General features: G+C 42.2%; 1 pseudogene; it reads right to left on the reverse strand.

The window, feature by feature from the left end:
- Positions 1 to 27,911: 27,911 nt before the first annotated feature.
- Positions 27,912 to 29,452, reverse strand: LOC138079071 (T-complex protein 1 subunit epsilon pseudogene; annotated as a pseudogene).
- Between the last annotated feature and the right edge of the window lie 42,637 nt (positions 29,453 to 72,089).

The raw sequence follows: 72,089 nt of genomic DNA on the forward strand, positions 1-72,089 counted from the left end.
GGTCTGTATAGTCAAAGTTATGATCTTTCCAGTAGTCATGTATGGATGTGAGAGTTGGACCATAAAGAAGGCTGAGTGCTGAAGAATTGATGTTTTCAAACTGTGGTGCTAGAGACTCTTGAGAGTTCCTTGGGCAGCAGGGAAATTAAACTAGTCAATCCTAAAGGAAATTAACCTGAATATTCTTTGGAAGGACTGATGCTAAAGCTGAAGTTCCAATACTTTGGCCACCTGATGCAAAGAGTTGACTCATTGGAAAAGACCCTGGTACTCAGAAAGATTGAAGGCAGAAGGAGAAGGGGTGACAGAATAGATGGTTGGATTGCATCACTGACTCAATGGACATGAGTTTGAGCAGACTCCAGGAAATGGTAGAAGGACAGGGAAGCCTGGTGTGCAGCAGTCCATGGGATCACAAAGAGTTGGACACGACAGTGATTGAACAACCACAAGACTTGGTGATGGAGATACAGTAGCAAGCAAGCAAGAGTAGTACTTTTTCTTTCGTAGTTCAGTACTTAATGAGGGAGACATATATTAATCATCAGTTACAAAATTAACAATTTAACTATAATTGTGGTTGGAGCTGTGGAGGAAACACATACAGGGGAATGTGACTTTATTTCCCCCCCAAGGAAGAAGTGTCTGAGATAAACTGTCTAAGATTCAGAGAGAGTAAACCAGTGAAAAGGAGTGGCGGAAGATCAGTCTTAGAAAAAGAAATAGCATATGTATAGGACCTGAGGCAGGAAGAAGCATGGATGTGAGACAGCAGAAATATCCTGGAAGGTTTTAGTGCTGAGCTCAAGAGTCTTCTTGGGCCCCCTGCTCCTGGTAGTTTTGATCTTAGGGGTTCAGTGTTAGGCTGTTGCCTTGCTCAGCGGTTCTTGTAAATTTTCATAGACATACGACTGTACAACAGGCACAAGGAGACTGTTTGCTTTAATTGGAAAGATAGATTTTTTTCAGCATTTCAGAGAAACCCAGGAGAGGAGGTGGAATAGTTTTTCTTTCCACCTCGACCTCTCTTCATTCTGATGTATATCAAAGGCAAGGGAGCCTCTTCTTTAATTTATATTTGGAGACTAATACTTAAATGTGTGACAGTTAAATGGTGAGAAGCAGAGTTGAGTCTGGTGAGTATGAAGAGCTCTGATGTGACTCCAAGGAGAACCTCCAACCCTGACTCCATGGTGGTCCACCTGCAAGATTCTGCAAAAGCCATTAGCCCTCTCCAGGCTTCGGTTGTCTTGTTTGTACAATAAGACATTTGAATCTATACAAAGAGGCCAGGAAACAAACCAATTATTTACAACCTCACAATAAAGTTACTAGAATATAAAGCAGATTTTGGAAATGTCTCATGATTTTGTAAAAATAACACATAAGCTGGAATTCATGGTGAATTATTTGGCTTTGTAGTTATGCTAGAGAAGGGCAAAAAGTGCTTTTTACCATAGTTTACAAAATTCCCCAAAAGAAAATCTGAATTTACAAAGTTGATACATTGTGGGGCCTGGTTTTCAAAATGATTTATAACAAGGTGCTATAAATATCTCATTAAGGACATTTGAAATACGTTATTGTATGAACTTCCTTACAAAATGGAAAGAGACTCACAGACTTAGAGAATGAACTTGTGGTTGCTGAAGGGAGGGATGGGAAGAAGGGATAGTTAAGGAGTTTCAGATGAACACATACACACTGCTATATTTAAAATGGATAACCAACAAGGACCTATTGCATAGCACAGAGAACTCAGCTCAGTGTTACGTGACAGCCTGGATGGGAGGGGAGTTTGGGGGAGAAATGATCCATGTATATGTATGGCTGAATCCCTTCAATGTTCACCTGAAACTGTTACAATATTGTTTGTTAGTCGGCTATACCTCAATACAAAATAAAAAGTTAAAAGATATCTTATTGTTAAGATTTTGTTTATACAATTCTTTTCAGGAATACCTGTTGAGAGGCATTCCCAGCTTACACATGTTTGAGGAATCAGAGCATTTGTGAGCATACCCCTAACCTCTGTAAACTTTAAAATATAAGTGTTACTCAAAAAAGAATCCTGGGATCTAAATCACCTTTATTTATTTCAGCTTTGCTTATTTTTATGACATATGTGCAATATTATTTCATCGCTTTCTGATCTGCCTCATATTCTCCACAGATAACTGTGGTTTATTTTTGTGAGAAGATTGTTGAATCAAAGCACTACATGTGCTAAGGGTGGTGGATTCTTCTGAAGCTCTTTTTTAAACTCTTATTGGTAAAATATCCCTTTGTTATAGAGTGCAATGTGGTTTGCTTAGGGTAAATGTGAAGAAGGCAGGATGACTGTCTTTGCTTGGTATCCTAGCCCCTGTCTCTCATTTGGAAGAAGTCCACTTCAGGTAGTTACATCCTGAGAAGGAAATGGCAACCTGCCCCAGTATGCTTGCTTAGATAACCCCATGGACTGAGAAGCCTGGTGGGCTACAGTCCAAAGGGTCACAAAGAGTTGAACATGACTGAGGACAAGAGCCTACATTCTAGTGGAAAATATCAAACTACTGTGTGGCCTAGAAGGCGTTTAAAAATATTGAGTGATCTCTAAGAGTCTATGAATTCACTTCTAAGATTTGTAGAGGGATTATTGGAAAAGGAAAATGAGAATGGTCTTTGAAGCCAGACAGTACTGTTTTAGAAACCTGGCTGTACCGCCTCTGGGCTTTGCAAGTCTTGGGGAAGTTCCTAAAGCTTCTGAAGTTCAATTAGTGTTTTTACCTTCAAAAGGGGAATATTTGGAGGAGGGCTAAATGGGATAATACATATAAAGTCCCAGCACCTATTAGGTGTGATAGTTTGAAGGCGTGTTTAGTGAAAATGAAGACTGGATTAAACACAGTGACTTCAGGGTCTTTTGTTTTTTTCTTAATATATGTGTCTGTGGGATTGGAGGGATGAGAAAGGGAAGATGTTTTATAATAAAAAAGTAAAAAGGAAGAAAAATGTGAACATCTAGTTTACTGGGGAAGCAAGGCAATCCTAGGCTAGTGATGGGTAATGAATGATGTGGACTGAGCCGGCTCTGAAGGCAGGGGCCTCAGGTAGCGCATCCCAGGGGTACCCAAAGAAGATTAAGACATTCAGCACGTCCCACTGAGTGTGTCTGATGATAGTTTTGTGGTCAGGCTTTATTTGCCATCTCAGAGAACCTAGAAAAGTTAATTTTAGTACTGTTGATTTTTTGGACAAAAAAATTCTTCTAAAAATATATAATTGTTTGACTCACAGTCTTCAAGAACAAGCTTATGGTTATGGAGGGAAGGATAGGGGAAAGGGATAGTTAGGAAGTTAAGGATGGCCATGTACACACTGCTATATTTAAAATGGATTACCAAGAAGGATCTACTGTATAGCACAGGGAACTCTGCTCAGTGTTATGTGGCAGCCTGGATGGGAGGGGAGTTTGGCGGAGAATGGATCCAGGTATATGTATGGAGAAGTCCGTTCACTGTCCACCGGAAACTATCACAACATTGTTTGTTAATTGGCTTTACATCAATACAAAATAAAACGTTTAAAAAATGTTTATTTTTAATATTGTTATTATTTTAAAATATTATTATTTCTCATTAAGGAAAGAATAATGCTTTCCTGGCCAAATCCTAACTTGTTAGCAGCTAGTTCTTTGTGAAGCACTTGAGTGATAATTGCCAGTGTTTTGTTGTAGCTTTTGACAGTGGCAAATGCTTTTCCATGGACAATTTCATTTTTATCATCACGATATTACAGATGGAGAAGAGAAACTCAGAAATGATTTGGTTGAAGTAACACAGAAAATATGTGTTTGAGACCTCAAGTCTGGTCTTTTCCATCATACAGGACGTAAAATTATGGGCCAAATCTTGGATTATGAGATCAGAATTTTCAATGAAAGTAAAATTAAAATTGGATTGATACCTGTCATTCTATTTTCTTCTATTTTATCTTAAGTGTGAGTGGATAATCTTTGAAAAGCTTTCATATTATTATCTAATTTAGCTCTGCTGAGCAACTGACTATCTAGACTCAGTTTTTCTATTCTACTCAATATTATGTGACTGAAAACTTCACAGATTATAATAAGCTGGTAAGATTGAACAAACAACTCCTCACTCACTCAAAACACACACTCACATAAGCATTTATTTGAGTTCAAGAACTGTATGGAATAATTTAAGCAATTAAAATTTGATTATTATGTTATTGCTGTTACTTTTAAATAATCCCATATAAATACTATGATGTAAATTAACTTTAATTCATACCATAGGAGTGGTCAGGAATTGTCATGTGCTGGTAAATGTTTAACAACGAGCCCTAGGGAGGAGTGAAGCGCTGATTTTTGGCATTTGTTGATTTCTCCTGTGTAAATATTCCCACCATGGCCAGTTTCAAGCTACCAGTGTAAGGTTATGAAATGCAGGGATGTGCACGATAGGTTCACAACCAGTACCACCTGCTCTCCTACAACACTATGACCCCTGCAGTTCTCTGCTCAGGGATCCAGACCCAGAGCTCTTCACATGTTGCACCAGAGGGTTCATTGATCGATATAAGGAATGTTTGACATAATTTGGGGAGTAAGTGAATCAGTTCAGTTCAGTTCAGTTCATTTCAGTCGCTCAGTCGTGTCCGACTCTTTGCGACCCCATGAATTGCAGCACGCCAAGCCGCCCTGTCCATCACCAACTCCTGGAGTTCACTCAGACTCGCATTCATTGAGTCAGTGACGCCATCCAGCCATCTCATCCTCTGTCGTCCCCTTCTTCTCCTGCCCCCAATCTCTCCCTGCATCAGAGTCTTTTCCAATGAGTCAACTCTTCACATGAGGTGGCCAAAGTACTGGAGTTTCAGCTTTAGTATCATTCCTTCCAAAGAAATCCCAGGGCTGATCTCCTTCAGAATGGACTGGTTGGATCTCCTTGCAGTCCAAGGGACTGTCAAGAGTCTTCTCCAACACCACAGGTCAAAAGCATCAATTCTTTGGTGCTCAGCCTTCTTCACAGTCCAACTCTCACATCCATACATGACCACAGGAAAAGCCATAGCCTTGACTAGACGGACCTTAGTCAGCAAAGTAATGTCTCTGCTTTTGAATATGCTATCTAGGTTGGTCATAACTTTTCTCCCAAGGAGTAAGCGTCTTTTATTTTTTTATTTATTATTTTTTTAATTTTTATTTTTACTTTATTTTACTTTACAATACTGTATTGGTTTTGCCATACATTGACATGAATCCTCCACGGGTGGCTGCAATCACCATCTGCAGTGATTTTGGAGCCCCAAAAAATAAAGTCTGACACTGTTTCCACCGTTTCTCCATCTATTTTCCATGGAGTGATGGGACCGGATGGGAGGCAATATATTCATCAGGCTAAAAGTGTCCCTGAAGGAACAACACTGAAGGACCTAACAAACCCAGAAGCCTAACATCTTCAAAGTATGTCCTGGGTCTAAAATTTTGTTCTTTTTCTCCCTATTTAATCAAGACTCTGTCACCTGCTCCAATTAGTAGGTTTGCTATTTTTTATATATATTGTTAGAGTATTATTGTAAAGCTTGTTGGAGTGCCAGAAAAGTAGAGAGCAGGAACTTTTTCAAGCCCATTGGAATTGTCTTGTGTGACTCTTTTGCAGTTTTCTAGCTAATAAATATTTCTAGGGGGCAGAATTTGGCCTGACATTTACTTGCACTATACTTACTGCCTAATGGTGAGGTAGAGGAAGCTGTCACAACTTCTATTTATCTCTCATCTTGTCACCAAATATTGAGAAAAGCAGTGTTTACCAGAAGAATTGGAAAATTATGTGGGGCCAACTTGGCATGTCAATTTGCATTGTCATGAAATGTCTAGTATGTTTGGGACACTAAAGTGTGATCAAATCCCTGTCTAAAGAGAGCTTTTAGGTTGATTGTTCCCAGTGTTATTTAAAAATGTGATGTTACCAGTTCTACTTGTAAAGTGAGAAAACAATTTGGATGCCAAGACCACACATGCCAGCAGAGAATGGTCTTGTTTATAATACTGAGAGAAGTTATGGTCCAGGTGAATACACAAATCCCTTCACTCTCTGATGGGGGAGCAAGGACTTAATGAGAAACTAGCAAAAGTGTCCAGGTAATTTTTAACTGTAATGATTGTGTGGTACCTTGACTTTAAAATGCAGCCATGGAAGTTACTGAAACTCCTTCTTTCTAGTGGTGGAAGGTCTGTGTCTCTTCGCCTTGAATCCTCATGGATTATGATTGCTTGGCTGATAGAACATGGCAGAAGTATTGCTGTCCCAGTTTCTTAAAATATGACTTTGGAAACTGGCACTGGATCTGGTAATGAAGAAGGAATTCATAGGGCCTGGACTCCATCTTAGGCCTGTTCATGCTGATCGTGCTCGGCCAGCTTTCCAATGGACTCTGAACACTGTGTTTAATGCCTATGAACAACAACAGAAGGATAAGACCCCCTCCAGACAGGGGAACCTTGACGATTGTATCTAGGTTACTCATCACCTAAGCGAAAACATACACTAATCACCCCTTCCTACAGACAGTCCATACATTTTTCTGTATCTATCGGAGTGTGACCTCGGGTTTATTGGTTATTGGCTAATTGTTTGACTGTTTGAGCACATGAGCACATAGCATGTGAATGACGGGGTTGTTGGGACTGTATTTTCCTTGGTTTATGTAAGTCTCAAGGAATTTGGGGTGGTGGGTTCAGACATGTACACATGGGGTATAAAAGATTCTCACAAATGCTGGTTGGAGTCCTTGGCTAAGAAGAGACTCTGCCTTGGGCCTGCCAGTGTAAAAATCTGCACTTCCACTATCTGCATTGTCCTGAGTGAGTTTGTTTCCCGGAACGTGTGGCTACAACATTTGGTGCATTGGCCGGGAAACTCCTCACTCTGAGGAGACAGGTCTCATTTGAGTCCACCCTGAGGCTTTGTGGCTTGAATCTCCTAGAGGGGGGAAGGCGCCTCGCCCCTCTGGAAGAATTCAGCCTTTCAACTCCAGGTTTCTTCGCTTTGGCAGATAGTGAACGGCAAGCAAGGGAACTGAGCGCTCAGGTGAGGAGGAACCCACCCAGTAGGGTGGAAGAGGGGGCCTGATCACCCCCCTGGGAGGGACTAGAAGGGGCACGGACCCACAGGGGCCTGGAATAGGCAGGCAGCAGCGATTGCTTGGTACACAGGTCAACAAGCGTGCTACGGTTTAGGAAGGAAATTTGTGAAGGTCACTTAGGAGGTGTGTCCATGCCATCTCAGGGAAAATTATTACCAGCGATCGCCAGATTTTTAGGATAGGAAACTGGTCCTTGCATGCTCGTTTTCTGCCCTCCCCCAGGATGTGTCTTGTCTGCTGTGAAATTCTTGACCCCCTCGGAATTGTTAGGCTAGAAGGAAGGGGATACTTAAGTGAGTATGAATTGGCTTTCCCGGAAATGGCCTGGGACATGGGATATTTAACTCATCTGTGTTTTCATCCGCACCTGATTAAGCCCACCAAGGCAGAATGGACTTTAATTGAGAAACAGTCTTGGACCACGTGGTGTTCGTGGTTTGGCTGTGTTGACCAGCAGGTGAAGGCACGCTGATCCCTCTTCTCCCTCTGGGATCTGGCAGGTAAGGCTCTTCTCACCCCAATTAGGAAGGAGGCAGAATGGCAATTTAAGTGTCATTGAGTGGAAATATCAGAAGTACATAGGGTACTGAGAACTTCGTAGACAGAAAGAAAAGGAAAAGTAGAAGAAGGTCCGAGAAGGTAAGCAAGATGGGGGGAAGTGAATCTAAGGCAACTGTATTGGAGTGCATGATAAAAATTTAAAGAAGGGATTAGGAGATGATAATGATTAGGGGTGAAGATGAAGCCTAACCGCCTCCACATACTCTGTGAGGTCAAACGGCCCCCTTTGGGAGTAGGATGGTCACCAGAGAACAACATGAACTTAAAAATAGTGGAAGCAGTCTATACAGTAGTCACAGGAAAGCCAGGACACCTGGATCAATGTCCATATATTGACTCATGGCTAGGGTTAGCTCAAGACCCTCCTACTTGGACACGGTTCTGTATCCAGAAGGGAAAGGGAAAAATATTAATGGCACAAAAATTGACTGATGATAAAAAAGGAAATTCTACAGGATTTGGACGGGGATGACCTTCCCCCTCCCCCATACTGGATGATGACGCGCCCGCCGCCCAGTGCTCCACCAGGACTGGAGGCCACCTTAATGCCCGATCCAGGGCCAGGTGAAGTCCTGCAGCAGCCGCTGCTCCTCTGCGAGCTCTCCCTGAGGTCACAGAGCCGCCACCTCGGCAGGTGACAGAGTGACACCTCTGGCCAACACTTCCAGGATCCGGCTCCAGCCAAACTGCCCAAGCTATACCTGCCTCTCCCAGTGAGTACTGACAAGAAGGGGAGGGAGATGTTGGAATTAAGCAGACTGCGCTCTGCCAGAGAGCTGGAGGGAATGAAAGAGAACAGACAAGAGATTTACAATGCTAGCTGCTGCTCTGGGAAAGTTTATCTCGGGCCCTCCAGAAAACTGCCTCTGCCCCAGGGACAGGACAGTCCTTCAACGGGTCCCAACGGAGGCCCTGGGCCCCGTTACAGCCAAACCAGTATGCCTGGTGCAAAGGTTTTGGCCACTGGAAGAATGAATGCCCTAAGGCAAGGAAGGAAGAGGAAGCTCCCGCAGTTGTGGGGCTTGCGGACTTGGAAATTAAATAGGGCTGCCGAGGCTCAGAGAAATCAGGTCCCCGAGATCCCATGGTAACCTTAAAAGTGGGGAACCAAAACATTGACTTCATGGTGGATACAGGAGTGGAACTGTCGGTAGTAACAAAACCTGTGGCACCACGGTCCGAAAAGACTGGGGTAACTGGGGTATCAGGAGAAGAGATGATTAAATCATTTTGCCAGCCCAGAAAATGTCAGATGGGGGGGTGGGGGGAGCACCAAGTGATTTATGAATTCCTCTACATTCATGAGTGCCCAGTACCCTTGTTGGGAAGAGACTTGCTCTCCAAACTAGGAGCACAAGTGACTTTCTCCCCTGAGGAGAGGCCCACTTTCCAGATGGGCACTATGACTTATTTTCTCTCTCTCTCAATACCACCCCAAGATGAGTGGAGGTTGGATGAGCCTCTGAAGGAAGAACCAGGTGGGCCGGAAGAGCATGAGAGAAAGCTAACTCAATTATCCCCTGAGGTCTGGGCGGAAGACAACCCCTCCTCCCCCCAGGCTGGCTAAACATCAAGCTCCAATGATAATAGAACTCAAACCAGGCACCATCCCTGTTAGAAAGTGCCAGTACCTGCTACCGATAGAGGCCTGGGCCGGCATACTGCCCCACATCAATAGACTGAAACAAGTAGGTATTCTAGTAGAGTGCCAGTCGGCTTGGAATACGCTGATCTTACCAGTCAAAAAGGAAGGAGGACAGGACTATAGGCCTGTACAGGATCTCAGGCTAGTCAACCAGACTACTGTGACTTTACACCCCACTATTCCAAACCCCTATACCTTACTTAGCCTCCTCCCGCCGAGGACCAAAGCTTATACCCGCCTAAATCTCAAGGATGCCTTCTTCTGCGTATGCCTCATCACAGCCCATCTTTGCCTTTGAATGGGAAGATCCAGTCGGGGGCACCAAGCAACAGCTCATCTGGACTCCCCCACAAGTGTTTAAGAACTCCCCAGCTATCCTTGGGGAAGCCTTGGCTTCTGACCTGAACTCATTCCATCTGGAAGAGTATGGATGTTGGCTCCTACAATATGGGGATGACCTGCTGCTGGCTGCTGAGACCAAGGGAAAATGCTGGAAAGGGGCAAAAGCACTGCTCCAGCTGCTGATGGAAGCAGGACCAGTTCAGTTCAGTTCAGTCACTCAGTCGTGTCTGACTCTTTGCGACCCCATGAATTGCAGCACTCCAGGCCTCCCTGTCCATCACCAACTCCCGGAGTTCACTCAGACTCATGTTCATTGAGTCAGTGATGCCATCAAACCATCTCATCCTCTGTCGTCCCCTTCTCCTCCTGCCCCAATCCCTCCCAGCATCAGAGTCTTTTCCAATGAGTCAATTATTCGCATGAGGTGGCCAAAGTACTGGAGCTTCAGCTTTAGCATCATTCCTTCCAAAGAAATCCCAGGGCTGATCTCCTTCAGAATGAACTGGTTGGATCTCCTTGCAGTCCAAGGGACTCTCAGAGTCTTCTCCAACACCACAGGTCAAAAGCATCAATTCTTTGGTGCTCAGCCTTCTTCACAGTCCAACTCTCACATCCATACATGACCACAGGAAAAGCCATAGCCTTGACTAGACGGACCTTAGTCGGCAAAGTAATGTCTCTGCTTTTGAATATGCTATCTAGGTTGGTCATAACTTTTCTTCCAAGGAGTAAGCGTCTTTTAATTTCATGGCTGCAATTACCATCTGCAGTGATTTTGGAGCCCCCCAAAATGAAGTCAGCCACTGTTTCCACTTCTATTTCCCATGAAGTGATGGGACCGGATGGCATGATCTTCGTTTTCTGAATGTTGAGCTTCAAGCCAACTTTTTCATCCTCCTCTTTCACTTTCATCAAGAGGCTTGTTAGTTCCTCTTCACTTTCTGCCAGAAGGGTGGTGTCATCTGTGTATCTGAGGTTATTGATATTTCTCCTGGCAATCTTGAGTCCAGCTTGTGTTTCTTCCAGTCCAGCGTTTCTCATGATGTACTCTACATATAAGTTAAAGAAGCAGGGTGACAATATACAGCCTTGATGTACTCCTTTTCCTATTTGGAACCAGTCTGTTGTTCCATGTCCAGTTCTAACTGTTGCTTCCTGTCCTGCATACAGATTTCTCAAGAGGCAGGTCAGGTGGTCTGGTATTCCCATCTCTCTCAGAATTTTCCACAGTTTATTGTGATCCACACAGTCAAAGGCTTTGGCATAGTCAATAAAGCAGAAATAGATGTTTTTCTGGAACTCTCTTACCGGGTGTCAAAGAAGAAGGCACATATCTGCAAGGAGGAGGTAAGGTATCTGGGATTTGTTTTAAAGGAGGACACAAGGTTCCAGATTCTAGTTGGGTCCTATATACTGATGGCACTAGCCTGATAAAACAAGGACAACGGCTGTCAGGTTAGCCAGAGTGGAAGGGGACATCAAGATTGAAAACGGATGGTGGAAATTGCAAAGTGGCAAATTATTGGTACTGGAGGAGCTGGTATACAATCTGGTAAGCCAAACACACCAAGTGACCCACCTAGGCCATGCTGCCTGCTCACAGGTTAATGCTGCCTCTCGGGTACTCAGACAAAAACCTCCGGCTATTTAGCTGAAAGGCACGTTGCCCTTTGTACACCTGGGACTGGACTTCACTGAAATGAAACCTCACCAACACTACCGTTACCTGGTGGTCACAGTATGTACATTCTTGGGATGGGTAGAAGCTTTTCCTACCTGGACTGAAAGAGCATCAGAAGTAGCCCGGTGCCTGCTTAGGGAAATAGTTCCCAGCATTGGTTCAGACAATGACCCGGCTTTTGTAGCTGATTTAGTACAACAAGTAAGCAAAACTTTAAACATCAAATGGAAACTGCACACTACATATAGGCCCAGAGTTCTGAGATGGTGGGACCAACTGGACATTAAAGAGACTCTCCAAGTGGATCATAGAGACTGACTGCTCCTGGGTGGACTTGCTTCTGATGGCCCTGCTCAGACTCAGGATGACCCCACAGTCCCAAGGCTATTCTCCATATGAAATTGTGAATGGGAGGCCCCCTCCCATAATAAAACAAGTGTCAACAAATTTGCCTCAGGTAAGGGGGGATAGGATTTCGCAACAGATGGAACTGGGTAAGGTAATAAATCGGGTAACTAAGCTTGTACAAGAAAGGGTGCCTTTCCCCCTTGGTGAACAGATTCATGAGTTTACGCTTGGTGACCAAGTATGGGTCAAAGATTGGAAACATGATTTGCTAGCCCCTTGGTGAAAGGGCCCTTATGTTATTCTAACTACCCCTACTGCAGTTAAAGTTGCAGTTATTGTCTCTTGGATCCATCATACGAGGGTGAAGAGAACATACCACGCAGACCCAAAAAAAATGCTTAATGGACTGCACAATGGACTTCACTGACCCTCAAGAAACTAAGACCATCCTTAAGAAGAAGGAAAAGAAGATCCCAGACGAGCCCCTTCAGGAAGCCGCACAATCAACTCCTGCTGCTTGGACTCATCAACGTGACTTTGAATTTAATTTCCATTTCAGCTCAGGACAGTGTTTTCATCTCATGGGCTCATTCCTACGCAGACTTCCACAACACTTCCAGCTGCTGTAGGGCTGTGCCTCTGTCGGTGATGGATGGACTTCCTTGGTGGGTGTCACTGCTCTGCCAAGGAGATTTTTAAACCACTCTGCTCTTTTCTGGGATGACAAAAAGAGACTTTCCTCTCCCTCGTCAATCATAACCTCTCCTTGCTCTCTTGGTGTAAGACCTACAGGCAATAGACTCGGGTCATAGGGTTACATTTGGTAGAAATACCAGTGTAACAAAAGCCTAGCCTACAACAAGCCCCAGTAAATCTACCTTATTTACATGCTAGGTGGACAAGATCCGTGTTTCAATGGTTTGAGTATATTGCTGCCTTATTCGTACCCTCTATAGGGACAACAAATATCATGATTAAAGTAGAGGCCTTGACAAATTTCACAAAACAGGCCCTCCTAGGTAGAACAAAAGCCATCCAAGCCTTAGATGAAGAGCAAATCCAAATGAGAAAATCAGTAATTCAAAATAGAATGGCTTTGGACATACTCACACCTGGCTGCTCAAGGAGGGACCTGTGCTATAATTAAGGTGGAATGTTGTGCATACATTCCTGCCCTATCTGGCAATGTATCGACTGCTTTAGATGACATGAAAAACCAGGTAAAAGCAATGTCAAATGAAAACATTCCTTTCTGGACTTCAGCCCTATCTTGGGTGAAAGGAGATTGGTGGAAAACTATATTTACCACTGTTATAGTTGCCTTGATAGTTCTACTGTGTGGACCCTGAATTTTACAATGTATTATGAACTTTGTAACCCAAAGGTTGATGTCATTCTCCCAAATTGATGGTCGGAGAGCCAGGGTGCAATATATCCCTATGAATAATGCTCATAATATGAGTTAAGAGCATCAAGATGGGGGAATGAAGAAGGAATTCATAGGGCCTGGACTCCATATTAGGCCTGTTCATGCTGATCATGCTCGGCCAGCTTTCCAATGGACTTTGAATTCTGTGTTTAGTACCTGTGAAAATAACAACAGAAGGATAAGACTCCCTCCAGACAGGGGAACCTTGAAGATCGTATCTAGGTTATTCATCGCCTAAGAGGAAACATACACTAATCACCCCTTCCTCCAGACAGGCCATACATTTTTCTGTATCTATTGGAGTGTAACCTCGGGTTTATTGATTATTGGCTAATTGTTTGACTGTTTGAGCTCATGAGCACATAGCACGTGAATGATGGGGTTGTTGGGATTGTATTTTCCTTGGTTTATGTAAGTTTCAAGGAATTTGGGGTGGTGGGTTCGGACACGTACACACGGGGTATAAAAGATTTTCACAAATGCTGGTCAGGGTCCTTGGCTAAGAGGAGACTCTGCCTTGGGCGTGCCGGTGTAATAAACTGCACTCTACTATCTGCATTGTCCTTCTGAGTGAGTTTGTTTCCCGGAATGCATAGCTACAACAGTAAGATCCAAATCTTAAGAAATTAGTTGCTTTTGCTTCCTATCTCTTGGGATGCTTGCTCTTAGGAGCCAGTCTCCAAGTTTTAAGAAAGAATGTGATGGCGCCCCACTCTTGTACTATTGCCTGGCAAATCCCATGGACGGAGGAGCCTGTTAGGCTGAAGTCCATGGGGTTGCTAGGAGTCGGACACGACTGAGAGACTTCCCTTTCACTTTTCACTTTCATGCATGGAGAAGGAAATGGCAACCCACTCCAGTGTTCTTGCCTGGAGAATCCCAGGGATGGGGGAGCCTGGTGGGCTGCCGTCTATGGGGTCGCATAGAGTTGGACATGACTGAAGTGACTTAGCAGCAGCAGCAGCAGCAAGCCTCCCCCATGGAGAGACCCACATGGAGAGAAACTGATAGGCGGCATCAATCAGCTTTGCTGGAGGTGGACCATTCAACCCCAGTCAGGCCACGTGGAGTAGAGATGAGCTGTTCCCCTCAAGACCTGCCCAAAGTGCAAAGTGCAGACTCTTTATGCCAAATAAGTGATTGTTATTTAAGTTACTAAGTTTTGGGGTGACTTGTTATGCAGTGATTGAAACCTAGAACACCTGGTAAGTCCTCCAGCTGTGAGAAGAGGCTAATAGATTCTTCTACTAGAACTTCCCTATAACTTACCTGTTATATTGTCAGTCATCCCTTTGGAGGCTGTAGATATGTTTCTCTTGCTCCCTCATGAAAAGTTTCCTTGCTCTTTGCCTGGCTTCTCTGGACAGGAATCCACAGCAGGTAAAACCCAAGGTGAAGCAGGGAACAAGTACACTAACACCAGTGGAAGTTTCTGCAGAGGTGTTTCTGGCAAGTGAGATGCAAATACATTGATTTGCTTAATTCCTTTTGCTTTCTGGTTAGGGGTTATTAAGTCATATGACTGCTAATTCTTCTGATATGGAACTCTCTTCCAGCTCTATGAACCTTTTCTAAAAGACAAAGCCCTTAGATGAGAGTTTAAAGGTGCAAGTTGTTGCTCTACCACCTACTATGAGAACAGTGCAGTCATTTGACATTTCTGAATCTATGGCAAGATTAAGATGCTTGGAAGCCCTAAAGAGTGAGCATATCATGACAACATGACCCCAGATGTAACTGTCAGCAAATACAAGAACATTCAGATTCTCTCCAATCTGATTACTTGATGCCTTTTTCAAAAAAACAAATGACCAGTTGTCAAATTTGCTTATCTTTTGTTCTTTTGGTGTCCCTAATTGAGTCTACTTATTGAGTAACCATTGTCTTGCTCTCAAATATGCTTCATTCACAAAATGAATAAATAGATGGGTTGATTTGTTAAATTTCTTTCAGATCTAAACTTTGATTCTGATTTTTAAAAAAATCTTATTTATTTATGGCTGTGCTGGGTCTTCATTGCTGCGCAGACTTTTCTCTGGTTGTGGTGAGCAGGGCTGCACTCTAGCTGAGGTGCGCAGGCTTCTCATGGTGGTGGCGTCTCTTGTTGAGGAGCATGGGCTCGAAGGGGCGCAGGGTCAGTAGTCATGGCTCTCAGGCTCTAGAGCGCTGGCTCAATAGTTGCAGCATAGGCTTAAGTTGCTCCGCAAAATGTGGAATCATCCCAGACACAGGGATTGAAACTGTGTTTCGCACTGACAGGCAGATTCTCCACCACTGAGCCACTGGGGAAGCCCTCTGAATCTGTTTTTAGTCCCTTTCTTTTGTTTGCTATGTTCTTTTTTTTTTTTTTTTTTTTTGCCCTTTGCAATAGCTTTACTGGGGGCTTCCCAGGTGGCACTAGTGCTAAAGAACCCACCTGCCAAGGCAGGAGACATATGAGACAGAGACTTGGGTTCCATCCCCGGGGTGGGAAGATCCCCTGGAGGAGAGCGTGGCAACCCACTCCAGTATTCCTGCCTGGAGAATCATACGGACAGTGGAGCCTGGCAGGCTATAGTCCACAGGGTCACAAAGAGCTGGACATGGCTGAAGCGACTTAGCACTCACGCACGCATAGCTTTGTTAGTCGCTCAGTCGTGTCTGACTCTGCAACTTCATGTATTGTAGCCCGGCAGGCTCCTCTGCCCATGGGATTCTCCAGGCAGGAATACTGGGGTGGGTTGCCATTTCCTTCTCCAGGGGATCTTCCCAACCCATGGATCAAATCCAGTCTCTCGCATTTCAGACAGATTCTCTACTATCTGAGCCACCAGGGGAACACACACATAGCTTTATTGAGGTGTAATTGACAAATCATAAATTGCATAAATTTAAAGTATGCATACTGAGAATTTTTGACATACTTATATATCCATGAAACCGCTGCCATGGTCAGAATAGTGAACACAGCCCTCGTCCCTACAATTTCCTTGTTGTCTTTGGTAAGCACCCCTTCCATCTTTACTCACCCCAGCTACCAGGCAACTATTGAGTTAGTCGTTTTCTGTTACTATAGATAAGTTTACATTTTCCAAAATTTTATATGAATGGAATCATACAGTATGGACTTCCTGTTTTCTGGCTTCTTTAACTCAGCATAATTGTTTTGAGATACAGCCGTGTTGTTCATGTATCAATTGTTCATTCCTTTTAGTTGCTGAGCAGTACTTCACCATGTAGATATACTATAATCTATCCATTCTCCTGAAGATGGATGTTCGAATTGTTTCTAGATTTTAGCTATTTTGAATAAATTTGCTGGAAACATTCAGGTATGAATCCTTATAAGAATATATGAAAGCTCCATTTCTTCCATATTCTCACCAACACTTTGTATGGTCATTCCTTTTAATTTTATCCATTCTAATTAAATTTACATTTCTCTAACCTAATGTTATTGAAAACCTTTTCATGTGCTTATCTCCCATCAGTGTATCTTCTTAGGTAAAACATCTGTCCAAATCTTCTGTACAATTTTTTATTATTGAATTTTGAGTGGTTTTCAAATATATGCACATTCTTGATAACAGTTATTTGTTGTATATATAATTTGTGAATTTTAAATTTTACTCTATGGCTTATTTTCATTATCTTAAATTATGCTTTTAAAGAGAGAGTTTTAACAAATGTAAGTTATTTTGCAAACTCTGTTAAGCTCAAAGAGGAGCATATGTGAATCTGGGAATTAAAAGGATATAAGCAAATAATTCTACATTTTAGCATTGAATTCCTTTTTGCATGATTTTCTTTAGTTACCACTTATTGAGTGACTTTTCTGTGTAAAGCATTGTAGTATAAATAAGCACAGTGGTAAGTAAAGTTTAAACTTGAATTCCAGGCTCAAATCAAACTTTTGAAATCAGTCTCCAGTTTAGATAAAACTTTTATTGTCATGGTTCTCACAGTATCATGTCTGGTCAGCAAACAGTCTAAACTAAAATACCCATGCATACCATCTATATATCTATAACTACATCATCATCCATATGACTTATATTTCCATATATGTATGTATGACTTGTAAAAAGCAATCTAACTTGCATTCACATTCAACTTATGTCTTTGGTCAGACATAACCATTGTGGAGACTGTTATGAACTTAGAGGTAAACTAAATGATAATATGAAAATACATGTCACAAAGCCAGTGAACTTTACTCCACAGTAAAAACACGGATCTTCCTTCAGGTCTTTATCCAGACAATTATTTATAAAGTAAGATATATTATAAGCAGCAAGGCCAGCATGTGGAATAACAGTTTACAATGATGGGAGGAGAGAAAGCTAAAATACAGAGCCAAAAGCTACAATGCACAGAAGCCTGGATTTATTTTGTATAGCCACAGTAAGCTTAAAAGCATGAATTCTCCAGAGGACCCTGAGTCATGCAAAGTTTATAATAATTTATTTCAGAAATGGTTGGAATAAAATATAAGTTCTCAAAGGGAATAAAGTTTTAAGGAACATATAATTAAATCCTTGATAATGTAAAAAAAATTATATTATGATATAACTTGAAGCTATAAAATGTGTAATATTTTAAAAGAATGGAGCCAGAGATCTGAACAGAGTGAAGGTCGAGTGTTTATCTTGAAAACGCTTCCGCTTTTAATAGTCTAAGAACAGATAGGAAATTACAGTTAATTCTATGTGAGAAAGCAATAGCTATTAAATGGATTTCTAGTCGATACTGAATAGATAGTGACAGTAATTGAAAAGGGGTACTCTCAAGTAATCTTGAGTGAAAAAAAAAACTGCTTAAAACTCAACATTCAAAATACTAAGATTGTGGTGTCTGGCCCCATCACTTTATGCCAGATAGATGGGAAAACAATAGAAACAGTGACAGACTTTATTTTCTTGGCCTCCAAAATCACTGTCAATGTTGACTGCACCCATGAAATGAAAAGACGCTTGCTCCTTGGAAGAAAAGCTATGACAAACCTAGACAGTGTATCAAAAAGCAGAGACATTACTCTGCCAACAAAGGTCCGTCTAGTCAAAGCTATTGTTTTTCTAGTAGTCATGTATGCATGTGAGAGTTGGACCATAAAGAAGGCTGAGCACAGAAGAACTGATGCTTTCAAACTGTTGAAGTTTTAAGAAACAACACTTGGAGAAGTTTTGGTGTTGGAGAAGACTGTTGAGAGTTTCTTGGACTGCAAGGAGATCAAACCAGTCAATCTTAAAGGAAATCAACACTGAATATGCATTGGAAGGACTGAGGCTAAAGTTGAAGTTCCAATACTTTGGCCACGTGATGCAAAGAACTGACTGATTGGAAAAGACCCTGATGCTGAGAAAGACTGAAAGCAGGAGGAGAAGAGGATAAGAAGATGAGGAGAGAGATGAGATGGTTGGATGGCATCATCGACTCAATGGACATGAGTTTGAGCAAGCTCCAGGAAATGGTAAAGGACAGGGAAGCCGGGCATTCTGCTATCAGTGGGGTCTCAAACAGTCAGACACGACTGAGTGACTGAACAACAACAGGCAACCTATTATTAAACTTCATAGTATCAAACTTTTAATCTAACATTTGAAAATTTTAAAGGTAGGACTTCCTCCATCGTTTGTTATTTCCATTGTTAGAGCTAATTAGTGCCTAACAGCATGCACTTTAGAAACTGTCCAATGTGGGTTCGAGTCCTAATACTATCACTGGGCTGGATTCTATAAACCACAGGATTCTCATCTGCAAAACAGAGCTAGAAATCCTCACCTCATGGGGTGGTGGTGAAAGTGTTAGTTGCTCAGTTGTGTCCGACTCTTTGAGACCCCATGGACTGTAGCCTGCCAGGCTCCTCTGTCCACTGAATTAATAGAGGGGTGGGTAGCCAATATCTTCTCCAGGGAATCTTCCTCGCCCAGGGATTGAACTTGGGTCTCCTGCATCGGAGGAAGATTCTTTTATCATCTCGAGCCACCAGTTGGTGAAGATGACATGAAATACAGAAAAAAGGCTTATCCAGTGCCTGGGCCAAGGTTTCAAATAATACATATTAAATATTACAGTCATTATTATTGTTTGTTCTAGGCAGAAATCAGAAAGTGAAGAAACACTGGAAAATTCAAGCAAAGAATACCAGTTGTTGGTATCCTATAATTTAGAATTGAGGATTGAAACTAGGTTTTATTTTCATCTGTTTTTGTTTCTCTGATTTTAATAATAATATTTGAGGAAGCCCCAAAACATACTTGGCCACTTTTAGGGGAGTCTCTTGATGCTTCATGTGCTCCATCTGGGCTGCAGCCGTCATTCTAGCTCTACAGACGAGGAGGTCACTGAGGTTAAGTGTCCTTCACAACGACACCCAGGTCGATGGCAGAGTTAAAGTATGCCCCCCAGGTCACATAACTCATTCTCTGTTCAAAAATCTTCCCTAATCCCTGTGCCATTTGGGAATGGTTTCAAAGGCATTCCAACTGCAGAATCATGCCAGTGCACTGGTTATCAATTATTTTGTTGATCCTTTAGCAAATCCTCAAACTGATTTTTCTGCCCTCCTGGGACACAAGTCACAAAGCTGACCTTAACCGCTTTGGCATCCCCCTCCTACCCCCAAGGCACACAAAAGAGCTGTGCGAGAGTGCTGATTTATTGTTTTCCCACACAGGTCATGCTCGAGCCCAGACAGATAGAGAAGATCTGTCTTCAATGAGAGAAATGTACCATTACTTGGTCGTAAATTCAATGTAATGGTAATTTTAGTAGGGCAGCTTGCCCAGGGTTTGTAGCAACACAAATCAAAAATCCCAAATTCCAGGCATATCCTCCTAGAAACTCTTTTGGCAACTCCATTCCCTTTGCTTTTTAAGGAACTCAATTTCCCTAGTTATGGTCCCTAGTTGCTTAGGGTAGATTTGCACAAGGGCTAGAATCACTGTGGCAGCAGAGAGCAGAGTGAGTGGCATGCTGCTCAAATTATTTCTGCCAAGCATCAGACCTTGACTTCAGTCGTCAAGGAGGCACAAGTGAACTGACACACAGATTCGGTATACAGCCCAGAAAAGTAGTTTGCAGTAAGAATATTCAAAACAACTCCAAGGAAAGGTTTTATTTATTTATTTATTTATTTCAAATCCTCATGTCCTTGGTCAATTCTAAACTGACTCTTATTGGTCATTACCACTCTCAGATCTCAAAACAATTTTTTTTTCCTAAGATTTATTTTTTTTTGGCTGACCTGGATCTTCATTGCTGGGCATGGACTTTCTCTAGTTGTGACAAGTGGGGGTTACTCTTTGTTGGGGTGCATGGGCTTCTCATTGCAGTGGCTTCTCTTGTTGCAGAACACAGGCTTTAGGCATGTGGGCTCAGGAGTTGTGGTGCATGGGCTTAGTTGCCACTTGGCATGTGGGATCTTCCCGGACCAGAACTCATGTCCCCTGCATTGGCAGATGGATTCTTAACCACTAGACCACCAGGAATCCTCAGAACAAATTTTAACCTCTGCAGAGTTGACTTAGTTGGTGGTACTGGGTTAGGAGGATATGCAGAGTATATTCAGGCCCAATGCTACTAGATACCCCATTGAACTTTCAGAAGTAGACGTGAATATACCCTCTTGTCTTATATCATATCCTATGCTCACTTTCATCATAGCAACTAGCATCTCCTCTGGGCTTAGTTATTCAAATGCATTGCCTTCTACTAAACTGTATGCTCCCAGGTAGGGTGATATCACACGTGTGTGTATTTTTCTCTAGTTTCTAGCCCTATGCCTGACATGTGACACATGGTGTATGTAGATAGGTGAGACAGTGCTCTGGAAGACATTGGAGAGAAAACAGAAGTGAAGATAACCGCCTTTCATGGAGTCTGTTAAAAATATTACTTCTTTCATCCGAACAAATATGTATAGATTGCCAATACAGCTAAAGTGTTAGTGCCAGGTATTGAAGGATATTCAAGATGACTAGAAATCAAAGAGCCTGCAATTTACTGCTATTAATAACATCCAATTGTAATCTTATGTTATTTTTTCCTAAAAACATAGATCTCCCTGGTGAAAGGACATGAAATCTAGTTCTCCTTCAGTGATTTGGTTTTGCAGTGGGGTGTACCTAAATACTCTCTCCAGATATAGAGGGGAGTTTAACTGGCACTTTATTTGTATTTTATTCACACATCTAGCATGTGGGAAGGTCAGGTTTAGAGCAGAAAGGGAGGCCTGGAGGCCATGAGAAACTCTGGGATGCATGAAGCACAAGCTGGAATCAAGATTGCCGGGAGAAATATTAATAACCTCAGATATGCAGATGACACCACCCTTATGGCAGAAAGTGAAGAAGAACTAAAGAGCCTCGTGATGAAAGTGAAAGAGGGGAGTGAAAAAGTTGGTTTAAAGCTCAACAGTCAGAAAACTAAGATCATGGCATCCAGTCCCAACACTTCATGGCAAATAGATGGGGAAACAGTAGAAACAGTGGCTGACTTTAAGCCACTGCAGCCATGAAATTAAAAGATGCTTACTCCTTGGAAGGAACATTATGACCAACCTAGACAGCATATTAAAAAGCAGAGATGTTACTTTGCCAAAAAAGGTCCGCCTGGTCAAGGCTACGATGTGAGCGTTGGACTATAAAGAAAGCTGAGCACTGAAGAATTGATGCTTTTGAACTGTGATGTTGGAGAAGACTCTTGAGAGTCCCTTGGACTGCAAGACCTAACTAGTCCATTCTAAAGGAAATCAGTCCTGAACATTCATTGGAAGGACTGATGTTGAAGCTGAAACTCTAATACTTTGGCCATCTAATTCAAAGAACTGACTAATTTGAAAAGACCCTGATGCTGGGAAAGATTGAAGGCGGGAGGAGAAGAGGATGGATGAGGAGAGAGGAGAGATGGTTGGATGGCATCACTGATTCAATGGACATGAGTCTGAGTAAACTCCATGAGTTGGTGATGGGCAGGGAGGCCTGGCGTGCTGCCGTCCATGGAGCTGCAAAGAGTCAGACATGACTGAGCGACTGAACTGAACTGAACTGAACAACAATAATAACAAAAAGGCAGTGATGGGCTTCCCTGGTGGCTCAGTGGTAAAGAAACTGCCTGCCAGTGCAGGAGACATAAGTTCAACCCCTGGGCCAGGAAGATCCCACATGCCACAGAGCAATTCAGCCCGCGCTCCACAACTACTGAAGACTGTGCTCTAGAGCCCAGGAGCTGCAACTACTGAAGCCCACTTGCCCTAGCGCCTGTGCTCCACAGCAAGAGAAGCCACTGCAGTGAAAAGCCTGATGTATCGCTGATCCTGTTCGTGATGCCAGTGGCCTTGCTCTTCATATTGCACCACTCGTTGGACCCACCGTAGATAAGGTGCAAGCGGGGACGCTGGAAGAAAACTCAAGGAACCGTAGGAACTACAGACATGTTTTATTCTCTGCTGGCTGGTGCAGCAACTGTAACAGTATTCTCTCTCGGCTGGTGCATCCACCATAGCAGTAGACATACTGCATTCTCTCCTCTCGTGGTTGACCCAACACACACAGCCGTGATGCAACAGCAAATGCCGCCACTTTCTACACAGAACTCACTTAGTAAAAGTAGCCTGTGGCCAAGCGAGTACCTTGTGACACACATGTGCAATGTTATAAGTGATCTCAGCTGTTACATAATCATTATTTACAAATCATGGGGCAAGAACAAGGGGCTGTGGGGTGAGAGAGCCTGACCATGCCATCTTGGCTAATTTGCTCTTTCCCTACACTTGAACACCGCAGCAAAGATCCAGCACAGCCATAAATATTAATGCATAAATAAAAATTTTTTAAAGGCAGAGAAGGGCATGACAGAGGGTGAGATGGTTGAATGGCATCACCTATTCAATGAACATGAGTTTGAGAAAGTTGTTGGAGATGATGAAAGACGGGGGAACCTGGCATGCTGCAGTCCACGGGGTCACAAAGAGTCGGATATGACTGAGTGGCTGAACACAACAAAAAAATTTTTTTTTAAAGCAGTGACTTTTAAGCTTGAGCAGGTTTGAGAATCATCAGTTTGATGATTTGAGAATCATCTGGGTCTGTTAAGACCTAGACTTCTGGCCCCCACCTCCAGAATTTCTGTCAGGAGGTCTGGGTTAAGATTCTGAAAGTTGCGTTTCTAACTGGTTTCCAAACAGTGCAGATTCTGTAGGTCCAGGACAAGCTGATCTGAAGTAAGCCCTGACACTTACCTTCTACCGAAGTCTATTCTCCCATTCTCTTGAATAACCCCACAGAGTGATTCAATGTGTATGGTTTCATCAGGGTGGCCTTGAACTGAGGTAAAAACAAACAAACAAACAAAAAAACACACAACAATTTGGTTTATTTTGTAGCCACGTGCTAGTGATTGACCAGATTTTTCACGTTGGTGTTTTCCTTTAGCCATTTAGCCCATGGAGTTATAGGCTGCGTCTCCTAGCATTAGTTCAGAATAAGAATAACTGTGTGGATCACAATAAACTGTGGAAAATTCTGAAAGAGATGGGAATACCAGACCACCTGACCTGCCTCTTGAGAAACCTATATGCAGGTCAGGAAGCAACAGTCAGAATTGGACATGGAACAACAGACTGGTTCCAAATAGGAAAAGGAGTACGTCAAGGCTGTATATTGTCACACTGCTTATTTAACTTATATGCAGAGTACATCATGAGAAACTCTGGGCTGGAAGAAGCACAAGCTGGGATCAAGATTGCCGGGAGAAATATCAATAACCTCAGATATGCAGATGACACCACCCTTATGGCAGAAAGTGAAGAGGAACTAAAAAGCCTCTTGAAAGTGAAAGTGGAGAATGAAAAAGTTGGCTTAAAGCTCAACATTCAGAAAACGAAGATCATAGCATCTGGTCCCATCCCTTCATGGGAAATAGAAGGGGAAACAGTGGAAACAGTGTCAGACTTCATTTTTGGGGGCTCCAAAATCACTGCAGATGGTGATTGCAGCCATGAAATTAAAAGACACTTACTCCTTGGAAGAAAAGTTATGACCAACCTAGATAGCATATTCAAAAGCAGAGACATTACTTTGCCGACTAAGGTCCGTCTAGTCAAGGCTATGGTTTTTCCAGTGGTCATGTATGGATGTGAGAGTTGGACTGTGAAGAAGGCTGAGCACCAAAGAATTGATGCTTTTGAACTGTGGTGTTGGAGATGACTCTTGAGAGTCCCTTGGACTGCAAGGAGATCCAAGCAGTCCATTCTGAAGGAGATCAACCCTGGGATTTCTTTGGAAGGAATGATGCTAAAGCTGAAGCTCCAGTACTTTGGCCGCCTCATGCGAAGAGTTGACTCATTGGAAAAGACTTTGATGCCGGGAGGGATTGGGGGCAGGGGGAGCAGGGGACAACAGAGGATGAGATGGCTGGATAGCATCACGGACTCGATGGACATGAGTCTGAGTGAACTTCGGGAGTTGGTGATGGACAGGGAGGCCTGGCGTCCTGTGATTCATGGGGTCACAGAGTTGGACATGACTGAGCAACTGAACTGAACTTAACTGAATATGAATAAAAATAATGCTTAGATAATTTGTTAACACAGGGAAGTGTACATGTAACGTATTTCACTCATGCCATTGGCCTTGTGTGAAAAACTCTGTGAAATGATGAATTTAACATTGTCCCTTGGATTCCTGCTTCTTCCCCTCACCTGCTCTGACTAGGAAAATAATTGTAACTTTAGTCTTAATGGGAATGTATCAGCCAGGTCTTTCTGACTTTTAGATGGCTTCTGTAGCCTGGCCAAGCTATCTGGCTTTCTGATTACACAGTTTTTATGAAGAGGGAAAAAATATTTTCGTAGGAATCCTTTTTAAATTATTTTCTCCTCTAACAGAGGAGATCTAAAGATCTAAAAGCTGGCACTTCATTCAGGACTGTTTCCTACTCTTTTGTCATTCCCCATTCTTCCCTGATGCCACCTACCCCTTAGACAGTCAGGGATTTAAAAGTATGTTGGAAGATTTTTATGGTGTCTGCAGAGTTGAATTACATTCTTCTATGTAACATTCGGACACCAAGCAGAAAGATAGCACAGTCTGTCTAGCTCTTTGTAATTAGTTTCACGTTATTGTTTTAATTGTGGCACAGCTTAATCACTGGCTGTGCCCAGATTATGCCACATGGTTAAAATAATTATGGGGATTTGATAAGATAATGCTTTGAATTCATATAATGCTTCTTTTCCAAAAAGCTCTACACTTTAAAAGGAGAGGGAGAGAGCAAAGAAGGACAGCCATTCAATTCCAGCTTTGGTTGTTTTTTTGCACCTTGTCAGGGCTGGTTGGTAATTATGTATATATATGTGTATATATATACATAATTATTTCAGGTGATAGTCTACTTGTCTAAGGAAGTATTTTATCCAGTACTTAAAGATTCTGAAGGTAGTGTGAAATGATACATACTTGATTTGCTGCTACTGCTCCTGCTGCTAAGTCACTTCAGTCGTGTCAGACTCTGTGTGACCCCACAGACAGCAGCCCACCAGGCTCCCCCGTCCCTGGGACTCTCCAGGCAAGAACACTGGAGTGGGTTGCCATTTCCTTCTCCAATGCATGAAAGTGAAAAGTGAAAGGGAAGTCACTCAGTCATGTCCGACTCTTCTCCAACTTGATTTGCTAGCTAATACTTAATACAGACTATACAACTGGTAGCCTAGGCAAGCCTGTATGGATGTATTAGTTCTAAATGTAAACATTTGCTTACAAAGCTGATGACTACTGGCTCTATGAGCAGTTCTTTACTTTCAGAAGAGTGCAGTCTGGTCATAAACCTTTCTTAGAACTACCATACAATTTGTATGGTTTATTGAACATTCATTCATTCATTCCAAGTAGTATGCCTACTATGTGGTAGTCAGTAAGTTCAGTCACTCAGTCATACCCGACTGTTTGTGACCCCATGGACTGCAGCACGCCTGGCTTCCCTGTCCATCACCAACTCCCAGAGCTTGCTCAGACTCATGTCCATCGAGTCAGTGATGCCATCCAATCATCTCATCCTCTGTTATCCCCTTCTCCTCCCACCTTCAATCTTTCCCAACATCAGGGCCTTTTCCAATGAGTCGGTTCTTTGTATCAGGTGGCCTAAGTATTGGAGTTTCAGCCTCAGCATCAGTCCTTCCAAAGAATATTCAGGGTTGATTTCCTTTAGGATTGACTGGTTTGATCTCCATGCAGTCCAAGGGACGTTCAAGAGTCTTCTCCAAGACCACAGTTCAAAAGCATCAATTCTTCGGCACTCGACTTTCTTTATGGGCTCAGTCAGTAAAGAGTCTGCCTGCAATGCAGGAGACCTGGGTTCAGTTCCTGGGTCGGGAAGATCTCCTGGAGAAGGAAATGGCAACCCACTCCAGTGTTCTTGCCTGGAGAATTCCAAGGACAGAAGACAGGGCTGCAGTCCATGGGGTCACAAAGAGTCAGACACGACTAAGTGACTTTCACTTCACACTTTTCTTTATGGTTCAACTCTCACATCCATACATGACAACTGGAAAATTTGACTAGACAGACCTTTATGGGTAAACTAATGTCTGTGCTTTTTAATATGCTGTCTAGGTTTTCCATAGCTTTTCTTCTAAGGATCAAGTGTCTTTTAATTTCATGACTGAAGTCACCATCTGCAGTGATTTTGGAGCCCAAGAAAATAAAGTCTGTCACTGTTTGCATTGTTTCCCTATCTATTTTCCATAAAGTGATGGGACTGGATGCCATGATCTGTGTTTTTTAAATGTTGAGTTTTAAGCCAGCTTTTTCACTCTCCTCTTTCACTTTCATCAAAAGGCTCCTTAGTTCTTCTTCACTTTCTGCTATAAAGGTTGTGTCATCTGCATATCTGAGGTTATTGATATTTCTGCCTGCAATCTTGATTCTAGCTTGTGCTTCATCCAGCCTGACATTTTGCATGATGTACTCTGCATATAAGTTAAATAAGCAGGGTGACAATATACAGCCTTGATGTACTCTTTTCCCAATTTGGAATTAGTCTGTTGTCGCCTATGCCATTCTAACAGTTGCTTCTCTCTTTTTTTGTCAGTATTTAAATAAATTTAATAGGACCAAGCTGATATTCCTCAACTTTAAAGCAAATCTTGAGAACAAACTGAATATTTACAGCTGTTAAAAACAGGTTCTACATCTTATTAAAAAAAAATCAACTCAAACTCCTTCAATTAGGGCATTTGATGAATGTTAGTGAATGTTTGTTAACTTGAGCAGAATATAAAGGTTGTTTAAAGTGTTCCCTTTAATACAACAAATACAAAACCTTGTGAGATCATACCTCCCTAATTTCATGTCTTTGAACAAGTGAAACTATGGTTACCAAACAGCTACTTTTGTCACAGTGTCTGATACAGTGTAACAATAAATAGCTGTATATGCAGCACAAGACACCCATTTATTTAGTCACAGTAGCAGGACACTTACTGAGCGACTTCACTCTCACTTTTCACTTTCATGCATTAGAGAAGGAAATGGCAACCCACTCCAGTGTTCTTGCCTGGAGAATCCCAGGGACGGGGGAGCCTGGTGGGCTGCCGTCTATGGACTCGCCCAGAGTCGGACAGGACTGAAGTGACTTAGCAGCAGGAGCAGTAGCAGCAAATCAAGTATGTATCATTTCACACTACCTTCAGAATCTTTGAGTACTGGATAAAATACTTCCTTAGACAAGTAGACTATCACCTGAAATAACTCCTCATTTTATTATAAATTCTGTCTTTACTGTTCAGATTCTCCAGGCTTATGGATGTTGTCAATCTTCAAAGTCATTCTAACCGTTTGTGTTACAAGAGAGATCTGCTGCTTTTTGCCGATCAAGGTTTCTATGACATGTTAATGTTTCATATTATTGGTTCCCTTGCGCAGACAGCCAATCCCCGAGGGCGGGGTTCACCTCCTTCGCATGTCTGCCCCGGATCTCAGTCATGGTCTGGATGGGGTTCATGCCTCTGTTCTCCGCGAGCTCCATAGGGATGACCACCAGTCCCTCGGCAAAGGAGTGCATGGCCTACTGCTCCAGGGCCGGGCACTAGTCGACCTCCTGGCTGACCACCAGGGCACAAGCGATCTCGGTAGTGCCCCTGAAATATACCATGTGGTTGTCCTGGATGAGGTTGTGGATGACACACAGAGTGTCATGACGGGAATGCTTGGCCTCCTTGATGATCATCTTATTTCCTCCTCTGATGAAAAGGATGATGGCTCTGGAGTTCTTACACTGCTTGATGACCAGCATCTTGTCTCTTGTGGTCCCAAACGAGATTTCCTTCACAAGACCTGCAAGCCTAGCTTCTCAGCTGTGAGCTCTGAAAACCTAGGGATGATGTGGCCACCTGTGGCGATGGCGATCAACTCAATTTCAGATCCTTCAACCTAGTGGTTTCTTTAATGTGCTGGATCATCTCTTCAAACTTCTCCTTTACAGAAGTGCTCCTTCAGTACTTCTGAAGGGCTTTAAAATCTTCCACAGATGTCACATCCACCTTCTACTTCATCTTTGGTTTCAGTGGCTCAAATAAACATGTGAGGATTGCAACCTTAGCATCTTCCACTTGCTTGGGGATCTGTGGATGACTGAAGTCCTTGTCCATGATCAAGCCCTTGATCAGCTTGGTGTCCTTCAGCCACTCACCCACCTTGCCTTCTACCTTGATGAGCTGGCAGTCAATGTCCCTGTGCTGCATGTCGGCCACGGTGAGGACGGCATTCACAGTGATCTAGGTCATTTGTCAGTGACAGCTGTTAATTACTTTGGAGCCCAGCATGGTCTTTGCTGTCTGGATCAGGGGCTCAGTGTTCTTCATGTTGTCAAGGACACTGTTGCTGATCTTGTCCAGGTGCTCAGTAGTGATGCAGGTGACCTGCTCTTGGCCATCAGTGATCCTGATTGGGTGAATGTGGAGGTCCAGCAGCTGCTCAGCCTTTTCCAACAGGACAACCACTCCTGTGGTTCCATCTCCAATCTCATCATCCTGTGATTTGGACAGTTCAGCCATCAGCTTGGTGATCTGATGGTCAACATTCATCATGCTTAAGAGGGTGGCACTATCATTGGTCGTAGTCATGTCGCCATACTTATTCACTATTGTCTTATCAAGCCCATTTGGTCCAAGTGATGTTTTCATTGTATTTGCTACAGCCTTTGCTGCCATTATATGAGATTTGAGGGCCTCAAGTACCATAAGATGAGACTTGCAGTCCTGATCCTTGATGATGAGGAAAGGACTGCCATATTTGTCGAAGTCAAGGGTCCCCACGGACCCCAAGATGCAGTAGCGAGAGTTACTCTCCCTCAACCGGCAGAGACCATGCCAGAACCCAGAGCCCACCTTCCTCTTCAGGGCTATCTGTTGCTTCTTGATCTGCATACAGGTTTCTCAGGAGGCAGATAAGGTGGTCTGGTATTCTCATCTCTTTAAGAATTTTCCACAGTTTGTTGTGATCCACATAGTCAAAGGCTATGTGCCAAGTGCTGTTCTGAACTCTTACAGTAAACAAGTTAAGCAAAATTTGTACCCTCATGTCCCTGACATTCTAGATGTAGGGGAATTGACAATAAACAAACAATAAAGTAATGATTTCAGATATGATTAGTCCTATGAATAAAATAAAACACAGTTGGGGATCAGAGTGACTTGAGTGGGGAACTTTTAGATAGATTAGAATGTATCTTTTTCAGAAGATGACACTGAACAGGGTCCTGATGGTGAGAAGGAATCTGACATGTGAAGGTATGGGAAGGGAATTTTAGGCATAAGGAAGAGAAAGTGTAAGGGGCTGAGTCAATGATGAGCTTAGTGGTTCTAGGAAAAGCAGGTGGGGCAGAGGGGTAGGAGGAGAGTGAGTAAAGGGTAGACTTATTGGAGCTGAGATGACACAGAGGCTAGGTCAGAGGACTGTACTTCATGGCACCACGATTTCAATTTTAAGGTGATGGTAGGTCATGGAGGGTTCACATGGGCTGGTTCACATTTTTGAAAGGTCATACTAGTTGAGGAGATTAGACTAATAGGCAAAAACAGATAGGAAATACTAAGGAATGCAAGCCTTTTTTTTTTTAAAGACATGTTGAGTTTGACATAGGTATTACACATACAAGTGTGGGGTCTAATTGGAGAAAGAAATGGCAACCCACTCTAGTATTCTTGCCTGGAGAATCCCATGGACAGAGGAACCTGACAGGCTACAGTCCATGGGGTCACAAAGAGTCAGACACAACTGAAGTGACTTAGCACACACGTGGTTGAAAGTGTAAATCTTAGAGCTTAGGAGATAGGTCAGAGTTGGGGATGTCTATGTGGGAGTCCTCACTGTATACATATAATCATTATGCTGTGCTTAGTTGCTCAGTTGTGTCCAAGTCTTTGAGACCCATTGGACTATAGCCCACCAGGTTCCTCTGTCCAAGGGATTTTTCAGGCAAGAATACTGAAGTGGTTGCCATTTCCTTTTCCAGAGAATCTTCCCAACCCAGGGATCGAATCTGCGTCTCCTGCATTGCAGGTGGATTCTTTACTGATGAGCCGCTGGGGAAGCTCTACCATGAAAGAGATTTTTAAATACTCTCTTTTTTTCTGATGTGCATAATGAATAACAAAAGTTAACAGAGTGTGACTTGAATACAATTTTTATTATCTCATTTGTTTGTTTAATAGCAACTAGATAAAAATTTAGGTCTTAAATAAGTCTTATCTTTCAAAGGAGCCATGTGGGAGGGCTAGCCAATTGGGCCAACAAAGCCACCATTGCTTAGAACTTTCTTGGAGTGATTGGGGCTCCCTTTTAGATTTGCTTTTGCCTCACAAGAAAGTCAGCCTAACTTTTTCATAGAATTATGTCTCATTTTTTATTGAAAAATAGAACCAACTTGGAAATTCATCTGCTGTTGTACTTATAACAAAGTTAAAAAAAAAACCCAAAAAACTGAATATTTCACCAGAGGGAGATGACTTGATTCCACTGATGATTTTAAAATGACTTTGTCATTTGCTTTGGCAATTCTCAGAATGGTGTCTAAATATGTCTGGGTCAATAAGGAGATGATCGGAATAAGTACACAGTTTTCCAGGTGATAACTTTGAAGGAAATACTATTTATTTAGATTTGAAGTTTTAGCTTTATTCATTCATGAAAAAATTTATTATCTGCCACATTCCAGGTGGTTTTTTAGGCAGTGAAGAGGCAGTTACAAACAATGAAAGGCATAAAACAATGCTAGCTTTTAGTACTTCATCTTTGAACTGAAGGATAACTTAACCATCAAAAATCCCATTTTTGCAAATGGCTCAATTAATCAATTTATTGAAACAAAAACATTCAAGTGAAAGAATAAAATTTAATGTTGTTTGCTTTTGCCTTCCTCATCTGTTTTCTTCTTCCTGTCTTATTTCCAGAAACCTGCCTCTCAACCTCTGATTTTTAAGTCTTACGTGATCTGTTCCTTATGCTATAAATTTCCCCTCAGACACAAAGCATCCTTTTATTTTTCTTTCTCCTCCCATTTTGTTACTAGAAGGTGTTGATGAATCTTTGGGATAAGATTCTAATACATGAGTTAATTCACAGGAAGGTATAAATGATTTGATGCTAATTTATTACAGTCTGAATTTTTTTAAACAAAAGAACAAAACAGATTGAAGAAATGCATCTGTAATAATGGAAATTAAAGAATTTGCAAGTAATAAAGTAATATATTTCTTGGTTGAGAACCTTCTCCATGTTTCTGATACCACAACTATATAGCTTATATTGCCAATCAGTATCTCTAGGAACAAGAAACTTTCAGTTTCCCCGATGCTACTATCTTTTTTTTTTTTTCTTTTTGAGGGATATTCTGCAGCCTTCATGTGCCTTGTAATATAGTAGCAAGATATCATAATAGTTTTGCTAGAGTAAAGGGCCAAATTTTGCCTGGCCTTTGTTTAGCTGGAAGGTGCCTACCCCTGAGCTGGGGCTCTCCACCACCATAGCGCCTTCAGCCTCATGCAACATATTATTACAATCAGCTTTACTTGTTCCCAGGGCTTTCAGCATCTGTAGTGGCAGCTGGCACATCTCCCACTTCATCAGGAAGTGCATTCAAGGGTATCCGGCTAAAAAGTTCCCCCAGCAAGCACTTCTTCATATTGCAAAATGAAGAAGCAAGGTTTCAGTTGGAGGTATTCATATCTGGGGTCAAGTAAGGTAGAGGAAAGTTGGGGAGCTCTTCCATCACCAGAGTGTCTTCTTCATGGGTGAGAGCAGTAAAAAAAAAAAAAGCCACTCTTTTTCTTCTAGTAGACTGGCATTCCTTTGACCCCGGGTTTAATCAGAAAAAGGATGAGCAGAATTATGCGATTGGCACTGCCCTTGTTTGTTTTCCAAATTCTCAGAGAGAATTGCTCTCATACCACGGGTTTCCCTCAAGATCTACATTTCTGATTTCCATGGTTCAGTTTTATGCAGAGTTTTCTGTTTTGCCTGTGAACACCCATATTTCTCTTTCCAGCAGTTAATAGGAAAATTCCATTGTGCCGAGTACACTTTGCTCTTCTTTCCTGTGAAAATAACCTCTATTGTCCTCCACCTGCTTTTACCTCCAGCCATCTGCACTAATATGTAATTGCATATCAAAGAGGGTGGTGATGATGACCAGCATATGTCAGAAACATTTGAAAACTGTTCTGGATAATTAGAAAGAGCTATGGTTTAGGAGATTGAGCTCAACTGAAAATAACGTGGCCCAGAGATCTAACTCCTCTTTTTTCTCCCTTAGAGAATAAGAACTTTGGGACAACATTGCTCAAGATCATTCATTTTTATCTTTTAATTATTAGTATGCCCAGTGTCTAGTCTGGAGTAGGAAATGGCAACCCATTTCAGTATTCTTGCCTGGAAATCCCATGGACAGAAGAGCTTAGAGGGCTATAGTTCATGGGGTTGCAAAGAGTTGGACATGACTGAGTGACTGAGGATGGTACTGGTGTCTAGTAATCAGCATTAGAGCCAGAAGCATTGAGCCTTCAGGAGTCTTTGGTGGATACTGAAATAGATGTATCTCTTGAAGAAAAATTAATTGAAGTCTGATATGTTTAAGGAAGCTAACAATTATTGAGTACTTATTTTGTGCCAGGCAATATGTTTAGAATTTTTGCACATATTATCTCATGTCATAAATTATCAAATTTTCTGTTTATTCCAGTCATTCTTTGGTGTCTGTGGGGGATGGTTTCAGGACCCCCACTTTCCCCACTAAAATCTGCAGATGCTCAAGTCCCTTGCGTAAAATGGCTAGTATTTGCATACAATCTACATATAATCCTCATACACTTGAAATCATCTCTAGATTACTTATAATATCTAATAAAATATAAATACTATATAAATAGTTATAAATTCAATTTAAACTGCTATGTAAATAGTTGCCTATGTGTGGCAAATTTAAGTTTTGCTTTTTGGAAATTTTTGGAATGGGGGGGATGTTTTTGATCTGCAGTTGATTTAATCCATGGATGTGGAACCTACAGATATGGAGGATGATTATAATTGGAATATAGATTTTATTTGGTTTTATTCAAATCTTATTTTTATTACTCTGGTATGAAATGTTACCTATGTAGTTTTATGCTTGAGGGAAAATATAGTTAGTGTTCTAGAAGAGCAGTGGTCGTTGTATATAATTTGGAATTAAACTTGTTCATGACATACACAAATAAATTCAAAGTACACCAACAAATTTAAATTACAGAATCAAGACTGGTCAACACAATGAGAGTGAAGTAAGTTCACAAGACAGTTTCATGAATTTGGCACTATTGTAGTCATTAGGACTATGCCTCAATATTTCCAGGCAGTGCTCTTGTGCCATATAAGAACAAACAACCCTTATAGTTAGACTGCGTTAATCCACATCTTTAAAATTATATGTGGCTATGTAACTTGCTTCAGCCAAAGAAATGTGAGCAGAATTGATGAACATTGTGTGTGGGTGCTCAGCTGCTCAGTTGTGTCTCTGGATCCCATGGTCTGTAACCCACCAGGTTCCCCTGTCCATGGGATTATCCAGGTAAGAATATTGGAGTTGGGTTGCCATTTCCTCCTCCAGGGGATCTTCCCCACCCAGGAATTGAATCCATGTCTCCTGCATCTCCTGCTTTGGCAGGCAGATTCTTTTACACTGAGCCATCATCTTCAGATAAAAGCTTGTAAGGCCAGTCATGAGTCACCATCTTCCCATTCTCCAGCCATAATGACCAACACTATTTCAGATGGTGAGGGTCTGCCAGTCTGAGTCCTGTGTGAGGATCATGTGATGCCGAATTCATTGTGTGTGTGCGTGTGTGTTAGACGCTCAGTCGTGTCCAATTCTATGTGATCCCATGGACTGTAGCCTGCCAGGCTCCTGTGTCCATGAAATTCTCCAGGCAAGAATACTGGAGTGGGCAGCTGTTCCCTTCTCCAAGGGATCTTCCTGATGCAGGGATCAAACCTGGGTCTCCCACATTTTGGGCAGATTCTTTTACCACCTGAGTCACTAGGGAAGCCCTACCAAATTCATTACTGACTTCATATAGCGTGAGTGAGAGATTAAATTTTGCTATAAGACATTGAGACTTGGGGATTGTTTGTTACAGTAGCACAACCTGTTTGAACTAATGTAGGCACCATTCATCCAGAAAGTAGAGGCCCCAAAATTCCTTCCTAAATGTACCTTTTTTCATTATCTGTGTAGTTTAACCAGAAGTTTGAATTGACCAGACCCTTGGAATGATTAAATGGCATAGACATTAAGAGGTCTGTGCCATCAGGCTGCTTCTGTTCAAATACTGGCCCTGCTGCTTTCTTCCTGGAAAGATTTAAATGAGTTACTTAATCTCTTTGAGTGTCGATTTCCTTGTTTGGAAAATATGACTAATAGTAATACCTACCTTATAGAATTATTGTGAGATGAAGTAAAATAATATATAGAAAACACCTGGCTTTTCAGGTGGCTCAGTGGTAAAGAATCTGCCTGCCAATGTAGGAGATGCAGGAGACTTGGTTTTGAAGCCTGGGTCAGGAAGATGCCCTGGTGTAGGAAATGGCAACCCACTCCAGTACTCTTGCCTAGAAAATTCCATGGGCAGAAGAGCCTGGTAGGATACAATTCATGGGGTCGTAAGAGTCAGACACAACTGAGCACGCGCACACACACACACACACACACATACACACACACACAACACTTAGCGTGGAGAATAATGGTTTGTCAGGTCTTGAGAGAAGGGGGATGTGGAGAGTTCCTAATTAACAGGCATAAACTTTCATTCGACCAGATGAATGATCTGCTGTACAACATTGCGCCTAATTGTACACATTGTACATTGTACACAGAGACATTTATTAAGAGGGTAGATCTCATGTTAAGTATCCTTTCTCCAATAATAATTAAAGAATAAATGTTAGGTAGCGTGCTAGTATTATCCAGTACACTTGACAATGACTTTATGGAGCCTATCTTTTTCAGTCTAATTGTCTGGATAATTGATTGTGAAAGCCCCTTCCAGCTCTAAAACATGCTTTATGGTCCCTACCTTTCCTTAGAGTAGCTTTAGTTGTGGTTTGAGTTTTGTGGTGCCTAAGTGAACTGATGGTATCAGAGTTCCTCTGGCTTAGTGAGAACTCTACAAAAAATCTACAAAAAATCAATTTATTATGCTGCAGATTTCTCTTCCTTCTTCTGCTCCGTTTCTCTTAAAGTTGTCCCAGAATTCTGTTTGGCTTTGTAGTTTTCTGCTTCTTTCTCATTCTGAAGTTTTTTTTTTTGACTTTTGACACTGGACAACATAAATTTTTCTTTTAATCGATTTGCCCATGTATGTAGTAAATAAGATCAGGACTATATCAGGGATGTTTCCCCAAGAGATCAGGCCAGTTTTTGATGGTGAGGAAAAACTTGCTATTCACTTACACACCTAAAACATGTCAAAACATTTTATACACACACATTTGCAACAGTATTTCTGATTTACTATGTTTATTTACCAGTGTTCTCTCTAGGAAAGAATAGATTATTCCCTGAAAAACTAGTCCTCATTAGCTAAAACTGTTTTGTCAAATATAAAAGTACAGTCTTAACTATTGTATTAGTGTGGTTGGGATCAATGACTATTGCTTTGAAATGCAGATGGGTGGTGAAGCGGGAATGTGCAAGGAAAATGGCACTGTCTAGGTGAGGGGAAAGCCTAGACCAGAGTCACATGGAGTTGCAGGTAAGGCCAAGATTATTTGTCGAAAAGATAATGGTGGGAGGGTGGCTGAATTCCTGGGACAATAGCCTGAGAAGTCAGGGCCTGGAAAGAGTAGAGGCAGGAAAAGTGAGCCTGAGGATGGAGGAGGGGGAGAATCCGAGGCAGGAAGAGGGACGAGATCAGAGAGGATGCATGATAAAGGCAGGGCAGCAGACAAAGCCCTCAGGAGCAAATGCCAGAGAGAATCCCAGTTTGTTTAGTGAAGAGACAGGAAAAAGGACATCCTCTCAAAGGACCTAGGTTATGGGACTGGATGGGCGAGATAGATAACAGGAAAGAACCAGGCTGCTCTAGGGACCCAAAGAGCAAGGCCTGTACCTCCTTCCCCCCGCCACCCCCCACCCACTCCTTCATCCCTGCCCAGACCCTTCGTGTGTGTGTGTGTGTGTGTGTGTGTTCTTTGTTCAGTCATGTTTGACTCTTTGCAACCCCTGGACTGTCGCCTGCCAGGCTCTTTTGTCCATGGGGTTCTCCAGGCAAGAATATTGGAGAAGGTAGCCATTTTCTTCTGCAGGGGATCTTCCTGACCCAGGGATTGAACCGGGGTCTCTTACATTATAGGCAGATTCATTATCATCTGAGTCACCAGGGAAGCCCAACCTTTCTCATAGGATAATATAATAGCTTGACTTGAGACAAATGGGACAAACTATCTGAAAGGAGATAGAACCAAGTCCTCAAGGCAGGAGACTGCCAGAGAAGGCCTGTTAGGAAGTCCAGCATACTGATGCATCATCCCTCAGTGACAGGCCGTCTCATGCTTTTTTTTTTTTTTTTTAACTTTTAATTTTGTATTGGAGTGTAGCTGATTAACAATGTTGTGATAGTTTCAAGTGGACAGAAAAGGGATTCAGTCACATATATCCATTCTCTCCTAAACTCCCCTCCCATCCAGACTGCCACATAACATTGAACAGAATTCCTTGTGCTAACAGTAGGTCCTAGTTGGTTATCCATTTCATTTATTTATTTATTTATTTTGTGGTGGGGGAGGAAGGAGGAATAGAGGGGAAAAAAGAAGGAGAAGGAGAAAGGAAAAAAAGAGAGGAAGCTCTATGGTGGGTCTTTTTAAAAAAAGTTTATTTGGTTAGATAATATATGCCAGTGTCTATAAACATTTATATATTATTAGAATTAAGAGTGCTGTTTAAACTTTTTATTTTGTGTTGAGGTATAACTGATTAACAATGTTGTGGTAGTTTCAGGCATACAGTGAAGGGACTCAGCCATACATATACATGTATCCTATCTCTCCCATGCTCCTCTTCCATCCAGGATGCCACATAACATTGAGCAGAGTTCCATGTGCTCTACAATAGGTATTTGTTTGTGCTTACTCGCTCAGTTGTGTCTGACTCTTTGCAACCTCAGACTGGAACTATAGCCCACCAGGCTCCTCTGTCCAAGGGGATTCTCCAGGCAAGAATACTGGAGTGGGTTGCCATGCCCTCCTCCAGGGAATCTTTGAAACCCAGAGATCAAACCCAGGTCTTCCTCATTACAGGCAGATTCTTTACTGACTGAGCCACCAGGAGAGGTTATCTATTTTAAATATAGCAGTGTGTACATATCTATCCCAAACTCCTTAACTAACCTTTTCTCCCATTCATCCCCCTTGGCAAAGCATTCTTTTATCAAATAAATGAATGTGTGGAGTGGGAAGTGGTGAACTTGAGCTGGGCTAACCAGCCGCATGGCATTCAACTTCAACTCTTAAAAGCTGAGATCCTGAAATTCCCTCCCAGGTGGTAAAATGCCTTGTCTGGATTTGGTGCCCATCAGACACTGAGGGAGACAACACTGAAGCTGAGTCAGATGTGAGCGCAGCTGCAGAGAAGGGGCAGAAGAGGTATGGTATCCTGGCTGGAAAGTGAGTGCAAATGAGGGAGTTCCCTCTTTTTCTTTCCTGCCTCTCTTAGATCAGGTGAGTAATGTGGAGCCCTGGTAAATCCATCACACTAAGTAAGTTGTGTTGTGTAATTCACTGAAACATTTAAATTGTTTAGTCTACATTAGGGGGTCACTGATAATCCAAAGCAGATACAGGAAGCCTTTTGAAAACAACCAATGCTAGACAAGGTTCCAGGATCCTCTGTCAATTCAGTGTCATGAATGCCAACCTACTTTTCCCTTGCAATCTCTATGAGTCCCAAGCAAATCACTCGTGAGTTAGTCCTAGGGAATTTGGTCACCCCACTTTGGGTAACTAGACCCAGAGTGTCCCTTGCCTCACCTCACTCCTCCTGAGGGGGCTTCTCAAATGTCTTCTGGGAGGATGACCTTGGTTCTCCACTCATTAGTTTTATGTCTTTAGGAGTCTGCCTTGCTTACCTGAGCTTCAGTTTCCTTATCTATGAATTGGAGAACCACCACTACCACATGCTGCTGCTGCTGCTGCTAAGTCGCTTCAGTCGTGTCCGACTCCGTGTGACCCCATAGACGGCAGCCCACCAGGCTCCTCTATCCCTGAGATTCTCCAGGCAAGAACACTGGGGTGGGTTTCCAGTTCCTTCTCCAATGCATGCATGCACGCTAAGTCGCTTTAGCCGTGTCTGACTCTGTGCGACCCTATGGACAGCAGCCCATCACACTCCTCTGTTCATGGGATTCTCTAGGCAAGAATACTAGAGTGGGTTGCCATTTCCTTCTCCACCACTACCACATAGGAGGTTGTATAAACTGATGACATGGTACATTGGAAAGGTTCCAAGGCTGGATGTGGGCTTTCATTGTAGCTCAGATGGTAAAGAATCTGCCTGCAATGCAGGAGACCTGGGTTCGATTCTTGGGTTGAGAAGATCACTTGGAGAAGGGAAATGGCAACCTACTCCAGTATTCTTGCCTGGAAAATCCCATGGACAGAGGAGTCTGGTGGGCTACATCCATGGGGTCTCAAGAGTTGGACACAACTTAGTGACTAAACTACCACGAAGGCTGGATATGGTGTACAGAAGTTCTCCAATAGATGCTTTCCCTTTTTTCCTCTCAAAATGCCAGGCCTCTAGTACATCATCTTTGCCCAAGTAACCCTGGGGGATCTTGCCCCAGAAAAAAGCAAGCTGAATTTTTGTGAGAGTCTTAAAGACTGCTTCAAGAAGATGAGTTTCCTCTTAGCCAAATGGGCTTGAGCAACAGACAATCCACTGTTACTTTCATCCCCCAGCTGTAGACCTGTTCTTGTAACACTGGCTGCCTGAAGGGTGGAGCCACTAACCGCTCCTTAAATCCATCAGAGAACAGGTTTGAGAACTGGTAAAAAGGAGCACCAGTACATGTACATGTAGCTCAAGCAGTAAAGAATCTGCCTGCAGTGCAGGAGACCTGGGTTTGATCCCTGGGTTGGGAAGATCCCCTGGAGAAGGGAATGGCAACCCACCCCAGTATTCTTGTCTAGAGAATCACATGGTCAGAGGAGCCTGGAGGGCTACAGTCCATAGGGTCACAAAGAGTTGGACTCGACTGAGTGACTAACAGTTTCCCTTTTCATTTCATGCATACATGTTATGTGAGTTCTACTTTACTGAAGGTCAACTTGCAGGGAACAGGTCTCAGCAAGCCTAAGGATGGTATCAGACAGGAGTATTTGCCGGGTATAGCTTCTCAGAAACCCACACATCCTAATGAAAGACACTTTTGTCTACCTTCCTGACCCTCAACCACATCAACCCAAAACAGTATGGTTACTTCATGGTTGCAGTAGCATTGCACTGCTATTTTAGCCATGGCTATAAAATAATCATTAGGAGTCACATGAGTGCATCTATAATAATACCTCACATTCCAGCCATAAAGCCTAGAAGAGACTGAACACGTCCTGCCTGGCTGTGACCTTCCCAGGCCTGCAGTGTTAGTACTGCCAGAGCCTGGAGCTCAGGGGTTTGCATGTGTGAACTCCTGTTCCTTCCGGTGGGATGCCTGAAGAGCTTATGCCATCTGCATCACAGGCAACTACATTTCCCACATTCCCTTGACAACTGGCTTTCAAGTAGATTTGACCAATGGAAGACTGGAGGGCAGGACAAACCAGAGTATTTCTCCTTGTTTTTGCTTCCAAAGAGGGTTTCAACACTGGCTGCTGTGTTTGCTTGCTTGTTTATGCAGTTTCAAGCCCACTCTCTGGGTTCCCAGCTCCTGCAGAACAGCCCCTGCCACACTGCTAACTCTCACCCAATGGCTTCAGGTTCTGGCTCTAGTAATATATATCCTTCCGTGTCCCTTCAGCCCTAGGGATGGTGGCAGCTTTCTGCTCTTGCTAATATCTGAGTTGTTTCACCATCCTCCCTTTGGCTTTTTAGCTCTCTCATTACCTATGTTACCAGTTCCCTATGTTAAGTTGATTCTATTTAAAATGCCATGGGTTGAGTCTGTTTTCCTGATGAGTTTCTCATTGCTCTGTCTCCTTCAGTCAGCACTATTTTACCTTCATGTTGAACCTAAGTTTCTCATGTAAGGTCTCTCCTCTAGCAGGCCATCCACTGGGAAACTGGGCAATGGTTTCTTCAGCTCTCAGGTTTCCCTGAACATACCCTGGATTTCACTTACTTCTGTGGGCTTTTGAACTCATGAAGGGGACAGAGTATTTTTCACTTATTGGTGACCTATTTGATATAAACACCAGTCAAATTTCTTCAGATTGTCTTTGGCCTCCCACTCACTGGTTAAACTAATTTCTTTTTGAGTCCAAAAATGGCTCTAAGTTCACTATCTCTTCTCCCTCTTTCTTTGGCTTATGGTATAAACTCTAAGTTATCCTCCTAGACTTTGCTGTTGGGAGATAAGCCTTTAATAAAACAAACACAAACATAAAACCAAGCTAACAAGCATTGACCCTGTAGATCCATCCATTAAAGTGATTGGCAGCTGCATCCAGTTCCTAGGGACAGCAATGGTCCAGGGCTGTCAGCAGTGTCTTGTGATGGGAGTATGGGTCTGCTATGACTGCTCGTGGCATGATGTCTTTCCCAACCAGGCTCTGCAGCATGATTTGAACATGATCCCTGAATGGGTAGCTTCTGAACTTGGTTCTCTGACTTTCCTAGAGATTTTGTGAGCTACACAATATAATTTTTTCCCCTCTAAATCCTTAAAAATTTGTTTTTGATGCATATAACTAAATAATAGGTATAGACGTTGGAACCATGCACAATGTTTTCTGATGCACAAAATCATGCATTTAGCTGTGTTCAGGTGCACTCTAATCTGATATGCTCTCAAAATAGGTCCACAAGGTCTGAGTTTCATGTAAATATTCACAAAAAGTCCTGGAGTACTTAGATGATCAATAAGATCTGCTCTTTGAATGCTAATAGCTCTTTATCCTCAGCTGAACTCAGTGGGCTCTGTAGTTAAGTGGCCATGGTGGCAGGAATTGATATACTAGCTCAATTATATGAACTTCTTCACCAAGGCTCTCCCAATATCACCAGCTTGCCAGCTCTAGTGACCAACCATGACCTTCCCAACTGATAGCACTCCAAGAGGCTAGTCATTCACCTGATGGTAGGTTCATAGCATTTGAGTCCTTCCTTTGTGGAGAGAGAAGCAATATGTCCTTACTAAGAGAGAGAAGATTTGGATTTACTTCTCTTCCCTTAATGCTTCTGCCAAAACCATAATCTGTAGGTATTCTGAATGCCTTTTTCACTGTCACAGTATCTTACTCAATGTTGCTTCTCAATAAGAACCTTACCTGTTAGGAGAGGAAGACAATGTGCTGATGCCCATCGTAATTCACAGTCTTATCTTAATCTCTGTTTTGGAAGCAGCTGGCTTTATAAAACAGTGGAATGACTGAAGTAAGAATCAGTCATGGTGCCAACTGAAACTCAGTGTCTTGAAGGATTGGAGTGCTACCTTAAAGCTGGTACTGATATCTACTTGTGTTTGATCGATGGTGCAGGCTCTTGCAGAAAAAGTGGATCCAGAGACCAAGGTGAGAAATGGGAATGTCACTTCTCACAGTTACATTTTATATCATACCTTTGACTTTGGGTAATGCTCATATATGGGCTTAATACTTGGAGAAGAGATGCTTCCACCAGAGGAAACAACAGAGACTGCTACCCTGCCACTCCAGGTTCTTTTTAACACCAGGTTGGGCTTTCTTGGTGGCTCAGACAGTAAAGGATCTGCCTGCAACACAGGAGGCCTGGGTTTGATCCTTGGGCCAGAAAGATCCCGTGGATGAAGGAAACAGCTATCCACTCCAGCATTCTTGCCTGGAGAATTCCATGGACAGAGGAGTCTGGTGGGCTACAATCCATAGTGCTGCAAAGAGTTGGACGTGACTGAGTGACTAATGCTTTCACTTTCGGGGAAAATATAGGCTATAGTCCATCCTAGTTATCAAAGGTTCTGATACATAGCATAGTCAGAGGGGAATATGATAAAATTCAAAGGAACCTCCTAGGTCTGCTCTATCCAGGCATAAATTAAGGAGGGGGTGTCTATAGAAATTCTTTATAACCAAGGACCCCGAAAGCTCAGATCTCTCTGGAATAAAGTTTTGGGTCACTCCATGGTTGGAACACTGGCTATTTGAAGAGAAATTAAAGCAAACATAGGATAAGTAGTGGAGAGTGGAAATAATAAACCTTCACTGTGGCCTTCAAGTCATGGTTTGAAAATGGACATGAAAAAAGCAGGAAGTATCTACACTTGCAAGAACATAAAGGAAACCTCCAAAGCTTGTAATGTCTGGGATCCTTGATTTTATCTCATGTTTATAGTGTTCCCCAAACAGTAGCTTAATATCTCAGTGTTGGACGCATAGTAAGTATAGTTTTAAAAAACAAAAAGCAATTGATTGACAGATTTTTGATTGATGCCTAATTGAGGCTTTTACTAAAATTGAGGTGAGTCAGTATGTGTATATATTTGAATATCTTTACCTCTATTTCAAACTTTTAGTAAAGCTACACTAGTTCTAATCTTTTCTTTGATTGATCCCATGACTCTGCAGTGTGGATGAGTGTCTTACAGCTTCACAGAAAATCCACTTTTGACTATGCAACTTCAACTCCATTTCAAAGAAGGCAAACAGCAGACCCCCTGTCCTCTTCAGGCCTCTTCTAGCCCAACCTCTGTGGAAGAGGAGGTGCCACCAGAGACTGTTCAATAATGTGGGCAATCAATCAACCAGTTACATCTTTGTAATGACGCTCTAATAAAAACTCTGGACTCCAAGGCTGAGTTCCCCAAGTTGGCAATATTCTGTATTGTCACTCTAACTCCAGGGGGAGGGGGCATTCCTGAATCCTCAGGACAACAGAAGCTTTGCATTTGGAATCCTCCTAAACACTGCCCTTTGTGAATTTTCCTTTTGTTGCTTCTAACCCTTCCCTATAATAAATCATGGCCATATGTATAATAGCTTTCAGTGAGTTCTGTGAATCTTCCCAGTGAATGGTTAAACCTGGGGTGGTTTGAGGAATCCCCTAAACCAGCAGCTAGTGTGAGAAGTAAGGGCAGCTGGGGAGGCTGTGCCTTGATGCTGCAGTTTGGCTGACTCCAGTAATGACACCCCTCATTCCTCCTCTTTCAAGAGCTTGAAACATGATTGGAATCATAACTTTATATTATCGCAGTTTAGGAGAGACAGAGCTGACCTTTGCTTGTGTTCTGATTTATTTTTCTGCCTAGTCTGCTGTCTTCATTTCTACAGCCTTTTTCAACTTTTAGTTTCTCTCTTCCTAATGTCCCTCACCATGTACTCAAACTTACCCAACTCCAGGACTTCAGGAAGAAAGGTGGGCTACATGGCGGATTCATGTTGATGTGTAGCAAAACCAATACAGTATTGTAAAGTAAAAATAATAATAATAATTTTAAAAAAAGAGAAAAAAAGAATATATAAATCACACACACAAAAAGGAAAGGTGGGCTAGAGAGGAAGAGCCGCTTCTCAGCTGGTGCAGCCCACGTTAAGGTCCTCTAAAGGTCTCTGGCCTCCTGAAACCCAGTGATGACCCTTGGCCAGTGCTTTTCAAACTTCAAACTTCCCCTTGTCCACATCAGATATGGACTTTGTGCTACCACAGCAGGTCATTCTGTGTCTGGGGACACTGGCTTTCTTTTGCATTAAAAACTTTTTCTACCCATTTTCAGTACTTCCTAAAGTTGCTTAACCAGGTGTTTCATAAACCCAAGTGATCCTAAGGTTCTTGTTAAATGTTCAGGTTCTCTGTGTATCTCATGGAGATTTCAATTGTAGGTCTGAACTTTGACTCAGATTCTGTGTTCTTTTAATATATCTCCAGGCTTCTCTGTCTAAGGGTTTTCCAGGCAAGAATACTGGAGTGGGTTGTTATCCCCTTTTCCAGCAGATCTTCCCAACCCAGGGATCAAACCCAGGTCTCCTGTATTGCAGGCGGGTTCTTTACCAGCTGAGCTACTAGGGAAGCCCAATATAAATGATAAGTACCTAGTTATTCTTTATGATCACCAACCTTATCCATGAGCTTGGACTTCTGCTTCACATCTACTGTTAACTTTCAAGGACCATCAAAAGCATTTTCCTATCCTTACTAACATAGGGAAGCAAACCTGAGCCTGTCTGTATGCCCTCTGTGCTGGAGGAGTCATGCCTTCGTCCTGGCCCCAGGGCTGGCATTTCTCCTACCTGGCATTGTTATGGCCGGCTCTCCTCTCTGGCACTAGGATCCTTCCTGTGCCCTATCCCAGTGTCTGTAGTCTTGCCACACATAGATGGATGGATATCTAATATGATGACCAGCTCTACAAACAGCTTCATTGAACTCAATAAACATTTACTGACTTGAGTTATGTCCCAGGCACTGTGCTAGGTCCTGGCAAGATGAAAAAAGGAAAATACTCATAGTTTAAAGGGTGTGACAGACACATAAAGAAACAGCCATAATATCGTGTGATAAATGCTTCAGCAGAAGCATGTACCAAGTGCTATGGAAACTCAGACGGGGGAGTAATTAATTCCTCCTGGGAAGGGTCAGGAAAAGTCACAGGGAAGAGTTTACATTTGGAAGGTGACCGAAAGTTCTCTCAGAGGTCAGGGAGAGGGGAGGGCATTCCAGGCAGAGAGTGAAGCCAAATCAAAGCCAAGGAGAGTGAGACTGCTCGCTGTACTCAGGCAGCTTGGATGAAGTAGTTTCATGGACCAAGAGCAGTGTTTTTTCCAAGTGTGGTTCTCAGGCCATCTGCCCCGTAATTCCCCTACATGCCTATTGAAAATGCACATTCAAGGACCCCACCTCACAGTTAGTGATTTAGAGTCTTAGGGGTGGGGGCCTAAGCAAACTTTATTCTTAACAGCCCCACTAGATGATTTTATTTTTAAAATTTTGGTGCTTGCCAATCAAATAGGTGAAAAGATGCTATTGCACATAGTGTTTCTTTCTCTTTTTTGCAAGATCCGCTGGATCTTCACTGTGTGTGTATGGGGGGCGGGGGTGGGTTTTCTCTAGTTGTGGTGTGCGGGCTCAGTAGTTGTGGTGTGCCATCTTAGTTGCCTGTGGGATCTCAGTCCCCTGGCCAGGGATTGAACCCATGTTCCCTGCATTGGAAGGCAGATACTTAACCATTAGACCACTAGGGAAGTCCCCAGAAGATGATTCTTAAACCAGTGAAAGCAGTGATTCTTTACTTTGGTACACTATAATCACGGGGCAGGGAGGGGAAGCTTTAAAAACTCCTGATGCCTGAGTATCACCCTCAGAGAGCCTCATATAATGGGCCTGGGATGTGGCCTGGGCATCTGAATTTTTAAAGTTCCCTGGTGATTCTAATTGGAGAACTCCTGTACCCTGCTTGAGAACCACAGAACCACAGAACCAGAGCTTCAGACAGTCAAGCAGGCACATGAACAGCTACAAATTATGATGAAGATGCAAAAAGTTTATGAAGGGCTTCCCATGCCAGGCTGAGGAGTTTGGTTTTGATTTTGTAGGAGATGGAGAGAGAATGGGTGTGGTGGCGCCTACACGCTCATACTTCTATTTAGCTCTTACGAAATGGTAGTTTTTGGAAACAGGACCCAATCTGCTTTGTACTTCCTTTGTGTTCGGTAAGAGATGTTCTCCAGGGAGCTTGTCTGCACAAGTGTCTCAGCTGACCCCTCAGGAAAACTCTTTTTTCCTGATATCTGGGCACTGAGTATTCCTGTTACTTTCTTCAGAGATGCATTAGACACCTATCCTGTGCCTATGGTTGAAAAATCCGCGTCTGTACCACCGGCAAATTCTGAGCCATGACAAATTCGAGGAGGCAAGACTATAGGCAGATTGGTAGTAGGGATTACACATCCACATAGTCTAGGTTAGGCTCAGAAGTTAGAGGTAAAACCTCAACCAAGTCCCTGAGTTTCATGAATGGAAAGAAGTATGCTGTGTGGGTTACGGTGCCTTTAGTGTGTAGAGGAGAAGCTTGCAATGGATCGCAATGGCATAGAAGAGCGAGAGGTCCCAGGTGAGAGAGAAAGTCTAGGAAAACAGGCAGTCACCACCCCAGGCTGAGGTCCAGGGACCTTAGTGGACCAATTTGATCAAAGTAGAATCAGATATTTTGTGAACAAATGCATGAAGAAAAAGGAAAGGTCAGAAGTCCAGTCAGGAACCACCTGAGGGTCCTCCTAGCAAGCAGTCATGCAGACACTCAGTGAAAGTCTCTCCCTCTTATAATCTCCATTTTCTTCTCTTTTCTTCATCTCTTTCCACTCTTCTTTAACCCTCTGCATCTTCAGTATTATCAACAGGACTCCTGGGGACAACCACCAAAATTTACAACACTCCAAAGTTTTTTTTCACGAGCCTGTGAGTCACAGCCCTTGTTGAATCCCAGAGTGAGCCGAGAGAAATGTGGGCAGTTCTTTGGTCCAACCCTTTCAATTTGTAAATGAAGAAACAGAGGCTTGGAGAGGCGAAGTGACTGCCCAGAGAGATGAAGATCACATAGCTAGTCAGTGGTAGAATTATGACAGACTCATGTCCCTGGCTTACACTCTGAACCTGTGTCTGCTTGACTAAGCTGTTGTCACAGTGGTGAATTCTTGTGCTCTGCATGCTTTGAGTGGTGAATTTCACATTCATCATGCTTAGTTCCTACAGCCACTTTGTAAGAAGTCTATAGTGATTAGTTCCTCATGTTTGCTGAATCAAATGAAGGAGAATAGAACTTTGCTTAAAGACACAAGTTTTTTCAGAAAGGAAGTAGAAGTTTATAAAATAGGGAATTTCAGGTTCACATGCTGTTAAGGCATATATATGATCAGAATTTTCATGTAGTAGATTCCAGAATTACAGCTTACCATTATTATGATTTAGAGTCCCAGAAACCCCACCCTGGGATGAGGAGAGACTTTGATAGTTCTGTGGTCAAGTGCGGGAAAGGACATTAAGTGGTTATGTTACTTTGGCTCTTTGAATTTTGTCTTGCTCCCTTTTTTGAGTCTTCTGACTTTGTCTGCTGGTGCTCTCACACTAGGTTGTGGGAAATGAGCTCATTACTTCCCTCACCAAGCAATACAATGACACCTTTGGCTTTATAGAACCAGGGAGCCCAATGTGGTGTCTGACTCAGTACCTGGCACATAGCAGTCACTCAAGGGATATTTGTTGACCTGAGTTGAGATGAAGTCAGAGGAGCTGCACTGAATTACTATCAGGGCAACCTTAGGCAAGTCATTTCCATTCTCTAAGCTCATTCTTTTCTCCTATAAAATAACAGACAAGAACCAGACAACCTCTGATGTTCCTTCCCGCTCAAAGATATGTTTTGGCATCCCTTTTTCAAAAAATCCCAGAAATTTGGACCTAGGAGTGACTTTGAAGGTCAATTAGCTCAACCCACAGTTGTTCAAGGCAGAGCCAGACTATTCAAAGAAGTAGAGATTTGGCAACTCTGTGGTTTGTGTAATAGTGAAAGTCAGCCAGGAAGAATAATTCAGATTAAAAATCATTTGAGGGCCAGAATTATTCTCTTTTGCTCAATATCCATCAAGTTAATGAGAAATAGTTAAGTCTCTGCTTTGGTTTTCTTCTTTATTTTTTATTACTGTATAACTTACAGCAAAAAGCACAGATCTTAAATGTACAGCTTAATGAATCTTTTACATAGGTATCCATCCATGCAACTACCTCCCTCATTAAGACATAGAACATTTCAACACCCAGAGAAACTTCCTCATGCCCCCTTTCAGTCATACCCTCTCCTAAGGAATAAAGATCTAGTTTCTACCGCCATAGGTTGGTTTTGCCTAGTTTTGAACTTCATATGAACAAAATCACAAATATATAGCTTATTATATCTGACTCTTTCACTTAACATTTTATCTGAGATTTATCCATGTTGTTTCATATGCCAGTAGATGCTTTTTATTTTTAATTGCTATATGTGAATTGTATGAGTGTATCACACTATATGGGCTTCCCTAGTAGTAGCTCAGCTGGTAAAAAATCTGCCTGCAATGCAGGAGACCCCAGTTCAATTCCTGGTTCAGGAAGTTCCCCTGGATAAGGGATAATCTACCCACTTCAGTATTCTTGGGCTTCCCTCGTGGCTCAGATGGTAAAGAATCCACCAGCAATGTGGGAGACATGAGACGTGGGTTTGATCCCTGGGTTGGGAAGATCCCCTGGAGGAGGGCATGACAACCCACTCCAGTATTCTTGCCTGGAGACTCCCCATGGACAGAGAAGCCTGGCAGTCTACAGTCCATGGGATCAGAAAGAGTCAGACATGACTGAGCAACTAAGCACAGCAGAGCACATCACACTGTGTAACTATGACAACTTGAGAATTCACCAGTGCAGAGTATTAGCTATATCCTTAGAGAAAAAGTCGGGAGAAATATCAATAACCTCAGATATGCAGATGACACCACCCTTATGGTAGAAAGTGAAGAAGAACTAAAGAGCCTTGTGATGAAAGTGAAAGAGGAGAGTGAAAAAATTGACTTAAAGCTCAACATTCAGAAAACAAAGATCATGCCATCTGGTCCCATCACTTCATGGCAAATAGATGGAGAAACAGTGGCAGACTTTATTATTTTGGGCTCCAAAGTGACTGCAGATGGTGACTGCAGCCATGAAATTAAAAGCGCTACCCCTTGGAAGGAAAGTTATGACCAACCTAGACAGCATATTAAAAAGCAGAGACATTACCTTGCCAACAAAGATCCATCTAGTCAAGGCTATGGTTTTTCCAGTAGTCATGTGTAGATGTGAGAGTTGGACTACAAAGAAAGCTGAGCACTGAAGAATTGATGCTTTTGAACTGTGGTGTTGGAGAAGACTTTTGAGAGTCTCTTGGAATGCAAGGAGATCCAGCCAGTCCATCCTAAAGGAGATCAGTTCTGAATGTTCATTGGAAAGACTGATGTTGAAGCTGAAACTCCAATACTTTGGCCACCTGATGCAAAGAACTGACTCATTTGAAAAGACCCTGACACTGGGAAAGATTGAGGGCGGGAGGATGAGGTGGTTGGATGGCATCACTGACTCAATGGACATGAGTTTGGGTAAACTCCAGGAGCTCGTGATGGACAGGGAGGCTTGGAGTGCTGCAGTCCATGAGGTCTCAAAGAGTTGGACACTGCTGAGCGACTGAAATGAACTGAACTGAGGAGAAAAAGTCAGAAGACTAGAGTTCTAATCAAGCTACCACTAAGTGGCTAAGTGAACTTTCTGGACCAGTTTTCCTCATTTGTGGATGAAGAAGTTGAACTAAAGCCATTTTTCCAACCTAAAGTTCAACAAATAATGTACTAATCACACACTCAGTAAGCAATTGGAAGAGAGTAACAATCTTACATCTGTCAAGGAAGTCATTCCAGCAATGTATAAGGATAGGGCGAGAGGTAGGAGGGAGGCAAGGGATATATGTATACCTATGGCTGATCTGTGCTGATGTATGACAGAAACCAAGGCAATATTGTAATTAGCCTTCAACTAAAAATAAATAAATTAAAAGAACATATAAGAGCGTCCTATCAGTAAGCAAAAAAGATAAACAACTCAACTAAGGACAGGAAATATGCTGTGTGTGTGTGTGTGTGTTACTGTTGTTACAGTGGAGGAGAAATTTGTTGAATGGGAAATCTTAAGGTGCTATGATGATGTAAAGATTGTTTAGACACTCAGAAATATTTGTTATCTATATGCCGCAGAGGCTGATTTGTAAAAAAAAAAAAATCCTTTTGTATTGTTTTCTGTAAGGGAGACACCGTGTTTAATGTTAAAGAATGCATGAAATGTACATAAAAGGCTTCATAAACTGTACAGCTTTCTGCAAATGAAAGGCATTATTATTATTCCCAGATACAATATGAATGTAGCTGACATCAACCGCCATTCATCCCAGTTGCAGGTAATGACCAACACGAGTACTTGTCTTTGTTCCTTTGCCATGGCCATGGGAGAATGTCTGAACCCAACACACAAATAACAGCTGTGATTTTAATGGAGGCTTCTGAGAGGATAAGCAAGGTGTACATGGAACGCATAGCCACAGATAGATTTTCACTTGGGCAGCCACATTATTATTTCCTCAGACTTTGAAAAGGGAAAGTTTTAACAGACCTCTTGGAAGTGACCCTTGTTTTCTCCCCACCTGTTCACAGTTACTGTCCCAGAATGCGTCATCTCTCTCCCACGCACACAGTGGGAAACAACTTTGCCATTCAGAGCAAAGGCAGTGTTTTGCTGTGTCAGGGATATGGGAGTCTACATATGGTTCATAGTCCATTTCTTGATTAGGCTCCCTCCCTGAGCACTGGAGTTTCCTACCCAGAGAGCCTACCTTGGATCCTTATCTTTTCAGCAGAAATAAGTCAGTGTGAGAGGCGATAGCAAACCAGAATTTTGCCAGAATGCTTGTGGTCTCTGACTTGCCCTTTTGAAAAATATTTTGCAACTCTGGTTTTGCCTTAGCAGGGCGGGAAATCATCCCAACAACGTAATCAGCCCAGATTGGTCAACCAAAGGGAATGCGGTTATTTGTTCACATATACTGCCTGTATCTTCTTGGACCAGGTGGTCCTTGAGCTCTGCCCCTCAACTGGGGTGTCTAACTATTGGTATTCTCTTTCCAGCATTATGCACAGATGTGTTTCAGACTTTGTATTTGCCCATGAACATTTTCCCTGTGATGGATTTAGCAGCTCTGTGGTAACATGCACACACACACCCCTAATCTAAATAATGTAGTCATACACACTGCTATACTTAAAATGGATAATCAACAGGGTCTTACTGTATAAAAACGGAATTCTGCTCAGTGTTATGTGGCAGCTTGGATAGGAGGGGAGTTTGAAGGAAAATGGATACATGTATAAGTATGGCTGAGTCCCTTTTCTGTCCACCTGAAACTATCAAAACATTGTTAATTGGCTATACTTAATACAAAATAAAAAGTTAAAAGATACTATAGTTGTGGGGGTCTTTCCTGGTGGATCAGATGGCAAAGAATCCGACTGCAAGGCAGGAGATCTGGGTTTGAACCATGGATTGGGAAGATCCCTTGGAGAAGGGAATGGCTACCCACTCCAGTATTCTCGCCTGGAGGATTCCATGGACAGAGGAGCTTGATGAGCTATGGCCCATGGGGTTGCAAAGAGTTGGACAAAGTTGTAGAGTGTAAAGGATCTCAGGATCTAGAAAACCTTGGTTTGGATCCTGAACTTCTTATTACACCCAATGATAGGCCTCGGCTGCCTTATCTGTGAAATGGGGATAAAAATACTTCCCTTGTTTCCAGGATTCCTGTAACACCAAAGGAGGCAATGCATGTACAGCTTCCCAGAGAGGTCTGGTCCATAGTAATTGTCTCATAAGCAGTAATTGAGATGAGTTTTCTGTAAATGTTGCTTCTGAGACTGTCACCCAGGACACAGAAGTGGCCAGCCCAAGTTTTGCAGTAAATTAATGGCAGGCACAGGACAAAAACTAAGGCTCTTTTCCACTCCAGAGCAAAGGGAGCCATGTCCAAGAATTGCTTCTGCAAGTTTGGGGAGGAGACAAAACAAAACAAAATGGATTGAAATATACTTCAATGAGATGAGTTATTAAGCTTTGGTGATTTCTTAAACTTAGTGGCCTGTAGCTGACTGTCTTGAAAGAGAAGTTTTTGGTTTTGTTTTTGAAATACTAATCTCTCTTTAAATCTCAGTATGTTTTCCCTAATACAGCCAGTAATCTGTATTACTTTGAGGAGAGCTAGGATTGTTAGACCAGGAATGCAAAAGGGAAGAAACTGGTAGGTTTCTAGTAGGCTGCACAGCTTACAACAGAAGTGTGGATTTCAGTGCCAGAACTTTTGATTTTGAAGAACCAGGTTTTAAGAGAGGAAAGAGTCACTGAGAATCTGAGATAAAGGTTCTTAAGGAAGCAGGATATGGAATCTATGACATAAAATTTGGTGACATAGAGAATAGGGAAAGAACCAGGTTACTGGGCCCTGAGCCCCCTCTCTGAACTGGCAGGTGGTGGTCTGGCTAGCTGATTAGGAAAGGGAGAAGCGATGTGGTGGGCTGAGGGTTGGGATGAGCCAGCTGTACCTGAGGGGACCAGGTAGAAGGGAGCTGGTGGGCAGACATGGGTGGGGTGTCCTCAGGACTGTGCATGGCCATTTAAGGGAGGGCCATGTTGGCTGTTTCTTTAAGTCTTTTCTGTTAAGGACCTTCTGTATAAATAGCTGCCTGCATGGCACTCATGTATTGTCATCAGAAGTGATACCCCACAATCTCCCAAGATTTTGCTAAACTCCATATCAGCTACCTATTTGGACATGACTCTTTTTAAAGACCAAGGATGCTAATAAAAGGCTGTGAAGCACAGGCATAGTCCCCAGAGGATGGATGGAGATGTGGTGGGGAAACCCCAAGCACTCATCCCCAGCCATCTTTGTTAGATTTAACTTCTGTCCATGGAATTCTCCAGGCAAGAATACTAGAGTGAGTAGCCACTGCCTTCTCTAGGGGATCTTCTCAACCGAGGGGTCAAACCTGGATCTCCTGCATTGCAGGTATATCCTCCACCATCTGAGCCACCAAGGAAGCCTCAGTTATTAGGATCGTGGTCTCTGGAGTCAGGCTGATTGCTTTATATCCTGGTTCAATTTCCTGATTAGCTGGGAAATTTTGAAGAAATTTATGCAATTCTTGGCTTCCTCATCTGCTGGAGGACATAATCACAGTGCCTGCTACATAGGTCTGCAGTGATCAAATGAATTAACACACATGGAAGGGTTGATTAGAACAATGCTTTATACATAATAGGGTTCAATAATTGTCACTGACAGTTGTTCTTACTGTCCGTGTGTAGCCACACCAGGACAAGTGTGTGTGTGTGTGGATGTGTGTGTTAAAGAGCTGGCAAACTCTGACAGCATTTTATAATAATCAAGAGAGAAGTTACATTTTAACTCTCTTGACTTTATGGGGTTGTTCACTTGATTTTCTGTGCATTCATTATATATGCTTTCAAGAAATATTGGGTCGGCCAAAAAGTTCATTCGGGTTTTTCTGTATGGTGGTATGGAAAAACCGGAAGGCACTTTTTATCCAATCCATTATTTATTGAGCCCTTTCTATATGCCTGTCAGGCACTATGAAGGTGCTAAGGATAAAATGATGTATCCTTCACATATCCTTGTCCTCCTGTAATTTGTAACCCCAACTATTCTCTTTCAGTAACCCTTTTCCCTTCATCTGATCTGGGGGCCAGGGCAAGTTTCTTGAGTGCATTCCTTAGTGCTGGCAATCTGGGGTCCTGCAACAGGCCATAAAATGCATGGTATATGGGTTTAATAATGTCAAGGGAAATTTTCAGTTAATCCCTTGGACTGTGGGTACACTCAGGATTCAAAGGCCAGACCAAAACGGCACGAAGAGAAACAGAGAACTGGTAATTATCTGGTGAATTTGGGTCATGTGGAAAGCCAAACCAAATTACTTAAGCCAAGGAAAAAATGATTTTTTTTCTCCTCGCATGAATTAGTCGTTTTGGTAAGATTTTGCTGGGGTCTCCCTTCCCCTTTTTGCTTTATTTCACCAGATATTTCCTAGAAACCAACTCACTGTGGGAAAAATACAAAGGCAGGATTTAGAGGGAAATGACCACCATCCATTCACGGGAACCCTGGTTTTATTTCCAGTGCATTTGTAGATAGGAAGATTGAAGCAGGATTCTTGGTTGGACTAAGCTCTAGGTTGGCAGTGCTATCATAAACCCAGTCAACTCTTAGGTGCTTGAATTTTGAACTAAATCTGACAGATTCTCTCAATTTGTGAAACAAATGTTTTGAGTTAGATGCTCTCATATGTCTCTTTTAGTTCCAAATTATCTTATATTATGAATTTGTGTTTTTAAGGCAAAAGTGAATGACGAGAACATGCTTTAATTTTTATGTTTCAAGTCATTTATTACCCTTTTAATAGAAAGTTTCAATGTAGTCCCCATCCAGGAAATGGTAATGGAAATTGCCTACTTCCAGGTGTAATCTATAAAATCTCATTAAGTAGTATAAGGAGAATTTGTCACTTTGTCACCTAACTGACCTTTTACAATGCTGAGACCCACAGTGATGTGACACCCTCCCCAACTCAGATGAAATGCCCACATATTTTACTGTGTTCTCACCAAGAAAAGCCTTCAGCCAAAATTTCAGCTAGTCCAAGTCAATTTTTAAGCAAAGTGCATAACCAGAAATTGGCACAAACATTTGTGTATCATCCTTTCCATATTCAAAAGCTGTCTGAGACTCATTTGATTAAGCATAAAAATAACTCTGTGAATGTCATTAGAAAGGCTGATGAACATTCCATGTCTGGTCCCTTGAATTTGTATTCTGGAGATGTATTATTAAGTCACCACTAAATAGTTTCTCTTGTAAGAACCTGATCATGCTCTCTAGAGTCTGAAGGAATTATTTTCATCTTGAGTTTAGAAGGTTTAATTTTTCTATTTCCACTCAACAGAAAGGAAACAGCTGGTAAATTAAGGAAGGCTGGTATAATTTATTTGGCTATGTGGCCTCCACTGGCTTCTTCAGTTAACAGAGCATCTTTATTCCAATGAGGGTCCCCTAGCTGCCAGATCTCCTCATTAAACTGAGTTGTGATTAGAAAAGAATAAATGACATTTTATTTCATATGTGATTCCTTCCAAGCTTCCATACTCCTCTTTAAGTTTTCCTCTTGCACAACTTTTCCTTTGCCTGGCATTTCTTCTCCCCGGCAGCTTTTCAACACAGAATGTGCAAAGTTCTTGTCCAGTCCTGTAGATGGCTACTCAAGGCAGCATCTCCTCAGCCCTTCCTTGGGTTCAGTTGTTATCCATTCATTTATTTCTTCCATAAACATTAATTCTTACACACAACATGGCCTCGTGTTCTTTAGACGCAAGCAGTCATCTCTGAGGATCATGTATTGGTTCAGAAATGGAAATCTCATTTCACTTCCTCAGATTTGTTTCTCTGTCATGTGGTGGTAGTGGTGGAGTGCGTCTTTCAAAAGTCAGGAAACACCAAAATATACCTTGCATGTGGTAGCATATGTTCCACATGTGGGCTGATGTTGACTGAAAAAGTGCCCCTTGAGGAACTTGTTAAAAATGGGGATTGTAGGATCCTAATTTTCAGAAGTTCTGAAGCAGTTTCGGTAGAGCTCTGAGAATTCTTATGTACAGCTGGCGTTGGTGCCTGTACTATGTAGGGCTAAAGCAATAGAAGTGGTTATGGAGCAAGAGGACACACTGCAAAACGATGGCCCTAGAAGGCAGAATGGGAGGGCTTGATGCTTACAGGTGGTGAAGGGAGTGAAAAAGATAGAAGAGCCTTTATACATATTGTCCTCAGTTCATTTATAAAAACAAAAAGAATGCTTCTCATTTAAGGGATGGAGAGGCTTTCAGAACAGTTTTAATGAAACCGTACCAAGGAGTATTCCCCATGTAATTCTTTGATCTCAAAAACAAAATACCAGTTAGAATGCATACTTTTTAAGAAGAATTTATTTTTAATTGAAGGATAGAATGCACACTTTTTGACTGACTGTAAGGGGTTTACTGGAGGTTAAAGAAAGTAAAATTTAATGCTGTATTTAACAAAGACTTTGACCTTTTCCTCTAGTATATGCAACTGATAGCCACAGACAAGTGGTCACACTGGTATCGCTATGTATTTGTAATCCTCACCCTCAAATAGACATTGTCTGCTAATGCGTTTCTCTCCTGTATGAACTTCTACCCTCTGCAACAGATAGATATCCCCTAATTACCCGCCACAACGAATATATTTTTTACCTTTTATTCCCACCTCAGACTTCCACCTCCCCTGCCTCTCCCCATCTCACACTGCCCTCAATTTAAATGATGATATTGAATCCTACTTCATGGAGAATGTAAAAACATCATCAGATAGACACACCTTTTTTTTCCTACAAATTTTTGAACCTACCTGAAGCTCCACTTCTTTTTTTTCTTTTTCCCTGCATTGTTATCATCGACGAAGTATCCTTTCTCGAGTCAAAGACCATTTTTAAATTTTAATCTTTTGGGGTCTGGAGCTCATCTTCATGTTTTCCCTTTTGTCTCTTTTCCATTTTTAACTTTTACCTTTTTTACTGGGTCATTTCCATATGGCTGCCTCAAATTCATATGCTGCTGCTGCTGCTGCTAAGTCGCTTCAGTTGTGTCTGACTATGTGCAACCCCATAGACGGAAGCCCACCAAACTCCCCTGTCCCTGGGATTCTCCAGGCAAAAACACTGGAGTGGCCATTTCCTTCTCCAATGCATGAAAGTGAAAAGTGAAAGGGAAGTCACTCAGTCGTGTCCGACTCTTAGCAACCCCATGGACTACAGCCTACTAGGCTCCTCTATCCATGGGATTTTCCAGGCAAGAGTACTGGAGTGGGGTGCCATTTCCTTCTCCACAAATTCATATGATGAAATCTTAATGCCCAATATGATGGTATTAGGAATTGGGGCCTTTGGGAAGGGCTTCAGTCATGAAGCCCTCATGGATGGCATTAGTGCTTTTATCAAAAAGACTCCACAAGGCTCCCTACTCTCTTATGCCATGTGAGGACACAACAAGAAATGTGCAGTCTGGAAGAGATCCCTCACTTGACCATGCTGGCACTCTTATTTCAGACTTCCAACTTCCAAGACTGTCAGAAACAAATTTCTGTTGTTTGAAAGCCACTTAGTCATGGCATTTTCTTATAGCAGCTCAAATGAACTCAGATATCTGTCTGTCTGTCTGTCTATCTACCTATCTATCTATCAGGTTGGTGCAAAGGTAATTGCAATTGTGCATTGCTGAACTTCACTGTTCAATATTGGAATATATTCTTAAATAAATGTGGTTATATTATACATCCATTTAATGCACATTTCTTGCTTTCTGTTTTTTTGCTGATGACTTATTACTTGCTGTTTGTTCTATATGTAGTTTAGACTATGGAAATGATGTTAGACAAAAACCAAATTTGATTAATTTTTTTTATTCAAGTTCAAAATGGGTCATAAAGCAGTGGAGACAATTCACAACATACAACGCATTTGGCCCAGGAATTGCTAACGAATGTACAGTGCAGTGGTGGTTCAAGAAGTTTTGCGAAAGAAATGAGAGCCCTGAAGATGAGGAGTGTAGTCACCAGCCATCAGAACTTGACAATGACCAATTGAGAGCAGTCATTGAAGCTGATGCTCTTGCAACTACATGAGAAGTTGTTGAAGAACTCAACGTTGACCATTCTTTGGTCATTTGGCATTTGAAGCAAATTGGAAAGCTGAAAATCTCGATAAGAGGGTGCCTCATGAGCTGACCAAAAATCAAAAACATCGTCATTCTGAAGTGTCTTCTTTTATTCTACTCAACAACAATGAACCGTTTCTCTATCAGATTGTGATGTGCAATGAAAAGTGGATTGTATACGACAACCAGTGATGACCAGCTCAGTGACTGGACTTCAAAGCAAAACTTGCACCAAAGAAAGGTCATAATCACTATTTGGTGGTGCCTGAGCTATTACAGCTTTCTGAATCCCAGCAAAATCATTATACCCGAGAGGTATGCTCAGAAAATTGATGAGATGCATGGAAAACTGCAACGCCTGCAGCCAGCATTGGTCAACAGAAAGGGCCCAATTCTTTTCCATGACAATGCACAACTGCACATCGCACAACCAATGCTTCAAAAGTTGAACAAATTGAGCTACGAAGTTTGACTTCTTCTGCCACGGTCACTTGACCTCTCGCCAGCTAACTACCACTTCTTCAAGCCTCTCAACAACTTTTTGTAGGGAAAATGCTTCCACAACCAACAGGATGCTGAAAGCGCTTTCCAAGAGTTCATTGAATCCTGAAACATGGATTTTTATGCTATCAGTTCAGTTCAGTTCAGTCGCAGAGTCGTGTCAGACTCTGCAACCCCATGAATTGCAGCACCCCAGGCCTCCCTGTCCATCACCAACTCCCGGGGTTCACTCAGACTCATGTCCATCGAGTCACTGATGCCATCCAGCCATCTCATCCTCTGTTGTCCTCTTCTCCTCCTGCCCCCAATCCCTCCCAGCATCAGAGTCTTTTCCAATGAGTCAACTCTTCACATGAGGCAGCCAGAGTGCTGGAGTTTCAGCTTTAGTATCATTCCTTCCAAAGAAATCCCAGGGCTGATCTCCTTCAGAATGGACTGGTTGGATCTCCTTGCAGTCCAAGGGACTCTCAAGAGTCTTCTCCAACACCACAGTTCAAAAGCATCAATTCTTCGGTGCTCAGCCTTCTTCATAGTCCAACTCTCACATCCATACATGACCACAGGAAAAACCATAGCCTTGACTAGACGGACCTTAGTCGGCAAAGTAATGTCTCTGCTTTTGAATATGCTATCTAGGTTGGTCATAACTTTCCTTCCAAGGAGTAAGCATCTTTTAATTTCATGGCTGTAGTCACCATCTGCAGTGATTTTGGAGTCCCCCAAAATAAAGTCTGACACTGTTTCTACTGTTTCCCCATCTATTTCCCATGAAGTGATGGGACTGGATGCCATGATCTTCATTTTCTGAATGTTGAGCTTTAAGCCAACTTTTTCATTCTCCTCTTTCACTTTCATCAAGAGGCTTTTTAGTTCCTCTTCACTTATCTGAGGTTATTGATATTTCTCCCGGCAATCTTGATTCCAGCTTGTGTTTCCTCCACTCCAGCATTTCTCATGATGTACTCTGCATATAAGTTAAATAAGCAGGGTGACAATATACAGCCTTGACGTACTCCTTTTCCTATTTGGAACCAATCTGTTTTTCCATGTCCAGTTCTAACTGTTGCTTCCTGACCTGCATACAGATTTCTCAAGAGGCAGGTCAGGTGGTCTGGTATTCCCATCTCTTTCAGAATTTTCCACAGTTTATTGTGATCCACACAGTCAAAGGCTTTGTCATAGTCAGAAGTAGATGTTTTTCTGGAACTCTCTTGCTTTTTGCATGATCCAGAGGATGTTGGCAATTTGATCTCTGGTTCCTCTGCATTTTCTAAAATCAGCTTGAACATCTGGAAGTTCACAGTTCACGTATTGCTGAAGCCTAGCTTGGAGAATTTTGAGCATTACTTTACTAGCATGTGAGATGAGTGCAATTGTGTGGTAGTTTGAGCATTCTTTGGCATTGCTTTTCTTTGGGATTGGAATGAAAACTGACCTTTTCGAGTCCTGTGGCCACTGCTGAGTTTTATGCTATAGGAATAAACAAATTTATTTCTCATTGGTAAAAAATGTGTTGATTGTAATGGTTCCTATTTTGATTAATAAAGATGTATTTGAGCCTAATAATGATTTAAAATTCATGGTATGAAATTGCAGTTATGTTTGTACCAACTTTAACATCTAACATCTATCAATCAATCATTTCCATGGAAAATGTATTTTTTGCTATTGTATACATGATATGTTATTACACATATCTTTCTAAATCTTGCTTTTTTATTTAGCATTGTGTCTTGAAAATCTGATCATATATTTCATAGAGATCTACCTTATTATTTTAACTGTTTCACAGTGTTCAGTACCATGAATACATTCACCGTTATGTAATTGTTCCTTCTACTGTGAACACTGATTTTTACAGATTTTCACTCTAACAGACAACACTTCAGTGAATATCCTTGTTCTTTCCTTCATGTACATATGGGTGAGAGGACTTCTCTAGGACAGAAGTAAAATCGATGGATCACAGGATATGGGCATTTAAAATCTTAATTATTATTGCCCACTCGCCCTTCAGTGAACCAGCTTATACCATCTATAACAGGATACACATGAGAATATCTGTTTTCCCATACTCTAGTCAATACTTGGTATTACCAAACTTAAGAATTTTGTCAATATGAGTAAAAATTCTATTTCATTGCGTAATTTTTTATTTTCTGCTTACAAATGAAATTGAGCTTTTTTTTTCCAAACACTTTTTTTTCAACATAGAAAAGACAGCCATCTGTATGTTTATTTCCATGAGTTCTATGTTCATATCTTTTGCCCATTTTTTACTAGGTTATTTGTATTTTTATACTGCTTACAGGAATTTTGTATAGCTACTGGATACTTCTACATTTTTACATTTCATATTTTATTTACTTCTTTTTTAAATTAATTTTATTGGAGTACTGTTGCTTTACAATGTTGTGTTAGTTTCTGTTGCGCAGCAAAGTGATATACACATAAGAATGCATTCTTTTTCGAATTTCCTTCCCATTTATGTCACCACAGAGCACTGAGTAGAGTTCCCTGTGCTGTACAGTAGGTTTATACATAGTAGTGTATATATTAATATGTTAGTCCTAGTCTCCTAATTTTGGAGAAGGCAATGGCACCCCGCTCCAGTACTCTTGCCTGGAAAATCCCATGGATGGAGGAGCCTGGTAGGCTACAGTCCATGGGGTCGCTAAGAGTTGGACACGACTGAACGACTTCACTTTGACTTTTCACTTTCATGCATTGGAGAAGGAAATGGCAACCACTCCAGTGTTCTTGCCTGGAGAATCCCAGGGATGGAGGAGTCTGGTGGGCTTCCGTTTTTGGGGTAGCACAGAATCGGACATGACTGAAGCGACTTAGCAGCAGCAGCAGCAGCAGCAGTCTCCTAATTTATCTCACCCCCTTTTTCCTCCCTTGGTAAGCATAAGTTTGTTCTCTGCATCTGTGACTCTATTTCTCCTTTGTGAATATGTTCATCTGCGCCATTTTTCTAGATTCCATACACATATGAGTGATATTATTCAATATTTGTTTTTCTCCTCTGACTTGCTTCATTCTGTATGACCATCTCTAAGTCCACCAACGTCACTACAAATGGCATTATTTCATTCTTTTTTATGGCTGAGTAATATTCCACTGTATATATATATCACATCTTTTTTATCCATTCCTCTGTTGATGGACATTTAGGTTGCCTCTATGTCCTGACTATTATAAATAGTGCTGCTATGATTGGAGTGCATGCATCCTTTTAAATTCTGGTTTTCTCCAGATATATGCCCAGGACTGGAATTACTGAGCCATATCATGGCTCTACTTTTAGTTTTTAAGGAATCTCCATACTGTTCTCCATAACGGTACCAATTTACATTCCCACAACAGTGTAGGAGGGTTCCCTTTTCTCCACACCTCTCCAGTGTTGATTATTAGATTTTTAGATGATGGCCATTCTGACTGGTGTGAGATGATACTTCTTCGTAGTTTTGATTTGCATTTCTCTAATAATTAATGTTATTGAGCACCTTTTCATATATTTGTTGGCTATCTGTATGTCTTCTTTGGAGAAATGTCTACTTAGGTCTTCTGTCCATTTTTCAACTGGATTGTTTATTTTTTTGATATTGAGCAGCACAAGCTGTTTTAAATTTTAAAACATATATAAAGATATATGGGGCTTCCCTGGTGGCTCAGTGATAGAGAATATACCTGCCAATGAAGGAGACATGGGTTTGATCCCTGGGTCGAGAAGATACCCTGAAGAAGGAAATGGCAACCCACTTTGATATTTTTCCTGTGAAATCCCATGGACAGATGAGCCTAGCCAGCTACAGTCCAGGTGTGTATATGTCTGTTAGTCGCTCAGTCATGTCCAACTCTTTGTGACCCCATGGACTGTAGCCTGCCAGGCCCCTCTGTCCATGGAAACTTCCAGCAAGAATACTGGAATTTGTTGTTATTTTCTTATTTAGGGAATCTTCCTGATCCAGGGATTGAACCCACGTATCCTGCATTGCAGGCAGATTTGTTACCATCTGAGCTTCCAGAGAAGCCCAAGAGGTTGCAAGAGTTGGACACAACTTAGTGACTAAACAACAACCACAACTACAACATGAGGATATATATATGCAGATAGTGAGAAAACAAACTTGGGATATATCTGTATTGGAGAGGTAATGGGGTTTGCTGATGAATTTGATTGGAGCATGAGAGAAAGATATCAAAAAGGACTTCAGTTTTTTTACCTGAGCCCCTGGGTGAGTAGTGGTATCATTTCCTGATATGGAGAGAATAGCAAGTTTAGGGGAAGAGGATTATGAAGACTTTCCCTATTCACTCTGATAATACAGCATAGAAATTAAGAGCAAGGCCTCTGGGGTCAGATAGGCCTGGGCTCACAACTGGTGCTGTGTTTTGAAGCATTTACTTAATTTCTCTGGACCTTGGGATCCCTATCTGCAAAATGGGTGTATTAATAATATCTCCCACATAAGGTTGTTGGAATGATTAAATGTGGCTATACATGTACCGACTCGATGGACATGAGTTTGAGCAAGGTCCAGGTGTTGGTAATGAACAGGGAAGCCTGGTGTGCTGCAGTCCACGGGTTTGCAAAGAGTCGGACATGACTGAGTGACTGAACTGAACTGAATTCACTAATACATGTGAGGTACTTAAGCATTCATGGCAAATAGGCAGTACTCCCTCTATAACACTTCTCTATTCATTATTTTGAAAGGATCCCACAAGGATGCCCAATGTTCCTTCAATTGCAACATTGTTTGATTTTGTTATCAGTGTGCTAGATTTGGAAAACTGATATAGTATCAACGTACAGGTTAGATGGGAATGGGGAGATTTGTTATTGTTTATTTGCTAAATGTGCCCTACTCTTTGTGACCCCATAGACTGCAGCACACCAGGCTCCTCTGTTCTCCAGTATCTCCTAGAGTTTGCTCAAATTTATGTCCATTGAGTCCATGATGCTATGTAACTATCTTATCATCTGCCATCCCCTTCTCCTTTTGCTTTCAATCTTTGCCAGCATCAGGCCTTTTCCAATGAGTCAGAAATGGGGAGATATGGACGTGTACTACAGCCACAGCCCTTAGCACACGGCTGTGGCTGTGCACCATTACTGACCCCCACACCTGTTACCCAGCAACAGTTACCTAGTACCATTAGTAGTCCTGCTCTGCCATTGGTCCATGCCTGTCAGAAGACCCCTCCCCAAAGCAACCAACTTCAATGAGCAACCATCAGTGGTCCTCTTCAGCCACTGATCACTGCCACAGTGGGCCCCTCCCACAAGCAACAAACTGTAAGTGAGCGACCGTTAGTGGTCCCATTTGTTGGTGAAATAGTGGTCCTCAAGCAGAGAGTGAGGTAAGAGGCAGATCCCAACTGTCTCCCCTGGGGCCCCCAGCCCACCAGGCCCTGGGCCAGCAGGTGAACTGGTGTTTCAGGGACCAGACTGGGGACTGCATGTTCCAGCAGCAGGCAGCCCACTGGCCTTGGCCCAGGTCTTCAGGGAGCAGTGAACCTCTCTTCCATCCCTGTCTCTGTGACCTAAGGGCAGCAGTAGTCTGCCTGGGTCGCAGTCTGTGGGATCTGGCCATCCCCCACTTCCCCTCCGCGTGGGGTAGGCTGTGGAGTCTGAGGGCCAGTTGGGTCCTGGGCACTGCTACTGTTGGGCACGGTCTGGGGACCTGGCCCTGAGGAAGCTGCCAACTGAGATCTGCCTTCTCTTAGTTAGGACTGGGCCGTTGTGGGGTGAAAGCTGTGCCTTGGGACCTTGCCCTTTCTTGTTACAACAGAATAACATTTGTTTGGTAGAGATTTAACAGGAACATCGTTACCTGATCATGACCTGACCTCAAGAACAAAGCATCTGACAGGAAGAAGTTTGCAACCCATGTGCCTCCCTCACCTTTCCTAGAAAAGGGCTTTGCTGAAAGCTTATGGCGAGTTTAGGGGTTTTTAAGGCATGAGCTACAAACCTCCTTGCAGGGCTTTGTTGTAAACCTTTCTCTGCCCCAAAGTCGGACGTTTTGGTATTGCTTGGCCTTGTTGTTCATCGGGCACACGGACTTGTGTTTCAGTAACATGAGCAGCATGCAAGCTAAATTGCTTCAGTTGTGTCTGACTCTTTGTGACTCTATGGACTGTAGCCCACCAGGCTCCTCTGTCCATAGGGTTCTCCAGGAAAAAACTGGAGTGGGTTTCCATGCCCTCCTCCAGAGGATCGAACCCACGTCTCCTGCGTCTCCTGCGTCTCCTGCATTGCAGGCAGATTCTTTACTTCTGAGCCACAAGGGAAGCGCAACAGGAGCAGAAATCTTACTAAATTATTCTTCGAGAGACATCAACAACAGTGGTATGAGAACAGAAGGGAGGGAGGAAATAGAGACTGTGCTACAGAGGAAACATAACAAGATTTGGCAAATGATGAGCTGTGAAAAAGAGGATAAAGATACCTGACTTCCTAACTTGGAAAAATTGGGACAGAATCATTAACAAAGATAGGAAGGCCAACATATCAGCTTCCCAGGTGGCACTAATGGTAAAGAATCCACCTGCCACTGCAGAAGATTCAAGAAGTGAGGGTTCGATCTCTGGGTAGGCAAGATCCCCTGGAGAAGGAAATGGCAACCCACTTCAGTATTCTTGCCTGGAAAATTCCATGAGCAGAGGAGCCTGGCAGGCTACAGTCCATGGGGCTGCAATACAAAACACATGTAATCCACAGGAAAGCCAACATACAGAGTAGCCTTGGGGAAAGGAAAAGACACCTTCAGTTTGAACTGAAGTACTAGCAATACTAGAAGTTAGGTATCAAGTAGAATCAGGCCTAGCATACAGTAAGTGCTCAATATCTATTGAATGTTTCATAGATCTTCTGGGTAAGCACTGTCTGATAGAAATACAATGAGAGACACAAATGTAAGCCATGTGTCATTAAAAAATTTTCTAGCAGTCACATTTAAAAAAGTAAAGAGAAACAGATGAAACTAATTTTGATAATATATTTTCCTTAATGCCAAAATATTATTGTGCCAACACTTAGTCAATATAAAAATGCCCAAAATACTAATATATTTTCATGCTCTTTGAAATCTAGTGCATGTTTTATACCTACAGCATATCCCAGTTTCAACCTGCTCTCCAGTGGCTGCTGTACTGGACAGTTCTAGGTGGAGGTGACTGTCAGGCAGTGGATTACAGTGACTGAATTCCAGAAAAGAGATCAGTCTAGCATCATCTTCATGGTGGAGAAAACCAGATGACAGGATGGACTTTCTTAAGGGAGAGAAGCTAGAGGAAAAGTGAACCCAAGGCAAAATGGGGTAATAATCCATTTTGTAAGAATTCAACTTCTCCATTGGATTGCTTGGCCCCAGAAAAGAGATGAATTAGTAATACTGATTCAATCCATGTTTTCTTGAATTGCCCTCTTGTTTTCTCTACTATTTGAAAGTATCTTGTTCATATATTTGTCTACTGTCCATATTCCTCTTATTATAATGTAAGTCTCTTTTGTTCATTATTATATTCCCAGGATAGTATTGTTCATACATTAAGGCTCAGTAAATACCTGTGGGTTAAAAGCCAAATCTCTGCCTTCAGAGATTTACAATATGATTGATAGCCAAGTGTTCCATAGAAGAAGAAATAACATCATGATAGATTATTAGAGAATTAAAGTCCTAATGAATAGTACTGCTAATGTGGGGTCCAAGAGTTCAAAAGAGATAGATCTATAGGGTTTCAAGTAGCCTAGAAGGACAGAAATGAAATATGCACTGTGTCTTTAATGGTGGCTGGCCTTTGAATATTTAGAAAAGAGGGGCATATGCAAAGATGGAGATGAATAGAAATAGTTTAGTTGTAATAGATTTTGGGAAAATGGAAGATATCAAGTTGGAACAGTAGCCACTGAAGTTTCTGAGAGGTGTACAAAGCAGAATTTTACAAATGGTATATAAAATGGATCAGAGAAGCAAAAGCTGCTAGGCAGTTATCATATCCAGAAGGTGATGAGGTTTGGATTGTGGTGATGCTTCTGGGGATAGGCAGGAGAAGAGAGATGAGAGATGTTTAAATAAAGGCCTTAATGAATTTTGTTTTGGACTAAATATGCATTGGATGATCGAATGTGTTGCTAAGGACAGCTCCAAGTTTCTGAACTTGGTTGACTGAGTGATGGTGCCTTAAACTGAAAGTTCCAAATGGTAAATTCCTTTCAGGGGTGGGGGCTGAGGGAGGAAAATGGTTGAAGTCAAAATGATGGAAGATATCCAAGTGGAAATTTCCAGTAAGCCTTCAGATGACTAAGGGATTCAGAAAATGTAGGCACTTTCCAAAACGTCTGTTCTTTTTGCCTATATACAAAGTGTTTACTTTATGTGTTTCCCTGTGGCTCTGTTGATTACATTCTTAAGTGTGGTTTGAAGCTCCTCTGGCTTCAAACTTATATTTGTTTTGAGCATGGTTGGAGTAGAGTGCTAATGAGCACAAGGTCATAGGTTTGATCCCCAGAAGGGCCAGTTCGTTTCATGGAGAGGAAAATTGTGTTCCGTGGTTCACAGACCTTACCCTTAATCCTGTCTGCCTGTCTCTAAACTATTTAGCATGGGTCCCCAGGGGGCCCAGTGAGAAAGTGTGAGTGGTTGTTTGCAAATCATTAAAACTACTGGAAGAATGGCTCCATGTGGGTTTATCTGGGATGCCTCTTCAAAAAGCTTAGTCTTCCTTCCTCCCTCAGCTAGTGGGACAGAGGTCAGATTTTCAGAGGCAATAACCTGACCTAATGCACATGAAACTGTCCTGGTGATGGCCACCCACATCTGGTTCCCACATTCATTTACTTCCTAGGTAAAAAGCAGTGTACTGATCCAGGAATATGTGGTACTTCAGTGCAAGAGTTTACTTATGAGTTTTGGAGTTTTATCTTTTTGACTTTTAGAATTGGCTTATTAATACTAAACAAATAAACCCTGGAGGGCTTAAACATGCCCCAGAGCCTCTAAGCAAACCTTTCACTGATTTTCCTTATCTTATCCAGCTGCTTTTAGCTTGCTATGTACTCTTTCTGGGAAATACAACTCTACACTCAGAATTCTTGCAATAGTCATACAAGGATATAGCATAGAATGTGCTGTGTTTAAGAGTGATGGTCTCCACAGACAGCTGTTGGGCAAACCCACAGAAGGCATCTTCCACAGAAGTGTAGAGTTGCCAGCGTTTGCTGGGATAGTATCCGAGGTCTGTTTCTGTGGACACTGCATTTTCAAAAATCAATCCCAGAGATTCTCAAGTTGCTTTTCCAGTGACTGATACACCCCTTGGGTCCTGCAGGAGTAACCCGAAAGAGGATTCGGAATAATGTTACACACACAATGAAAGATAAAAAATAAATTCTTACAGCTTAAGAAGACTTGAAAATATATTCTCTTCTCTTTCAGGGATGTGTTTGCCTCATGAAGGATATTTCTATTATTTGATATTATGGAAAACTGAAAAAACAGAGAAGTAAGAGACCAGACCATCAAATATCATTTAATAGCAATTTCTGAGAATAATCACGATGACTTAGAATATGGATTGGAACAAATATGACTAAAAGTAAAAGGCGGAATAATTGAAGGTATGTGCTGAAAAAGCCAGTAAAACTGGTTGAGAAATTATTGAAAAATAAAAGCCAATGGAGATTTTGCATGGTGACAAATAACTGACTTATTTGCAGTTTCTTTGAATTACTTATATTAAATGTCTTGGTATTATTTAGGAAGGGCCTGAAAATATCATCTAAATAGTTAAAAATCATTATATGGAAAATTTGTCACTGTGCTGACTGGGATGGGCTGGGCTAGGGAGAGAAAAGAGAAAGGATTAAAGTGACACAGCAAGAAAATGTTAGACTTGAACTTTTACATTTGCTTTTGTAGTATAAGGATTTTTTTTTTTTCTCAAACATTACTTTCCCCCTGAAATGCTAAGTCAGAGTAAAATTAGGGGAGGAGGTGGTCACTTGTTCAGAATAGTTGGGGCCGTGAGTCAGAGTGTACATGGAAAAGGGTGTGACAAAGCCAGTGGAGAGAATTGTGCCTTTAATATCTTAGATCCTTAATAAGTACTGTCATTCCTAATAATGATAATAGAAGTAATGACAACAAAAGTATCAACAAGAACTGAGGAGCTGACTAGTGCTGGGCTGTGCCAGTGTCTTCAGCCATAGAAAAACCAAAAAGATGAAATGGATAAATTGAGATGATGTGATGAATTTACCATAAAGAGTTATTTATTAAATTTAAGAAACTGCTCATTAGTCTGAGATTATATTCATGTCAAGTTTTCAAATGATTCCCTTTGAATCACAGGGACGGCGGCCGGGAGGAGCTACCCCATGTCTGAGGTCAGGGGCAACGGCCGAGAGGAGCCACCCCGCGTCCAAGGAGTGGTGGCTGCGTGGGCACAGGAGGGCCTAGAGGCTCCATCCCACGTTGAAGGTCAGAAGGGCGGCGGTGAGGAGATACCCCTCATCCAATGTAAGGAGCAGCGGCTGTGCTTGGCTGGAGCAGCCGTGAAGAGATCAAGGTAAGAGAAACCCAAGTAAGATGGTAGGTGTTGCAAGAGGGCATCAGAGGACAGACACACTGAACCATACTCACAGAAAACTAATCAATCTAATCACACTAGGACCACAGCCTTGTCTAACTCAATGAAACCAAGCCATGCCCACGGGGCAACCCAAGATGGGCGGGTCATGGTGGAGAGGTCTGGCAGAATGTGGTCCACTGGAGAGGGGAATGGCAAACTACTTCAGTATTCTTGCCTTGAGAATCCCATGAACAGTATGAAAAGGCAAAATGATAGGATACTGAGAGAGAAACTTCCCAGGTCAGTGAAAGTGAAAGTGAAAGTGAAGTCACTCAGTTGTGTCCGACTCTGCAACCCCATGGACTGTAGCCTACCAGGTTCCTCCATCCATGAGCTTCTCCAGGCAAGAATACTGGAGTGGGTTGCCATTTCCTTCTCCAAGGGATCTTCCTGACCCAGGGATCGAACCCGGTCTCCTGCATTGGAGGCAGACGCTTTAACCTCTGAGCCACCAGGGAAGCCCTAGGTGCCCAATATGCTACTGGAGATCAGTGGAGAAATAACTCTAGAAAGAATGAAGGGATGGAGCCAAAGCAAAAACAATACCCTGCTGTGGATGTGACTGGTGATAGAAGCAAGGTCCAATGCTGTAAAGAGCAATATTGCATAGGAACCTGGAATGTCAGGTCCATGAATCAAGGCAAATTGGAAGTGGTCAAACAAGAGATGGCAAGAGTGAACATCGACATTCTAGGAATCAGCGAACTAAAATGTACTGGAATGGGTGAATTTAACTCAGATGACCATTATATCTACTACTGCAGGCAGGAATCCCTCAGAAGAAATGGAGTAGCCATCATGGTCAACAAAAGAGTCCGAAATGCAGTACTTGGATGCAATCTCAAAAACGACAGAATGATCTCTGTTCGTCTCCAAGGCAAACCATTCAATATCACAGTAATCCAAGTCTATGCCCCAACCAGTAACACTGAAGAAGCTGAAGTTGAACGGTTCTATGAAGACCTACAAGACCTTTTAGAACTAACACCCCAAAAAGATGTCCTTTTCATTACAGGGGACTGGAATGCAAAAGTAGGAAGTCAGGAAACACCTGGAGTAACAGGCAAATTTGGCCTTGGAATGCAGAATGAAGCAGGGCAAAGACTAATATAGTTTTGCCAAGAGAATGCACTGGTCATAGCAAACACCCTCTTCCAACAACACAAGAGAAGACTCTACACATGGACATCACCAGATGGTCAACACCAAAATCAGATTGATTATATTCTTTGCAGCTGAAGATGGAGAAGCTCTATACAGTCAACAAAAACAAGACCAGGAGCTGACTGTGGCTCAGATCATGAACTCCTTATTACTAAATTCAGACTCAAATTGAAGAAAGTAGGGAAAACCACTAGACCATTCATGTATGACCTAAATCAAATCCCTTATGATTATACAGGGGAAGTGAGAAATAGATTTAAGGGCCTAGATCTGATAGATAGAGTGCCTGATGAACTATGGAATGAGGTTCGTGGCATTGTACAGGAGACAGGGATCAAGACTATCCCCATGGAAAAGAAATGCAAAAAAGCAAAATGGCTGTCTGGGGAGGCTTTACAAATAGCTGTGAAAGGAAGAGAAGTGAAAAGCAAAGGAGAAAAGGAAAGATATAAGCATCTGAATGCAGAATTCCAAAGGACAGCAAGAAGAGATAAGAAAGCCTTCCTCAGTGATCAATGCAAAGAAATAGAGGAAAAGAACAGAATGGGAAAGACTCGAGATCTCTTCAAGAAAATTACAGATACCAAGGGAACATTTCATGCAAACATGGGCTCAATAAAGGACAGAAATGGTATGGACCTAACAGAAGCAGGAGATAATAAGAAGAGGTGGCAAGAATACACAGAAGAACTGTACAAAAAAGATCTTCACGACCCAGATAATCATAATGGTGTGATCACTCATCTAGAGCCAGACATCCTGGAATGTGAAGTCAAGTGGGCCTTAGAAAGCATCACTATGAACAAAGCTAGTGGAGGTGATGGAATTCCAGTTGAGCTGTTTCAAATCCTGAAAGATGATGCTGTGAAAGTGCTGTACTCAATATGCCAGCAAATTTGGAAAACTCAGCAGTGGCCACAGGACTGGAAAAGGTCAGTTTTCATTCCAATCCCAAAGAAAGGCAATGCCAAAGAGTGCTCAAACTACTGCACAGTTGCACTCACCTCACATGCTAGTAAAGTAATGCTCAAAATTCTCCAAGCCAGGCTTCAATAGTATTGAACCATGAACTTCCAGATGTTCAAGCTGGTTTTAGAAAATGCAGAGGAACCAGAGATCAAATTGCCAACATCCACTGGATCATCAAACAAGCAAGAGAGTTCCAGAAAAACATCTATTTCTGCTTTATTGACTATGACAAAGCCTTTGACTGTGTGGACCACAATAAACTGTGGAAAATTCTGAGAGAGATGGGAATACCAGACCACTTGACCTGCCTCTTGAGAAACCTGTATGCAGGTCAGGAAGCAACAGTTAAAAATGGACATGGAACAATAGACTGGTTCCAAATAGGAAAGGGAGTATGTCAAGGCTGTATATTGTCACCCTGCTTATTTAACTTCTATGCAGAGTACATCATGAGAAATGCTGGGCTGGAGGAAACACAAGCTGGAATCAAGATTGCCGGGAGAAATATCAATAACCTCAGATATGCAGATGGCCCCACCCTTATGGCAGAAAGTGAAGAAGAACTAAAGAACCTCTTGATGAAAGTGAAAGAGGAGAGTGAAAAAGTTGGCTTAAAGCTCAAC

The sequence above is a fragment of the Capricornis sumatraensis genome, chromosome 4, assembly GCF_032405125.1.
Source record: "Capricornis sumatraensis isolate serow.1 chromosome 4, serow.2, whole genome shotgun sequence".
NCBI lineage: Eukaryota > Metazoa > Chordata > Mammalia > Artiodactyla > Bovidae > Capricornis > Capricornis sumatraensis.